Source organism: Lactuca serriola, chromosome 3 (genome assembly GCF_051521515.1).
Source record: "Lactuca serriola cultivar US96UC23 chromosome 3, Lser_US96UC23_V15, whole genome shotgun sequence".
Classification (NCBI taxonomy): domain Eukaryota; kingdom Viridiplantae; phylum Streptophyta; class Magnoliopsida; order Asterales; family Asteraceae; genus Lactuca; species Lactuca serriola.
Genome location: NC_136410.1, coordinates 181,291,396 through 181,363,484, shown reverse-complemented (window position 1 = coordinate 181,363,484; position 72,089 = coordinate 181,291,396).

Here is a 72,089-nt window from a genome sequence, read left to right as displayed (position 1 = left end):
AGAAAGGGAAATTCTTAGGACACATTGTGACGACTAGGGGAATTGAAGCAAATTCGGATAAAGTTGAAGCTTTAATAAGCATTCCTACCCTAAGACTGTCCAGGAGGTCCAATGTTTGAATGGGAAGATGGTAGCCTTAGGTAGGCTCTTAGCAAAATCAACAGAATAATCGATTCCTTTCTTTCGATCTCTTAAAGATCATCTAGGAAAATGGGATATTGCTTGGATAGATGAGGTGGATAAAGGTTTGGTAAAATTAAAGAAAACTTTGAGAAACTTCCTACACTGGCTAGTCCCGAGGTCAGGGAGCCTTTGTTGGTATACTTATCCACCAACATAGAAGCTATAAGTGCGATACTTGTGGTCAAGAGAGAAAAGAAACAAATTTTGGTCTATTTTGTGAGTCGGGTGTTGCAGGGAGCTGAGCTTAATTACTTAATCATCGAGAAGCTCGTGTTAGCACTTCTATACCCAACAAGGAGACTGAAGAGATACTTCTAGGAACACCCCATCATTGTCTTAACGAACCAACGAATCAGGAAAATATTAATGTAGCCAGAGCATTCTGGTCAGATGACGAAGTGGGCCATTGAACTAGGGGAATATGATGTTTCTTATTGGCATAGAACAAACATGAAGGCTCAAGCCATAGCAGATTTCCTAGCCGAAATTCCGGACGAAGAAAAGGCCAGCACGTAGGAAATGATGACACTAAGTACCAAAGCTACGAAGCCATGCTTCATTCAACCAAGAAATGACCTACATGCCAATTCGATGATGTATACAGATGAAGCCTAGAGTCAATATGGCTCAGGAGCAGGAATCATACTCATTAGTCCTAATGAAGAACGTGTGATGGATGCTCAAACAATGAGGCAGAGTACGAGGCATTGATGACCAGATTACAAATTTCTTTTGAAATTGGAGTACAAAAAATATGACCATTCGTTGATTCTCGACTAGTCGTGAATCAAATCAATGGAACCTTCAAAGCAAAAGAAGCTCGCGTCATAAAGTATCTAGAAAAAATGAGGGAGTTGGTCAAATGATTTCAAAGCATTGGCATAACCTAAATCCCTCGGTCAAAGAACAATGAGGTGGATGCCCTAAGTAAATTGTTTGTATTGGTATTCGACCATCTTTTGAAGGAAGTGTTGGTAGAAGTTCTTCACAAAAAAATCATAGAAGACAATTCAAAGGAGGAAATGGAGATAAACGAAGAAACAGGGTTGTGGATGGTGCCCATGAAACAATACCTCCAAACTGGCGTGTTGCCCACTAACGAAAAAGATGCCCAAAAAGTAAGGGTAAATGCATCCAACTACACCATCTATAAGGGGAGGTTATACAGAAATGGTTGCTCAACCTCGTGGTTGAAGTACCTAACCCTGGAAGAGGCAAAATAAGTGATCGAAGAAATACATGATGTACTGTGTAGGGGTCATGTGGGATCCCGGGACAGTGGTAAAGAAGATCCTACGAACAGGGTATTTCTGGACCACCATGACGAAGGACACCAATGAAGCAATTCGGAAATGTCATAACTGCCAAATACACTCTTATGTGCTAGCCATGTCGGCGGCCCTTATAATGAGTATCTCCACCCCATGGCCTTTCCTACAATGGTATCATCGAGCTATTCCCAGAGGCCCCATGAAAGGTCAAATTTTTGAGAGTGGTAATAGACAATCTTACTAAATGGGTTGAAGCAGAACTGGTTTTAGTCATATCATGAAGCAATATCATCAAGTTCATATGGAAGCAAATTATATGTTGATTCGGTCAGCTTCACGTGATCATAAGTGAAAATGGCAAGCAATTTATGGATAATCCATTTAAAAAATGGTGCCAATATAAAGGTGTTAAACAAAACTTTACTGTGGTGGCCCACCCTCAAGCAAACGAGCAAGTAGATGTGACGAACCAAACGATAGTAAACGCCATAAAAGCTAGGCTCTTCTAGCCAAAGGGAAGTTGGGTGGATGAACTAAAACACGTACTATGGTCGTATCAAACCACTATACGACCCCCGATAAGAGAAACACCCTTCAGTCTGGTGTACAGGACCGAAGCATTGATACCGATAGAGGTAACTATCCAAACTACTCGAACCATGCCACCAAAACCTGTGACAAACTCCACTAATCTAAGAGAGTATCTGGATCTACTCAAATAAATACGATAAAATGCAGCCATTCGGTAGGCCGTATACAAGAATTTAGTGGAGGGGTATCATAAAAAACGGGTGAAAGGAAGGGTGAGTAAGGTCAACATTCTGGTACTCCAGAAGAATGATATTAGGAAGCAAGATCCCATGGGGAAGCACGGTCCTAATTCAAAAGGACCCTATAAAGTGATAAAAGCCAGGCGCAATGGGTCATATGTGCTTGAAAACATGCAAGGGAGGTGATTGCCTAGAACATGGACAATCTATGTGTTTGCCATTTCAAAAAGTACAAGTTAGCCGAGGAAGGAACCTAAGGGTGCTGCAGCCCGGATAATAAGAGCTAAAGGAGTTTTTTTTTCTTTTTGTTCATCTTCAAATTGTCATTCACAAGAAAAAACTCATGAAAGGAAGTTAGTTGTATGAGAATGTCTTGTCCTAATGAAATACACTTTTAGGATTCTTGATGAACTTTCTAAGACGCTGACGTCTATGGTTCTAACACCATGGTCCAGCCATGTTAGGTCACCATGACTTGAACATCATGGTTCGACCCTTAAAATATGCCACTATGGTTCTAACACCATGGTTCGGCCATGTTAGGTCACCATGACTTGCACATCATGGTTCAACCCTTAAAACATGTGTTCATCGTTCTAACAACATGGTTCGACCATGTTAGGTCACCTTTACTTGCATATCATGGTTCGACCCTAAAAACATGCCACTAAGGTTCTAACACCATGGTTCGGCCATGTTAGGTCACCATTACTTGCACATCATGGTTCAACCCTTAAAACATGCTACCATGGTTCAGCCATGTTAGGTCATTATGACTTGCACATCATGGTTTGACCCTTAAAAGATGTCACCATGGTTCTAAAACAATGGTCCAACCATGTTAGGTAACCATGACTTGCACATCATGGTTCGAACCTTAAAACATGTCAGCAAGGTTCTAACACCATTGTCCGGCCATGTTAGGTCACCATGACTAGAACATCATGGTTTGACTCTTAAAACATGTCAGCATGGTTCTAACACCATGGTCCGACCATGTTAGGTCACCTTGACTAGCACATCATGGTTTGACCCATAAAACATGCTACCATGTTTCTAACACCATGGTCCAGCCATGTTAGGTCACCATGACTTTCAAATCATGGTTCAACCCTTAAAACATGCCACCAAGGTTCGGTCATGTTAGGTCACCATGACTTTCACATCATGGTTCGACCCTAAAAACAAGCCACCATGGTTCTAACACCATGGTCTGACACCATAACTTGCACATCATGGTTTGTCCATGTTAGGTCACCATGACTTGCACATCATGGTTCTACCCTAAAAACATGCCACCATGGTTCGACCATGTTAGGTCACAATGACTTGCATATCATGGTTCAACCCTTAAAACATGCCACCTTTTTTCTAACACATTGGTTCGACCATGATAGGTCACCATGACTTGCACATCATGGTTCAACCTTTAAAACATACCATCATGGTTCTAACACCTCGGTCCAGTCATGACAGGTCATCACAATTTGCATATTATGGTTTGACCCTATAAATGTGTCATCATATTTCTAGCCTCATAGTTCGGCAACAATAGGCCGGAGTAATTTACATATTTCGACTCGAATAAAACCAAGCGGAGCGTTATCTGTAGAGAGTAAGCAAGCAAGAACACAAAAAGGAACAAGTATAGAGAAAGAATGAAAAATCCATTTCGCAAAAAATAAATAGAGATACAAGTACATAATGAAATTTGATATATAAAGATTCCTCAACTATACTAAACTAGTCATTCAGCATCAGTAGCTGAGTCAGAATCTTCCAAATGCTTCTTCAATAGGGCGATATCCATGCTTCAGTATCCAACATCTTGAAAAAAAGGATAATCAAAATTAGTAAGCTCAGAGAACTATTGTAGTATAACCTCCTAGATGTTGGGGAACGAATATGGAACCTCTTTCCCAGGTAGTTCTGACGAATACTTATTCTTCATCTCTAAACAACCTCGGTGTAGACCTAACTCGATGGTAGTAAACTGAAGAGTGGCGTTTATCATACAAAATTCCTCATAATTCAGTAGATACCAAATTGAAGAGGCAATTCCCTTTCGAAGGACCCAACGAAGCTCTTCAGACCTTTACCCAACCAAATTTTGGTGAAAGAGAGCTTCTTGCTTCGATGTAGAGGATTCAGCCTGCACTTTCTCACAATGAGCCACCTGTTCCTTTAACTTCAACTGGCATTCTGAAAGACTCTCCTGAATTTGGACGATCTAAGTTTCTTTTTCAAAAAAAGACAAGCCCAACTCAGAATTATATTTGGTGATTTCCTCCAATTATGTAGCTAAAGATGCCCGATGAGCACTCTCTTTATTGCTATACTTTTAAGCTCAACATTTTCTTTTTGGTGCTCCCCGTGGTATTGAGCATATTGATCCAGCTCCCGAAGTAGAGACCATTTTCAGTAGTAAGATCCTCTTTTTCCTGGGCTAATCTCATCTTCTCCCTCTCCAAGGCTTGGTATTATAGTGACCTGATTGAGATGATGTATGCGAAATTGAAAAGATCAAGTGAATCTAAAACAATATTGAAGAACACGCAATGTAAAAAATCTCATTTAAGCTCTCATTAGATCTAGTAAGCTATTACAAACTGGGTATGCAATAATTCTCTCACTAGACAAAATTCTCCAAATGGGTTCTTACATAAATAGGAGTCACTCGCTTACTATTTTTAAGAAAGACTCGACTCATTACACATCACAAGAACGTATTCCACATCCAAGGAGAACTTTGCACCCTAACATTCTCCACCTCAAAGTTAGTATTGGATGTCCCAACTTTAATTTCCAAACGTGCCCGCAATCAAGACCAACTCCCCCTCATAGTAACACCGGTCTTCAAATCAAATTTGAAAAGGAATATCCAAGAATCTTCAAATACCCATTTCAACATTCTCCTTCTTTTTATAACCAACAAATGATTATAAAACCCACAAGGGTATGAGAAGCGATCAAGGAAAAAATGTGACAAAACTCCCTCTTGATGTGTGTCAAAAATGAAACCATGAAAATCTTGCACGAAAAACAATCACGAAAAGTCGAGGAAAAAATATTCAAAAGTTGTAAAGATTTCGACTTTTGGGTGAGTGTTGCAAGAAATTTGAAAACTAGGTAAAATTTGTCATTTTTGCAAATTCTGCAAGGACCTGTTGCGAGAAATCAACTTTAAATACGAAACTTTACCCCAAATGCGCAATTGGGCATAAATTGTCAATTTGCATAAACTTCAGGGACCAGTTCGAAACTTCTTCCCACTTCACTGAATTATACTCCCAATTTGAAACTGAGTATTTTTTGTTAAAAATCGTAAACTGCAGGGACTAGATGCGGAATATGGTGTGTTATTCCTCAATTCTTTTCCAGTACGCAAACAAAGAATGGACATCACTTGAATTTGATGTTGACTCCAAACAAACACTTTCGAACCCAAGGCGTTCAACTCCAAGCAGTCGAAATTAGTTCCACTTGAATGAACACTAGTTGAAATTGATTTTTGACTTGATTCAATATTAGTCGAAATCATGTTTGACACCAAGTGATATCGTCAACACTTGATTCGATCGACTCCAAATACATGTGTTCGCTCTGGACTTACAACCAACACTTATTCGAAAGTGATTTCAACGCCAAGCAAGAACGTTCGAATCCTCATCTCAGAATACTTTCGATGCTTCATTGACTCGAACGATTCCAAATGAATTTATGATGCTACAAGCCTTCAATCCCAATACATGTGGCATTTGACTCCAAGTAAGTCCAAACCGAAATCAATTTCAATTTCGAATTTGTTTTGACTTTAACATCACACATTTGACTATGGATTTCACTTTCGACTTAGCGAACCCAAATCGAAATCGACATCAATCGCATTTGATTCCATACTTTTGACTACCAAACAGGAAACATGTTTGATATTATTCAACATTTGGCTTTCAGTGTCTACCTAAAACCAACCTTTCGATTCCTGATTCTCTTATATGATCATTTGACTCAAGAACTTTGACTATCGTTTCCAAGCTCTTCCAGTCAAAATCGATATTCAAACCAAAGATATTCGATTCTAAGTTCTTTAATTTTGACTTTAACTAAATCATTCACATTCAAACTTATGTTTCCACATCCAAATAGCTTTCGATTTCAAATCCAAAACACATTCAACTTGGTAATTGAAATCCTACCCAAATGCTTGACTCGACTTGAAATCATGAATCACCAATATCAGTCAAAATTGATTTCAATTTTAAGTCCTGTTCAACTCCAAACAATACCATCAAAAACATATCGAAACATTTGAAGTCAATGTTCTATTTTGATTCACAAAATCAAATTCAAACATATCAAAATCCAATTTCATTTACTGACGTGAGAACGAGGATACGAGAAAAGGAATAGGTGACAAATGGATTTTGAATTGGGCTCAATCTAATGAATAGTATATAACAATCGAATAGATTTTTGGGCTTTCAATGAATGGATCATTGAATAGTAAATCGAATTGATTTTAGGCTCTAGTTTCGGATCGACAAATAGTAGAATTCGAAGATGCGGCTTGATCTAACAAAATTTATTGGATCATAGCAACCGAGTTGAAAAAAATTTGATCCAACGAATCAAAACAATCAACAATAAAAAACGAAAAGCACGAATTAAGAATATAATTGAATTCGAATTTCAAGAAAACCTGGATCGTTCATCATCGGATCTTAAAAAACAAGGTTTCGATCTCAACATGAATTTTTCGGAATCCATTTGAGAATTTGAGAAATCTTCTTGATAATCCTTTTTTCATTTGCAATACTTGAATCGATCATTGAAGATCTTGACTCCTTGGTTTGAATTAGAAAATTACCAAATTACACATTGTACCACCCATGATGCACATTGTACAATCCATGGAACTTCTCATTTCTCCAAGATCTATCTTCATCTTCATAAAGAATTTGAGAATCTTCAACAATTTTGGGTTTGGAATTCGAAATCATTGCAACATTTGATGATTATTGCTTAGGAACCTAAATTTGCTTCATTGATTTTGGCTTCAAGACAACATTTGAAGAATTTTGTTTAGAAAACCAAATGTTCTTGTTTTTGATCTTTTTCTTCTTCATCTTTTTGGGTCTTGAAATTTTGAATTCAAGAGCAACATCATTCAAGACAACTTCAACTTTGCAATTTTGAATCAAATCTCTTGGAGTTTGATACATTTGAACTTCTTGGATTGAAGGCTTTCTATATTGCACCATTCTTTCAAACAAATCACAAGAATTCAAGCAATCATCGGTTTGAACTCAAAATGAACAAAAAAATTTCACAACTTCATGAAAATCACATTGAATTCCCTTGTCTTGAACTTCAAGAAGATCATGAACCTGATGAACTTCTTCAAGAATATCTTCAACAAACTCAAGAGCATGAAGATCATTTGGGTCTTCAATAAGAGAAACATATTCCTTTTTGAATAATTCTCTTTCTTTCCCTTCCTTTTGATTACCACACCAAGATAACATATCCATGGAAATTTCAACCAAACTTTCAATCTTACAAAGTAGTTGAAACATCAATTTTTTAAAATCATCTTTCTTATTTCCATAAGAGATTAAAGAATTCCATGTAATAAACCCGCCTTTCAATAATAATCCATAAAATTGTTTCTCATTGACTTTGTATTTGACATCTTCAATTATTACGATCCAAGAATCATAATCCAAACACACCATCTTTGATCAATTAAGAAAAAAGTTCACAAGAACTTGGATATTTCTAGAGAGAGAAAGTGATTATGAATGAAATCTCTAGAGAGAGAAAGAGAAAATTGATCAAAATCCTAGTGAGAGAAAGTGATTTTGGCATGAATTCTAGAGAGAGAAAGTGAAAATCACATGAATTCTAGAGAGAGAAAATCAAATTTGAAAGATGATCAAAGAACAAATCATTTCTAGAATCAAAAACACTCTTAAAGATGAAGAACTTAAAACAATTTGAGATTCACCAAATCATGTTGTCATCATGGATCAAATTCTTGAAAACTTCAAGTAAACTTCAAGAACACCCGCTCTAATACCAATTGTGGTGACCTGATTATGATGAAGTATGTGGAACTATAAAGATCAAGTGAATCTAAATCAATATTGAAGAACACACAATGTAAATAATCTCGTTTAAGCTCTCATTAGATCTAGTGAGCTATTACAAAGTGGGTATGTAAAAATTCTCTCAGTAGAGTAAACTCTCCAAATGGGTTTTTACATAAATGAGAGTTACTCACTTCCTATTTATAGGAAAGACTCAACCCATTACACATCACAATAGGGTAAGCCACATCCAAGAAGAACTTTGCACCCTAATAGGTAGTTAGCTCCAACGTCTTCCAAGAGTTCGGAAGCTTTCTCAAATTTAATATGTTGTGAAGAAGCGGAAGCAGCCCTATACATGCTTCACAGTGAGACTTCATTCATCCAATGTAAGCCTTCAAGGATATGGGTGCGGGCTCTATCTATTCCCTCCTCACTAGTAATTCTTCCTAAGGAAGGAAGCTGTGAAAACTTTATGCTAATGAAGGGATGCAGGAAGGACTGAAATATAGATTCCACAGACACCAACACTGGAAGAGACGTCGACATAAGCGCTGGTGCACCATATAAAAGTAAATTCAACTATTTTCTTGTAAAAAATAGGGCAGGAGATTAAGGTATCAAAAAGATACTAACCTGTTCCCGTAGGAGGAAAAAGCTTAGAAGGAGCAGAAATAGTAGGAGGAGGATCAGTAGAATCGAACCCCGTTGTATCTATGCATGGTATTAAGGAGACCAGATCAATAGTATTAGCAGGATCCGATTTAGACCAAGTGGAAAGACGAATAACAGAAGCAGTGGAGGGAACATCTGTAGAAGTTGCACAACAGAAATAAAAATGGAGCCTGGAGGAGCTAAGGAGCCAAACAAGGTCTGTTGAAATAGACGATTAACAGTCTCTCCTCTACGAGGTTGGGCCTTGGAGACCAATCCATGGAAAATAGTTTTGATGGTTGAGATAAAGGACTCTGATTGGATCGTACCCAAAGTAATCATGGCATCAAAATTTGGAGGAGGAACTTTATGTGAGGACAAAGTAGAGTCCACTGTTGAAACCAGAGCCAGGTTAGAAGTCACCGAACCGTCATGAAGAACTTCATCGATTGAAGAAAGATTAACAAGAGGAGGCTCAAGCATTGAATCCGTGATACCAGGACTTTGGTCGCGAGAAGAAAGGGTGGTTCGCCCTCTTTTGGGAGAACATCGGGGAGAAACACCACCAACACCAGAAGAATCCAGAGGCCTTATTTTACGCTTAGGAGACTCGGTAGAAGCGGAACTAGAGGCCCCTTTCAGTGATAAATTCAAAGGGTTTGGCGGAGGTTTGTTGAAAGGACCTTCGGAGGATATTGAAGTTGTGCCAGCATGCTTTCTCGGACTATCAGGTATGACTGAATCCCAAATTGCCTCAGACTGGGTTGAAGGGTTGATGAACTACCGCCTTTGAGTGTCTTTGGACCGACGCTTCTGATGAAGGCATTCCATAAGAGTTAGAGTTGACTCGTTAGGATCAAACCATACCAAATAATTCCCTATGAGCCTCTTAACAACGTCTTGCTCAACAACGGTCAACTCGAGGGTAGGGTCTAGATCTCGGTTCACCAAATCCCCAAACTACATAAAAGTAGTTATGGCAGAGGCATCCATGAATAAATATTCTTCCTTACAGTTCTTGATAGACGAAGGAAGACAATCGCAACTGTTGATCCCTATGCGGTGAAAGGAGAAAGAGATCCAATCCTTTGTGATCATAACCACATACAAAAATCAGAATCCAGAGAGTGAAGGAGGGATGTTCAGAGCCTTGCACAGTAGCATAAAACACATGATTCTATGAAAACCATTTGGGGGCTATTTGAGCAATATGAATCATGTAGCAATCAAGGACTATCTTTATAAAAGGGAAGGCGGGAAGTCATAAGCAAGACCTAAAAAAGAAGGAATACACCCCTACACAGCCTAACTGAGGATTGGTTATGGTTTGATTTACAGAGGGATGTTGAGGGCGAAAGCAAGGATCTATGCGAAAGGATTTCACCATATCATTCAATTGATTCTAGTTAAGGATTGGGAGTGCACTATGAATTCGAAGGCTATCTTTGGTTATGGTAAAACTGGGGACTTGAAGGTTTTGTAAAAAAAGAGAGACTAAAGAGTAACAGAGAAAAGAAGAGCAAGAAGAAGTTAACAAATAAAGGAGAGACGTCTTTTTTTTACGCCCGACTTTATAAGAAGTAGTGGCCAGTTTGAGGTAACGGTTACGGCGTTACAAGGGAATGATGAGCGGCATAAATACGTAACAATTAAGTCAGTACCATATGATCTAAATAGGACTTATCAGTCCCTCAAAAAGGTTTCTGTTGTATAACGGCTACTTCAAAATTTCACTCTCCAATCCAAAATAAGGGGACTTAATAAGGTACATACCTGATTATCGAGGCATCGACCTGCGAACCATAGTAAATAAACCGGCGTAATGTCTACCGAGGCATGGACCTAACATGGTCGAACCATGGTTAGGGAAGCAACACACAGTCTGCCAATGCACAGACCATAACACTATGCCCATAAAGCTGATGCATGATTTTTCAAGCCATTGGAAAGAAAAGAACATTATGCACAAGCAATAGTGGCATCTCATAACTCTAACAGAAAGTTGGTCGTACTTGTACTCATGACACACTAATCATTCTGCAATAACAAACTAACTTGACTAATCACTATTTCTAAGTACCAACTTTATACGCTCGCCAGGAAGTATATTAATGAGGATTAGACCCTCGTCTGGGCAGTACATATTAGATAGCCTATTCCCAAGACGACATGGTATATAAACAAAGCTGCAGTAGGTCGGTACAGGTACAAAAAAGAACTTTAGCTGAGCTACATTTTACACACTCATATTTAACTCTTCACATATCTGACTCTAGCATCAGAGTGTTCTACTGGGAACCTTCTCGGTGAACGAATTACTTTGTGTTGCTATCTCAGGTTTCATTTAGCTTACATCTTCATTGTAGTGAGTTCACCGAAGGATGAAACTTGGAAACACATTATATATATATATATATATATATATATATATATATATATATATATATATATATATTTATACCCCCTCACCTGTATTTGATTGTCCCCACGCAAAACTTAGTTCAATACATCACATCAAAACATTTCCTACCAATATCATACAAAATAATCCAATTCAAACTCACTAATTACAACTCTCTTTATGCATGTATTTGTTTATAAGAAATCCTAAGTACTTCCCAAACCCTAAATACTCAACATCCTCATAAACGCTTCCCACTTATTTTGAACGACAATCTTTTTTGGCATTCCTACCACCTATGTTGTTTTATTTATGGCATTCCATTTGAAAAGTAATTGCCATATTCCAAGTGAGACGAATTTAAAAAAAAGTATTATATAATATAATTGTCCTAAAATATAACTACACTTTATTGCAACTTCTTTATATTATTGTGGAACATTATCTCTTTTTACCTTTTTTTTGTATATTTTTCACAACTTTATTCATTTCTTTTCTTTTTTTTTTTTCAATATTTCAACTTCAACATTCAATATATAAACAACAGAGATAATTTCTAACTTAACTTCATACTAACAATATAGTTGGTGACTTTCTTAAAAATTCATTAAGTACTCGGAATTCGTTCGGCCACTAATGGAACCGATGAAACCCATTTAGTTATTTTCTTCTCATCCTTCCAAGATACTCACTAAGTCTCAAAGACCACAAATTGGTTCCACTTGAACTATTAATTATTTATTATATATAACCTGACTGAAAATGCAGAAATTAAATAAATAAACTTGAACTTGACTAGATTTATTTTAACAGAAAGGACCCAGTAGATAAATCCTCACCGGTAGGCCTTTTATTGGGTCTAGGTATTTACAAAAAAAAACTTATTATGTCCCTCAAAATACACAAGGTCACATTTTTGTCTCACGATTTTAGCAGGACAGGGAAGCCACAAATACACTATAACAAATTACCTCAACTAAATGTTAGAGTTCTTCATGAATCATCTCACACAACACTAGAAAACTAGCTCCAATGCAGTAAAAGGACTACCAGCTCTAGAGCTTACCACAACTAAATGTCCCTTTCTAAAAGGACTGCCAGCTCTAGAGCTTACCACTTTTCATCCCAAAAATATGGCCGACATATATGGAAAGTGGCAGAAAACTCCTAGCAATATAATTCTCCATAAATTGAAAAGGCTTTGGGTTGGAACCTTGTCACCATGTCTCGTATGGTTGATGCTAAAGGTGATGAGATGGTGCAAAAAGTAATCGATAGGGGACCGAATATAACTTTCTTGTGAAGATTTTGAGTTGTACATCATGTTCGCAATCATTCACCAGAACACGAAATCTTGAGTCCCTGTTGAAAAATCCCGAGAGGTATCTTGTAATAACACAACAAACTGTGGAGACATAGCTTCATTCCTTCCATACAGACCCATTCGCCACACAAATTCCACGAAATTGCATTTATGGTATTCCCCACCTAGTCGCAATGCAAGTGCCCTTTCATAGTTTGGGTCTACCGTGCTCTCTTCAACATTAACCGTGGCAAAAAACTCCACGGATAATTCCCAATGGGAGCGTTCTTGAATGGTGAAAAAAAATTCCTCCATGTGCTACATGTAACTGCAAACCCATGACAGTACAAGGAAATTATCACTTAGACTATCCGAATTGTGTATGTTTCTGAGGTTGTTGAGCATCCGAGTTGGTGGAAGTCCTAAGTTTTTTTGTATTCTGAAGAATGAAGACTAAGTGTTCAGAAATTAGTATTGTTTTGTCATGTTGTATTTTGTCTTGTTTTAAAGTAGTGCATGTAAGAGATAAAGGTCAACCACACTGATGTGTCAGGTGGTTGATCTGCAGTTAGCTTTTAGTACAACAAACTCCACGGATAAGAAATCAACAAAACCAGTCAAGCCTTGAAGATAAGCCTTGAATACAATAAACAAGTACAAGAACAAAGAAAATATAAAATGATTTCTTATCTTCAAGGCTTGACTAGTTTTATCCAGACCTGACTGGAAATATTATTAGCCTCCATAATTGTGTTTATCTCAAGTCTTGTGTTCTCAAACCTTGTCCTATATATCTTGGATATCGTATCTTCACTCACAATTGGTATTAGAGCCAAAGTAGTTTTCCTTTGAATCTACATGATCAGATATAGTTGGTTCATATTACATTGGTGTCTCAATCATTTCTATTTCAGGATAAAAGTTCTTATATATATATATATATATATATATATATATATATATATATATCAATTTTGCTGAAATATCACATGACAATGAATGCTCTTAATCAACCTCAACAAACGTATTCAATGCAAATCGCAAATAGATTGGGTTACCCTTCTTGATCCCCATTGCTAGTTGTGGAAGAGTATTATCATTAGAAAGTTAGAATGGAGAGATTCTTGGATGGAAAAGAAACAGGTCAAGAAATATGGAGATTTGGAACTAATGGCCCTCATGTCCCAATTAGGGAGATGGTTAAAGATGTTGTAGCTACTCTTATGGGTCAAGATGAGCTCCTTCTGTTGCCTCTAACAACTAATTATCTCGAAAAGATCCATGTGGATCTAATTGCATTTTCCAAAATGGTGTTTAGTGTTCCACCGTCTTTTTTTAGCATCAAGTTGTGAAAATCAGCTAAGGGGATATGGAACACTCTTCAAGATCTATTTGTAGGCTAGGAAAACGTGAAAGAAAGCATCTTACGTCTGTGGTGAATGATTTCGACGCATTTACTACAAATCCTAGAGAATATGTAGCCTCAGCCTTAAATCAGTACAAAATCGTGGTGAACAACATGACGACGCATGGTGTGGTCCAAACTCCTATTGAGTATAACATAAATTTCATTAACAGTCTTAGAAAGGGATAGGGTAACATCAAGTCTTGTTTTCAGAGTAATTGATATCTGAACAAACTAAAGCTCTATCAGCTATTTGCTGAACTACAAGCTCATGAGTCTAATGTTGCTCAAACTTTAAGAGAACTCTCTATCAATCCTCTTGCTCTTTTTAGTTTAGTTAACCCATTGATTCTGAACCTTGTTATCTCGAACACTTTCAGACCTATTGTTTCCGATTCTTGCACATTTGCTCCACCTGTTTTACCAGCAACATCACCTATGTTTGAAGACAACCTTGGTCTAGAAGCTGCAGATGCAGATCTTCTTTTCCAATAAGAGTTTTCCTTGTTGTTTTTGAAATGCAGGAGACCATGGATCAATCAAAAAACACCTCCAAACAGATTTTAAACACCCTACCAAGCATCTCACCATAACAACCCTTAACCTTATCCTGAACCTACCAAAAACCCACCATCTTTCTGACAAAACCTTCCAAATCCAACTTTGGAATCTCAACACACTCCAGCTTCAATTGAACCCATAATCACATATCACAAATGTGGTTTAGCGAACCACTATGCAAGAGATTTCCAAGCTAAAATACGTCAGAAACCAAAAGTGAAGGATTCTACTTACTATGCTCTTCATACACAAGAGCTAGCAGAAAGTGAGAAATCATTTGTTACTACTGTTTCCCAGAATTTGGATGGTTACTGGTCATCAGGATATGAGGAGGATGGGAACTCTGGGAAAAATGTGTGCTTCATGACTAGGCAAACTATTAAGTGTGATGAAGTGTACTGGTCATCTAGTTCAGAAGATGAAGATGAGGATGTTGAGCCCAAGTATTTCTACATGGAAATAAATGAACCACCAAGAAAGAGCATCATCCAGTAGGTAAAATCTATGATCTCTAAGAATAATTTTGATTTATTTGTTTGTGAACCTTATTTAAGTCAAATCAAATCAGATATGGCAGTTATCCTAAAAGCCTATCTGTCTGCCATAGATGTGAGTGAGAAGTTGGACAGTGAATTAACTAAACTTAGATTACATTTTGAAGATCACAAGCTTAAGATATAGTCCTTAGAAAAATAACTTGTAATAGATAAGGATGAGTGTATTATCTTAAATGAAAATTGTGATATTTCTATAAGTGAATGAAATCTTTTAGTTAACGATAATACCCGTCTTAATGCTAAGATTGATATACTGCATAATTCCATAGACATGATTAAATCAAATGAAATTATGACACATAATTTTTGTCTCAGAGTCATGCTTCCGAAGTTGCTACGCCCTTGAAGGAACTTCAAACTCTGAACTTAATGGATGACATTCTAAATCATATTTTTCCAGAAACTCTTGTCTCTCTATTGCCAACCCTCTAAGAACCTATAGGGGGATATCAATCCTTGATTCCAGAATTCACACATATCATTGTCACATGTCCTGATGCCACACAACTTCCTAATCTAATATCCTTGGACTTGAATCAATATCAAGAAATTTCATATGACACATGGGGCACTAGAGTTTATTTTCCAAACCCAAGTCCTCCAAACAATTGTGTTATTGAGGAAATTATTCCTGAGATGTCCGTACATGATTCTGTCAAACCAACTGAAAATGATGGTTCATTTTAGGCATCCCTAAATAGTGACGTAGATGAAGAAATCATATGTGATGACGGGTCTTCGTTCGATTCTCCTATTCTAAAATCCAAAGTTGTTTCCAAGTCTACCTTAGTCATGATAGAACCTAATTTTAATAATCCATCTATAAGACAATCTTAAAATTCAACATCTGACTCATAGAAGAAACCATGGTTAACAAGGAAGGATATTGTTCTTCCAAGGGTAGAAGCCTGAAAAGCATTAGAGAAAGAGACTAGGTCTAGACTGTGTTTTAGGTTTCTTCAAAGGTTCAACAAGAGAGTCTCACGAACAATTGTTAGCCCAACTAATAGGAATCATAATATGTTTACACCTGTTAAAATCGTCAAACGTCCATCTATTCCTATTAACTCAAATATTTATGACGTTTCTATTAAAAAATATGATACTACTCAAAAAGGCAAAAAAAAAAAAAAACTTGTTGTTGCAACATCTTCTAAGAAAAGTAACTCATCTCGGAAAATGCCGTCTCTTGTATTTATAACCACCTCTAAAGGCAACATTTTCAAACAAAAACACATTCTGAAAGAAAATATGCTTATGAGAACTATGAATAAGGGAAAGGACATTAAGAGCCCTTATGAAAAAAAAATCCTTCAAAAAAGCATAATTCCGAAATACGAATGGAAAATTAAAGAAAATGTCATTCCAAATGAATCTTTCGGAAAGCTTTTGTTACAAAGAAAATCACTACTGAATCACCAAAAGTTGAATAAGATTTTTGGATCAATGAAAGGACCCTGGCATTCTTCATTTTCCCAAAAGAATCTCGAACTATGCCATCTGAGATCCCAATTGTTTGGAAATCCAAAACCAAGATCAAAGCCCATGCCAAAGTCCCTCGTTCTAACTTGGAGACTAAAAACCCCAAAACTCACTAACTTTGCAGGCTTTCAGTTCTTCGGAACAAGATATAATATGGTATATTAATAGTGTTTTTTCCATGCACATGAAGAGAGTTAACTCCAAAAGTTGGTTACGTTACATATGACAACAATAGGAATTCTTAGAATCGAGGTTATGGCATCCTGACCAATGGCAACTTCTCTATCTCAAATGTAGCATATATATATATATATATATATATATATATATATATATATATATATATATATATATATATATATATATATATATATATATATCTGAGCTCAAGAACAACCCGATTGGTGTAGCCAAACTTACTGATGTAAATCAAAGCGTTGAGTTATGCAAAAAGCACAACTATGTAACGACAGAAGATCGCAAAGAATGTCTCATCAAATAAAATCAGAACAAAAAAATATATCTCCTAGATATCAATATGATTATTCGGAAGCCCAATATGTTTTTTCTAATAAAGGACAGTCCTGATGTTAGTTAGCTATGGCGTCGGAGACTTGCACACTTGAATTTCCAATACATGAATGATATGGTTTTTGGAGAAATGGTCTGAAGATTTCTACACCTCACGTTTGATAGCGATCAGCTCTATGTTGCATGTAAATATGGGAAGTAATCCAAGAAACGTTATCCGGTGAAAATTCTATTTCTAAGCCGCTTCAACTTCTTCATATTGATGTATGTGGTCCCTCTGTTGTTGAAAGTTTGCATCATAAGAAATACATCCTTGTGACTGTTGATGACTATGCTAGATTTACTTGGGTTTCCTTTATGAGATTGAAGTCGAAAATAGCTTCCGAACTCATCAATTTTATCAAAGGAATCAACGTTTTGATAAAGCTACCCGCCTGAAGTGTTCGCAGTAACAATGTAACCGAGTTCACTAATTTCACACTTGAAACATTCATGGTTGACAAAGGCATTGAACACAACTTTTTTTCTCCATACACTCCGCGGAAAAATGGTGTTGTTGAAAGAAGAAACCAAACTCTTGTTGAAGCCGCTCGATCGATGCTAAATTTTGCCAATCTACCTCTCTATCTTTCGGCTGAAGCGATTTCCATCACTTGCTTTACCCAAAATCAAAGCATCATCAATTGAAAGCTTAGCATGACACCTTATGAATCCATGAATGCTTGGAAGCCTAGTATCTAATTTCTACATAGCTTCGGATGTAGATGTTTCATCAAGAACAATCGTGATCAACTCACCAAGTTTCAATTGAAATTTGATGAAGCAATATTTTTGGTATACTCCGCTGACTCAAAGGTTTATCAGGTTCTCAATATTCATACCTGAATCATTGAAGAAAGGTATGACATAACTTCTAATGACAACTTCATTTGCAACTCAGAACTAACTCATGTTAGAACCCATATTATGGAGTCTGATGCTCTAGCTCCTGATTCTCTGAATCCTCAACTCATTTATGAAGTTGGTTTTGAAAGTTTGTTTGGACTTATAGAAATAACTCTTGACTTCAAATCCCCATCAAGGCTCTCCTCAACTCCAAATCCATTTATTTCTTAAGATGTATCTGGTCCAACACCCACTTTTTGATTCTGAAGCATTCTCGTCTCAGGTTGAGGGGGAGAATACCTCTACTTCTATACCTAATGGCATGAAAGTAATCCAACCCTCAAATAAAATGTTAATGGTTTTCAAGATGCAGCAGACCAATTTGCCAAAATTGATCCTATTCCAAATAAAGATGATGATGCTAACTTTTTTAAATTTCCCTCTAACGATGTAGATATATCTAGTGTAGAAGTTTAGAGGGAGCATCGTCCTCAAATTCATACTATTTAGGGGGAGCAACACGACCCCATCATTGATGCTAGATCATCTGATGCACAAGAACTTCTAAGACAACATATCTGGACGAAGGATCATCCTCCCAATCAAGTAATAGGAAATTTGAATGTCGATGTTCAAACTCTCTCTGGTATTGATAATCAAAATGAATGTCACTTCTCTACATTTCTCTCTATTGTTGAACCCACATCCATCAAATAAGCCTAAGAAATTTTCGATTGGATTACAACCATGCAAGAAAAGCTAGCCATGTTTGATAGAAATTTAGTATTGACTCTTGTCCCTCCTCCTCAGGATCACCCAATTGTTGAAACTTGCGTGGTTTTTCAAAAAACGTTCGACGACACAGGAGTCATTATCCAAAACAAAGCAAAATTTATGGATAAAGGATTCTCACAAGCTGAAGGTATAGACTACGACAAGATTTTTGCAAATGTTGCTTGTATTGAAGCTATTTGTATATTTCTGGCATATGCAGCTCACAATGCCTTTAAGGTTTACTAGATAGGTGTCAAAAGTGTCTTCATCAATGGTGAACTTGATAGTGAAGTCTATCTTCAATAGCCTCCTGGCTTTGTAAATTTGGCATATCCAGGATACTATTACAAATTCAAGAAAGTTGTATATCGTTCTAAGAAAGCTCCTCGCACTTGGTACACGACTCTTACTTGTTTTTTGAAGAGACATGGTTTTCATCAAGGAGTTGTTGATCCTACCATGTTTTGAAGAACCAATAGGAAACATCTCACGCTGGTCCAGATCTATGTTGATGACATCATTTTTGGAACAACTGATCTGACGATGGTTCCCGACTTTGCTAAGTTTATGGTTAGACGATTACAAATGAGTATGAATCGTGAGTTAAGTTTCTTCCTCGGATTAAAAGTAAAACAAACAAATCGAGGAATCTTTATTCAACAAGAAAAATACATTTTCGGGCTTCTGAAGAAATATACAATGGACACATGTGCATCTGCAAAGATTCCAATGGGATTCGGACACAAGATCTTTCTCGACATGCAAATGTGCTACATTCCATATGAATCAATAAATGTCTCACCTCTTGGTTGTGAAACAAAATTTTTGGTATCTCAAAAGAATAAAGAGCCTTGGAATTTGGTATCCTACCAATGAAATCTTTTTGTTGCAAGCTTATTCGGATTCTAACTATGGTAGCCTACAAGTTCATCAAAAGAGAACATTTGGGTGGTTGTCAATTCCTAGATGGAAGGTTTGTAAGTTGGTAGTTTAAGAAACAAAATTACATCTCTCTTTCAACAGTTGAAGTGGAATACATCTCTGCTGCAAGTTGCACATCATAATTTATGTGGTTGTAATCACAGATTTTGGCTTATGGTTTCTAATTTCAACAGATTCTCAAAGTGTCATCACGATTTCTCATAATCCTATCTAACACTCCATGACCAAGCATATTGATATTTAGTACCATTTTATTAAAGATCATATTTTAAATAGCAACATAGCTCATTTTTGTTCCAACTGTTGACAAGATCGTTGATGTCTTTATAAAGGCATTGGACGAGACCAAATTCAATAGTTTCTGAAAAGGAAAATGGGAATGATGCTACCAGATCCTCAATTTTTCAAGTTTGCACTCTCTGATGGCAACATCAAAAAGTCAAATAATTCTTAGTTTAATTTATTTCTCTTCAAAAATACTTTATTTCAGAAAATAAAAGATCTATTACATTTATTTATGTCTAACCTTTCATCTAGTTTAAGCTCTTTCAGGTTGTTATGGTCTAATCAAGCCAATGCATTCTAAAATATCCTTCATCAGTGATGTTGAGAAGCTCCTTATGGAGATCCAAATTTTCACATTCCGATCTCTGATGATAAAATTATCTCGGAATTCAAATCCGAAATTATAATGTGATTTTGTTCCTCTCAGTTTTTTCGAGCTCTATTACTTTTCTCTCAGAATTTATCAAATCTTTTTCAGTCTCAATGACCTATAAGATATTCAACGTTACTTTTGTCACTAATATCCATCCAAGAAATTGTGCCTTTTCTTTTATTAATATCAAATATTGGTGATTGATTTTCCTTTCTCGGAAGCATCTTATATCTGTTGTTTTTTCGGAATTTCATGGATCCGACCTTATCTTTTAAATACGTAAATAATTATCGATTCTTAAGTTTTTCATTTAATTTCTAATACTGAAATGTCCAAAAAAAAATTCCAACAGTTATATAATTATCTTTATATTCCCAATAAGCATGCTTTGGCATGAAAAACAAGAAATGACTATAAATGGGTTTAACAGTCACATAAGGGATTAATTGAGTACACAAAATTTAATGGAACCCATTTCCAAATATGGTGTCATTATTATTTCTTCGACTCGAATCAAAAGAAACCTAATTATAAATGGGTTTTGGATCCAACCCATTCCCTACTTACACTCTTTATCTCTCTTTTCCTTAATATTTTCTCATTATTGTTTGTGTTCTTCATCAAGCCTTCAAACTCAATGATGTCCATGTCCACAAAATCTCCATCGAAGAAGAAATCCTCCAAAGGATCTACCAATCTTCTTCATCTAAACCCATCAAGAGGGATACTACTTAACTTTTTTCACTCGACCCTCTCAACCACAATGAATCAATTAGAGTAATGATCGAGTTCATCTCCTGCCATCCCATTAAAGTTCCTCTCACTAAAACTCCAAACCCTAACTTCCTTCTTTGTTTGTCGCACAAAACATTCAAGATAATTAAGCTCAACAATGATGTTCTTCAATGTCTCATAACTGATGACATGATCATTCCTATCACCAATGAAACCTTTCTAAAAGCTATTGGGGTTTATCCAAATCCAGAAGGATTTCAAGAGTTTGGACTCACTCTATAAGAACTTCAAGGGTTTCTAAAGCAAGTTGAGTTCAAAGGGGTGTACAAGGCCAAATAATTCAAAAAATCTACAGTTACTGGGAAAACAAACGAGATTTCCATTCTGAGATTTTGGGCACTCACACTTCAGCAAATTTACTCGGACGACGTTAACCAGTTCCCTTGATGTCGGACCCATCTGAAGTATACTACTCTTTTAAAATGATTAAGTCATACCGTTTACCACATCAGGCCTCTTTTGATCCTATCCGACGTCTTCCACAACATATGTTGGATTCTCTCCCTTCCAACTCTCCCTTCAAAGCACAACATTTAGAGATTTTAAAATTAGTTGACCCTCTAATTCCCACCCAGACCTCAGATGTCATCTCCTCGAAAGGAGAGAAAACATCCACGAAAGGAGGTCGCATTAAGATCAAATCCAAGAAATGCCTAACCCTATCCCATTCTAAAGTCAAAGCCATAAAGAGAACCAAAACCAGTGAATCCTCTTAACAAGATTCATGGATTAGTTTTGGACTAGACTCTGGGTCTCAAACAACCCCACTCATCCATTCTTCCGATGTACCTATCGATGTCTCGAAATCACTCGGACACGATCTCGGTGAGTCTATACACAATCTACCCCCAACCTCCCAACCACCCAACAGTGTGGTGATGGTATTGAAAAAAGTTCCATGGAACCCCCTGGAACAAACTCATGAGTCTTTACTAAACCCCTTCCTTCATCACAGACAGGCTTTCTAGCCTCTACCACAAATTCCAAGCTTTCCAAGCTAGGAGTAGTCCCTCTGACCTTAGAAGCCACAACTAACTTGATACCCACCATGGGTAAAACACTTCGGGTGCTACTAATGAAGAATGGGATGATCTTATTAACATGTCTCAACTCATAGACCTTGAATTGACATGTGAACTGATAGAATATGTCACATTCGTATGCGATATCGATCCAAAGAAACCTTTTAATGAAGCACTTTACTGATTCCAAAGTTAACACTCTTCTTCCTGCTTCTGACAACCACACTACCGATGATGTCCTCGATAAAATTGATGATCCATTAGCCAATGTTGTAGAGAAGAATCTAATGGTGTACCCAGGCTAATTATTAAATAAAGAGGAAAAACCGACCTAGCATGGGGGAGACCAGTTAATAGCGAAACCCACATTATAATGCCCAAAAAAGAGAAAGGACCATATCAACCTAGATATATCCAAACCGATCGAGGGAAGAATAACCAACAACTGTGAAAAATAAAACCAAGAGACAATTCTAAGGCACAAAGTATAAAAATCAACACGCAAGGCATATCCCACATTTCGGGCAAAAGCAAGGTCTCTAACAATAAAATAACAAGTTGTACGAGGAGTTGAAAGTTGTCTTTACCCAGATATTACAAAATGATCAGGTAAAACCTTGTACTTGATGATAAAGGAGGGGCTATAAAAACCCTTCCATATCAAAGAAGAAGGAAAGTATTCTAAACACTTGAGAACTCTTAGCAATTTTGATAGACCTCATACAACATCTAACTTAGGCATCAGAGAGCAATACCTGGGTCTAACCCTCGGTATAGCTTTCAAACCTATCCATTGTTCTTTTATGTAGTGCACCTTCTAAACTACTCATGTAACGCCCCGATTCTCAGGTATTGTTTTAAATAATATTTCTTGGGTTAGGCCATACTCGACGAGTTGGTTGCCTTACTCGTCGAGTAGCAGCGGGGTGAGATCGCGAGTTACGTGACCTACTCGACGAGTCCATATTAGGACTCAGCGAGTAGGAGCTGGCAGATGAAACCCTAAATCCTAGGGTTTTGCACCCCATTTAAAGGAACCCTAGCCTCCCTTGGGCCTCTTTACAGTTCTAGAGAGAGTCCTTGAGAACCCTAATACTTGTGTGTGTGCCTATTGTGTGTTTGAAGCTTGAAAACATGATCTTTGGAGGGAGAAGGCTTGGAGGAGAAGGAGATTGGAGCAAGTAGAGTGTGGGAATCAACACTTATCTTAGTTATCATCTTCTAGAGGTACGCAAATCGCCACTTTCCTTGTAGCTCTCTTCTATTGGTTGAGTTTTAGGTTTTTTGTGGAATATTAAGTTGGTAAGATGAGCTATGGGGTAGATCTGAGGTTGTAACTTCAGATCTGGACCCTCCTTGGATTCTAGAAGCATAAAGTTATAGTTTTGGTCATGATTGAGGTCCCTCCTAAGCATGAAGCTCCATTAAGTACTTAAAATAGGCATTTAGAGGCTTTATAGCCATGTATGCACGTAAAGTTTGCAACTTTACGTGATAAGCATGCCCTAGAAGCTTGGATCTGTGATTTGGAGCCGTTGCATGTCTCAAAACAAGTATGTATGGAAAAAGGACTGAATGGACTCGGCGAGTCACATAAAGATGGCCGTGAACTCGACGAGTTGGAAGAACAACCCGGCGAGTCCGATGAAGATTGCCATAGACTCAACGAGTTGAAGAGCAACTCGGCGAGTCAGATGAGTTTTCTCCAGGATATGTATGCGTGTGTATCCGTCGAGTTGCAAGGAGGAAACTCGACGGGTGGCCTTAAAATTTGATCGAGAATCGAAGGAACTCGATGAGTCACCCCGATGACTCGGCGAGTTGGAATGTGCTTCAAGGGACTCGACGAGTAGCCGAGGGTACTCGGCAAGTTGAGGTCAGCATGGACTGTTGACCTTGATTGAGGACTTTGACTTTGACCAGGGGTTGATTAGTGGGTTATGGAGTACCTTTTAAGGTTAAGGACTTATGAGTATGTTGTACTATGATAATAGTTGGTGGAGCCTGTGTCAAGTGATCTGAGAGTTGGAATTTACCTTTCGAGTCGACATCTGCGAGGTGAGTTATCCTCACTATATCGATAAGGTCTACAGCACCAAGGCCGACCCTTTAGTTGTTATAGTTATGGTATGCTACATGTGGTTATGATATGTTAGATCGGAATCAGGGTAGACAGTATGTTTAACTCTTATGATCCGTAGGGATTGGTATGTTAGTGACCTACTAGGTCGGTGCTCTAGTTACGCGAGAATTCTATGATTGATGATCAGTGAGATAGATATGTTTGATGTTTGTGTATGCCAGTATATGATAGTTATGCACACATGGTTAGTTTCTTGTTGCTTGGGTTGCGGCGGTCCTGCTTTGTGCTGAAGGCTAACATACCCTATGAGCGGTGTGGGAAGACTGTAGGCCCACGTGGCGGACCAGTCATGCCAAAGGCTTGGGATAGATCCAGATAGACTGAAGTCCCTGTAGGGCGGTCCAGTCAAGCCGGTGGCCTAGTATGCATGTTGACTGATTGATTATTACTAATATGTTATTGTCGGTGTGGTATTGGTGTTTTGGGGGTAGCTCACTAAGCCCTCAGGCTTACAGTTTTCAGTTTATTGTTTCAGGTACTTTAAGAGATTATGGCAAGGCGAAGGCGTGACCTTACCACTCCTCATCCTTATGATATGATTTTGGGACACTCTAATGGATAATGTTTTGAAAACATTTTTGTAAACAAATGCTATTTGATTTTTATGTATGATTGAAAAAGTTTAAATTTGGCGTAAAATTTATGGGTGTTATAAGTTGGTATTAGAGCCTTGGTTTGAGTGAATTGGAGGAACACTCGTGTGAATCCTGTCTCAAATTAAGCAGATTTTTTTGAAAGTAAGTTTTAAAATGTCTTTCAAAATAAAGGATGGAGTGTGCAGAGGGTACGATCAGCTGCAGCCTGTAAGTAAAAACCAAAATACCATACAGTTATTTGATATTCTGATATGTTAGAAAAGCATGCTAGTGCTAGGCTAGGGATCTTCAGGAATCGCATGATAGATTTGCCTGATTATATGATGCCTATTAGCCTAGGGTTTCTTGTATGTGGAATTGAAATCATAACTGTAGATGTTTAGTGTATGCATCATGGTTGTGCATAATAAAGACCTTATAGCCTTAGAATGTTGATTCGGCCTTCGGGTAGGATTGAATATTCGAAAGTCTATTGGGTCTAGCGTTATGTGCAGCTAGCATGCACTAGCACTGGAGGGGATGATGGAGGTTTCATGGGTGTGTGAGTCATGAGAAGTGGTGAGACTAGATGCGAGATAGTTGGTATTCCTCTAGAAGTGAGGGTTGAGCGCATTTCTGTGTCGATGATATTGTTAGCGCGTTGTGGTGATACTTGAGACAAATATGGGTAAGTGTGGAAGGTAGTATGGGCCCGTACTACTGAAAGCATAGGACCCATACGCGTAGCAAGGAAATCACAACCCCTAGGGTTTGTGGGTTTTGGTCTCCCAACATTATGTTATTTATCTGATGACTTGTATATATATTTTAGTATGGTGGTGACAAGACGTGTTGCTTCTGGATCTGGATCAGGATCGGGGTCGGGGGACAGAGGGTTGGAGGTGCCGGTAGCCCCTAACCCCATGGTACAAATAGGGACCGAGGAGTTAGATGCAAGGATCAGCGAGATTATGCATGACGAGGTTACTGCAACGTTCCGAGCGTAGCTACTAGAGATGTTTGGGCCGATTAAGACCGCGATGGTCGAGTACTTTGATGAGCGATATACAGCTCTAGCAGAGACAACTGCCGCTGTAGCCACTTCGGCTGTAACTGCGGCAGGGGTTGGAGGAGGAGCCAGCAGGGCTTTTCAGTACCGGGACTTCGATAACACGAAGCCCCTGACGTTTGATGGTACACAGGATGCGATTAGGGCTATGAGTTGGTTATCTGACATGGAGGGCTATTTCTTCACGTGCTCATGCCCTACTGACCAGAAGGACAAGTGTTCCCTAAGCCTGCTGAGGCTTGGGGCAAAGGACTGGTGGAGATTGACAACTGGGTCATATACTGATGATCAGCAGGCTGCTGTTACTTGGGAGCAGTTCGGGGATATGTTTCGCACCCGCTACGTTCCACGCGTTGAGCGGGAGCGGCTTGCTCAGGAGTTTTTGACATTGAGACCGGATGGGGAGTCTGTGATGGAGATTACCGGTATGTTCATGGAGAGGGCTATGTTTTGCCTGGAGTTTGCTTCAGAGCAGTCTCAGATGACTCGTTATCTGAGTATGCTCAAGACTGATATTCGACAGTTTGTGCCTACACAGCGATGTGATACCCTCCTGGATCTTCAGTAAGCCGCGAGGCGGAATGAGTTGGAGATAGAGCTGCAGTTGAAGGAGTAGCATCAGGCACCGGCACAGTCCCAACCAGTGCCTAAGCGGTCTAAGACCGCTGATACTTGGTATGGGAGTCAACAGAGCCAGACTTGTGGAAAGTGTGGTAGGGGTCATTCTAGAGTTTGTCGAGCAGGAGGTGGGTGCCACAAATGTGGCAAGGAGGGGCACTATGCCAAGGACTGCCGTCAGTCCGCCCCTCCAGCAGATATGAGGATTTGTTACCATTGTCATCAGGTTGGTCATGTGAAGACCAACTGTCCGCAGCACGCCGCCAAGCTGGTGCAGGGTCCCGCTCCAACTACTGCGAGCATTGGAGATGGGAGGCCATTCAAGGTGGAGCCTATAAAGGCTCAGGGTCGCACCTTCCATCTCATGGCCGAGGAGGCCAAGGCAGCACCGGATGTGGTTGCTGGTACGTTTCTGTTCTCTGTCTTAGTTATTGTATTTGTGATATGCTTATTGGTTGTACCTGTGATTAGGTACGTTTTTAGTGAATTCTATGACTGCTCTGGTATTATTTGACTCGGGGGCGAGTCGGTCGTTCGTATCTCATACTTTCAGTAGAGGGTTTAGTGTACCGGTAGATGAGCTTGAGTGCCCGTTGCGAGTTTTGATCGCCAACGAGCACGGGGTTTCTGCTTCTTCGGTCTACCGGGGATGCGAGTTGGAGATTTTTGGGGTGCCCTTCCCGATAGATTTGATCCCTATTTCCATGGGGGAAGTGTGCGTGATTGTAGGGATGGATTGGTTCAGTCAATTTGGTGCCATGATCGATTGTGAGGGGCAGCGAGAGGTAGTTAGAACCCCAAGTGGGGGAGAACTGGTGGTATATGCTGAGGGCACCAGGATGGGATCATGGTTTTGTTCGGCGACCAGGGCTCGACAGTATATACAGCATGGGTGTGCCAGTTATTTAGCGTACGTGGTGGATACGCGGGTTAGGGATCAGCCCTCAGTTTCGGAGGTCCCTGTAGTTAGAGAGTTTGTTGACGTGTTTCCGGAGGAGTTACCCGAGTGCCTCCGGAGAGGCAGGTTGAGTTCATGATTGATCTAGTTCCGGGTGCGGCCCCTATCGCTAAGGCGTCGTACTGACTGGCACCGCCAGAGATGCAGGAGTTGTCATCTCAGTTGCAGGAACTGCTGGGTAAGCAGTTTATTCGTCCGAGTAGTTCACCTTGGGGAGCACCGATCCTTTTCGTCAAGAAGAAGGACGGTTCGCACAGGAAGTGCGTTGACTATAGGGAGTTGAACAATTTAATTGTGAAGAACTGTTATCCACTCCCAAGGAGAGATGATCTTTTCGATCAACATCAGGGTGCATCTTGGTTTTCCAATGTTGATTTGAGGTCAGGATATCACCAGGTCAGGGTGAGGGAGGAAGACGTAGAGAAGACCGCTTTTCGGACTCGTTATGGTCATTACGAGTTCGTGGTGATGCCGTTTGGGCTCACCAATGTGCCAGTAGTGTTCATGGATTTGATGAACCGATTCTGCAGACCAATGCTCGATCGCTCGGTCATTGTCTTCATAGATGAGATTTTGGTGTATTCCAAGACCCGAGAGCAACACGAGGAGCATCTCTAGGAGCTGCTGGAGGTCTTGCGGCGAGAACGGCTGTATGCCAAGTTCTCGAAGTGTGAGTTTTGGTTACGAGAGGTCCAGTTCCTCGGACATCTCGTTAACCAGGAGGGCATTTTGGTCGATCCGGCCAAGGTGGAGGCGGTTATGCAGTGGGAGACTCCAAAATCTCCCTCAGACATTAGGAGTTTCTTGGGCGTAGCAGGGTGCTACCGGAGATTTATTCGAGACTTCTCCAAGATCGCAGTACCCTTCACTCGTCTTAAGAGGAAGGGGTGGATTTTCGGTGGGGCCCTGAGCAGCAGAGGTCGTTTGAGACCCTCCGGCAGTGTTTATGTGAGGCGCCAGTGTTGACACTCCCCGAGGGACCTGAGGACTTTGTAGTGTTTTGTGATGCGTCCTTCATGGGCTTGGGGGCAGTTCTCATGCAGAGAGGACGGGTGGTAGCCTATGCATCGCAGCAGGTGAAGCCACATAAGACGAGATAACCTACGCACGATCTGGAGTTAGGAGCGGTGGTTTTCGCTCTCAAGATTTGGAGGCATTATCTGTACGGTGTTCGTTGCACTATATATACGGATCACAAGAGTTTGAGACACATCATGGACCAGCCGAACCTGAACATGAGGCAGCGCAGGTCGCTGGACGTGGTCAAGGACTATGATTGTGAGATCCTTTACCATCCTGGTAAAGAGAATGTGTTTGCGGATGCTCTAAGCCGCAAGTCAGCTGGGTCCTCTACCCTAGCCAGGTGTTTAAGGATAGCGGTGGATTCCCCGCTGGTGGGTTTGGTCAGAGATGCTCAATTTGAGGGTATGAGACCATAGAACTGGAAGTTGGAAAGGATTAAGGGCGAAAGCGCCCGATTTGTTCAGGATAGCCGCGGATTGTTGACCCGTTACGGTCAGGTTTGGGTTCCTTTATCCGGAGGGGTCCGGCAGACAGTGATCGTGGAGGCTCATAAGTCTCGTTTTTCTATTCACCCGGAGCCACCAAGATGTACCGTGATTTGAGTTCGATTTATTGGTGGCCTGGTATGAAGCGAGATATCGCTTGGTTTATTGAGAGGTGCTTGACCTGTAGGATGGTTAAGGCCGAGCATCAGAGGCCGAATGGTAAGCTGCAGCCTCTGAAGATTCCCATGTGGAAATGGGAACGGATCGCGATGGATTTCATCACGAAGTTGCCGAAGACGGCAAGGGGGTTTGATGTTATATGGGTCATCGTGGATCGATTGAACAAGAGTGCCCATTTCCTAGCCATATGGGAGAGTTCGTCGGCAGAGAAGTTGACCGACCTGTACGTCAGCGAGATTGTCTCTTGCCATGGGGTCCCAGTTTCCATTGCTTGCGATCGGGATGTCAGATTTACTTCCCGTTTTTGGCAGAAGTTCCACAAGGAACTGGGTACGAGACTGCATTTTAGTACGGCGTTCCATCCGCAGACTGATGGGCAGAGTTAGCGGACCGTTCAGACCCTCGAGGATATGTTGAGGGCGTGCGTCATTGATTTCGGTGGGAGTTGGGATTCCCACCTACCGCTTGCAGAGTTCACCTACAATAACAACTATCATTCCAATATTGGCGCCCCGCCTTTCGAGCTGTTGTATGGGCGGAAGTGTAGGACCCCAGTCTGCTGGGGAAAGGTTGGGCACAGGGTGATGGGTTGGACAGAGGTGGTTCTGCAAACTACCGAGATGATACAACAGATTAGACAACGACTGCAGACTGCTCAAAGTCGGCAGAAAAGTTATGCCGACCGACTTCGATCTGAACTGGAATTTCAGGTGGGTGACATGGTTCTCCTGAAGGTCTCACCTCGGAAGCGTGTGATCCGCTTCAGGAAGAGGGGAAAATTGGGTCTGCGTTACATTGGGCCGTTCAAGATTGTTGTCAGGGTTGGAAGGGTGGCTTATAGGCTAAAGCTTCCGGAGGAGCTTAGCCGGATCCACAACACATTCCATGTTTCGCAATTGCGAAAATGCATTATGGACCACGAGGCAACGGTATCGTTGGATAATATTCAGGTCGATGAGTGTCTGAACTATGTGGAGAGGCCTGTAGCTATCTTGGAAAGGAACAAGAAGATTGTGCGGAACAAGGAAATACCTTTAGTAAAGGTACAGTGGGAACATCGGAGGGGATCCGAGTGAAAATGGGAGCCGGAGGTGGAGATGCGCGAGCATTACCTGGCATTTTTCTTCCAGCAAACTTCGAGGGCGAAGTCTAGTTCAAGTGGGGGAGAGTTGTAACACCCCGATTCTCAGGTATTGTTTTGAATAAGATTTCTTGGGTTAGGCCCTACTCGACGAGTTGGTTTCCCTACTCGTCAAGTAGCAGCGGGGTGGGATCACGAGTTAAGTGACCTACTCGATGAGTCCATATTGGGACTCGGTGAGTAGGAACTGGCAAATGAAACCCTAAATCCCGGGGTTTTGCACCCTATTTAAAGGCTTAGCCTCCATTGGGCCTCTTTATAGTTCTAGAAAGAGTCCCTGAGAACCCTAATACGTGTATGTGTGCCCATTGTGTGTTTGAAGCTTGAAAAGAGGATCTTTGGAGGGAGAAGGCTTGGTGGAGATGGAGATTGGAGCAAGTAGAGTGTGGGAATCAACACTTATCTCATTTATCATCTTATAGAGGTACCCAAATTGCCATTTTCCTTGTAGGTCTCTTCTATTGGTTGAGTTTTAGGGTTTTGTGGAATATTAAGTTGGTAAGATGAGCTATGGGGTAGAGCTAAGGTTGTAACTTCAGATTTGGACCCTCCTTGTATTCTAGAAACATAAAGTTACAGTTTTGGTCATGATTGAGGTCCCTCTTGAGCATGAAGCTCCATTAAGAACTTAAAATAGGCATTTAGAACCTTTATAGCCATGCATGCACGTAAAGTTTGCAACTTTACGTGATAAGCATGCCCTAGAAGCTTGGATCTGTTATTTGGATCCGCTGCATGGCTCAGAACAAGTCTATATGGAAAAAGGACTGAATGGACTCGGCGAGTCACATGAAGATGGTCGTGAACTCGACGAGTTGGATGAACAACTCGGCGAGTCCGATGAAGATTTCCATAGACTCGGCAAGTTGGATGAGTTTTCTCCAGGATATGTATGCGTGTGTATCCGTCGAGTTGCAAGGAGGAAACTCGATGGGTGGCCTTAAAGTTTGATCGAGAATCGAAGGAACTCGACGAGTCACCCCGATGACTCGACGAGTTGGAATGTGCTTCAAGGGACTGGGCGAGTAGCCGAGGGTACTCGGCAAGTTGAGGTCAGCATGGACTGTTGACCTTGATTGAGGACTTTGACTTTGACCAGGGGTTGACTAGTGGGTTATGGAGTACCTTTTAAGGTTAAGGACTTATGAGTATGTTGTACTATGATAATAGTTGGTGGAGCCTGTGTCAAGTGATCTGAGAGTTGGAATTTACCTTTCGAGTCGACATCTGCGAGGTGAGTTATCCTCACTATATCAATAAGGTCTACAGCACCAAGGCCGACCCTTTAGTTGTTATAGTTATGGTATGCTACATGTGGTTATGATATGTTAGATCGGAATCAGGGTAGACAGTATGTTTAACTCTTATGATCCGTAGGGATTGGTATGTTAGTGACCTACTAGGTCGGTGCTCTAGTTACAATAGAATTATATGACTGATGATCAGTGAGATAGATATGTTTGATGTTTGTGTATGCCAGTATATGATAGTTATGTACACATGGCTAGTTGCTTCTTGGTTGGGTTAAGGCGGTCCTGCTTTGTGCTGAAGGCTAACATACCCTATGAGCGGTGTGGGGAGACTGTAGGCCCACGTGGCGGACTAGTCATGCTAAAGGCTCGGGATAGATCCATATAGACTGAAGGCCCTGTAGGGCGGTCCAGTCAGGCCGGTGGCCCAGTATGCATGTTGACTGATTGATTATTACTAATATGGTATTGTCGGTGTGGTATTGGTATTTTGGGGGTAGCTCACTAAGCCTTCGGGCTTACAGTTTTCAGTTTATTGTTTCAGGTACTTCAGGAGATCATGGGACGGCGAAGGCGTGACCGTACCGCTCCTCATCCTTATGATATGATTTTGGGACACTCTGATGGATAATGATTTGAAAACATTTTTGTAAACAAATGCTATTTGATTTTTATGTATGATTGAAAAAGTTTAAATTTGGCGTAAAATTTATGGGTGTTATAACTCATTAGTAGGAAAATTGTGATTCGATCTCCACCATGTAGGTGGAAGGAGATGTAGCAGCATAATTCGACTACAGATGTGCTCGATCCAAAGTATCTTTCGGATAAGCCTCCTCAGATTAATAGAGAAGCTATAGGAGACGTTAGAGACTCCAATCTGGGTTCGGATGATCCTTCTCAATGTGATAATGATGATGTTGTTGTTTTTAAGTATGTGTATGACAAAAATAACACCAAAGTTATGGAAATTCCATTCCAATCGATGTTTCAGTTTCTAAAACCTTCTTGCTCTAAACCTATAAATGATTTTGATCCAGCATCCTCCTTAGATGAGATGGATATTGGAGATGACGGTGGTGATGATGGTGATAATGTTGGTGATGGTGACAAAGATGGTGAAGATGTAGATAATGATGATGAGATAAACTCTGCAGAAGTATCCAATTCGGATACTGGATCCTCAAATGAGAATATAGCTGAGCCATTTACTCTGCTTGAGATGTGTGACCAAATATTCAGAGTTGATTCCAAGATTGAAAATGTGAATGCTCAAGTCGAAGCTTTGGACTGGAAACTAGATCACTTTCTGAAGTACATTTCCAAAGTCAAAACCATCATTCCTTCCATTCAAGAAAGAGCAACATTTAGATAAAATCGTCTCTCTATATGTCAAACATGTTCTTGAAGAGTCTGACAATTTATACTCTGAGAATATGGACACTCACATTGAGACCATAAACAAAATGTTAAAGATCCATGAGGACTTGGTGTTTGCAACAAATGAACTTATCAAACAAACCCATATTTTCCATGAGAAATAGATCCAACGTCTGGAGAAGGAGCCAAAGATGGCATGAATCATGTAACGTCCCCTTTTTCACAACCAAATTTTTTTCCATTTTAATTAAGGTAAAATTTCCTAATTTAAAATTTTATTAATAAGAAAAGTGTTTATTCCCAATTTACATTTATTAAAAATAAGAGTATTATGATGAATGTGAAATCATAATTGATACCAATTAGTGTGTATAGTCCCGCCTTCGCCTTCCCATAACCACCAATGGTACCTAAAATAATGAACAACTAGATAAGCATAAAGATTAATGAGTTTCCCCCAAAATACCCATACGATACGATAAACATACAAGCATGCATCAGGTCTAATCAACCATCAGGTTGGAATACCCTAGGACCAATCAACCTTCGGGTCTAGTCATCCTCGAGATGGAATACCCCAAGTTTGAATGCCATTATAAAATAGGCCTAGTCAACCATCAGTTTGGAATACCCAGGGTTTGTTGGCCTACCACCTCAACCCAACCGCTCTACCAGAGCCTATGTGTATTTGGCTTGCAGCCGACCTACACCGGGTATCTTGGCCTACAGCACAAAGCAAGACCGCCTAAACCCACCACTACAATATGTCGACATATTACAAGGATCAAGTAGGCACACAATACAGACTAAAAACAACCATATAACTCATTACCTCCAATTAGTCCTCTTACCGCATACATTCTTGCTACCAGCTAACCTCCATGAAATGCGAGATAGACACCTAAATAGATGATCCTACTCAAGAGAGTCAACTAAACAAGGAACAAGCAAGAAAGTGTAGATCAAGAGTTCTTAGGCTATCCTACATGACCACAGACGGTCCCTAGGGCACTCTACCAGATGGTAACCAGTAGGTACAAATAACATATAGATCCAACAGTTCACTATAGCATAACAACATCCTACATACCAAGATACCGATCTAACAGATCACTACAATATAACAATATACTCGACACCAGGATACAGATCTAGCATATCACTACATCATAGCAGAATACTCAATACCAAAATATAGATCTAATAGATCACTATAACATAGCGACATAATAAATAGCAATAATCCAAGAAATGCATGACTATATGTAATCAGAGGTGAGATAGACACCCGGACAGGTGATCCTACTCAAGAACCACAACCAAATAAGAAACAGGTAAGAGAGCCCAGATCAAAAATCCTCAGTCTATCCTACATGACTATATATAGTCCCTAAGGCATCCTTCTACTAACAGATAACCAAAACTAGTGGCCCAACACCGGTGCCTTCGACCTACGGTACAATGAGGTGAAACTCACCTGAAATGAAGAAACCCAAGAATACTATGGTATGCTCCCTGCTACATTGCTTGCTCATGCGGATCCACTAACATCATAATCAATAAAATCTTAATCACCAATCAAAACCCTCAAGTTTGACCTAAATTCAAACTCGGTTAAAAGTCAACGGTCAATAGAGTCAACAAAAGTCAAAGTCCAAGGCTGGTTGAGTACACCCCTCTATAGGTCACCTATTCAACAGATAGTGACCAAGGCTAAACTATGGCTCAAAATATCCAAAATATCCTGAAGTCAAGCTTGGTCAACCTTGGTCAAATTCAAAAAAAATCAAAAGTCAAACTTGGTCAACGCTGCTGAGTACGCCCATTGTACCCAGCTTGTACGCCCCGCGTACACAAGAATTGAGCCAATTATGGGCTAATTGACTCAGTACACTTGACGCTCCTGGGTTACACTCAGCGTACACTGCATGTACTCCATTCCTCCATTAAGAGTATATTCCTTAAGCCCTTTTACTTAAATTCTAGATCCAACCTTAAACTAACATCCTTAACCATAAACTTTCCAACATTATGGTTTTGCATGGCTAATAAGTGACGAATGTCAAAAACCCTCTGTTCTTAACCCACTAAGACCCTCTAGCACATGCATGGGCTAACTATCACCTTCATGATCACATTTTTATGCTTCAAGACACTCCCAAACATATGAAAGGACAGCTAAAGAGGATTAGGGTTCCACCTACTCATAATACCAAGCTCATAGGACCAAAATAACCACAAATCTAAGGCTAACAAGATCTAAATGAAATCAACATCAAGTTCAAAACTTTACACCTATAAAGGGTGACAAAAGTTGACGCAATCTTGGATCCAAAGTGTTCCACTCTTCAAGGATGATCTTCTCTTCTAACTTGTTCCTTCAAGGACACTAAAATATACACCAATGCTTAAAAATGTCACACCCCAAAACCGGAACGGCAGAAACGTTTTGGGGTGGATGACGTCATGTCAAGTATCACAACATATGCAGTATAGTAATCAGAGTACAACAACCATTGCATTAATAGTAATAATTTTACATAGGTTACATATCATAGCAACATCAAAGTAATACAGAGAATAATACAGATGCAGCTTGGTTCTAGGCTGACTTCGCAAAGATCCTGGGTTGTACCTGTCTATCGATGACATGAGAATACAAGTTATTTTGAAAGCGAGTATCAGCATTTTATAATGTTGATGAGTCCATAAGTATTTAGTGTCATTTGTATAAATATGCATTTTTATTCAAAATAACTTAATGAAAGATAGTAATCTAGAATCTACGGTGTATTAGCGTTATTTCCAGAAAATCCTATATTTTCTAAATAAAAGAAGTCTTCTACCAAGACCCGATAGATTTATGTTTTAAGGAGTAACTTTCCCCAAAATACTATCATTACCAAAATACAGAATTGACTTTAAAAGAATAATGAGAAATCACAAGTGAAAATACTAGGGGAAAATAAGATATACCTCAATAGTAATACTGCTGACTAAAGCAAAATAAATCATAGACTCCAGGAGAGTATCGAATGAATGATACGCCTGGCTCAGTCTAACAAAAGGAAGCACAGACTCCAAACAGTATCGGATGAACGATACAGCTAGCAAAGTCTAAAACAAAAAAATACAGACACCAGACAGTATCGAGTGAACGATACAGCTAGGAAAGTCTAAAACAAAGGGTGAATGTGAACTCGTATGTAACCATGCTGATCGACAATAGAGTATCTGATGACCCTCCAGGTCACGCGTAGAGGTAGTGGCATTATGTCACCCATGGGCATTACCGGCGCGGACTGTAGCTAGTAGTCTGGGTGTGGGAGTGTCAGTCCCATATAGATCTATACACATGATGTTCGCTCTCCTTCCTAGAGACTCTGGTTACACGGCGATGGCGCTATGAGGCGTCGTAGAGGGAAATAGTGTGTCACATTCTAAAGTAAAAGAGAGAGAGATAGAGAGTGAGAGAGAGATAAAGGGAGAGATAGAGAGAGATAGAGATATAGATAGAGATAGAGATAGTCTCCTAACTATTCCTATAATAGTTACTAGGGTTCTAGAAACATGAATAATAGAAGGATGTTTGTACTACTCAAGGCGATGAATTGGCTAATAGAGAGAGAGAGCTTTTATGTCCATACATGTATGCATGATATATAATTAATATTTAAACGACCTTCGGACGGATACCCGATACCCACCAGACCACATCCCAACGAGGAAAAGGAAATAGGGCGAACTAGCCTTCCTAAGTCCTTTAAACATTATTTATATAACTATACAAATATAGGCATGCATTTAACGAAATAAAAGCATAGAAGGAGACTTTGGTAAAACCTTTGGAAAACCTTTACAAATAAAAATTTACGACTTGATGTCAAGTTTTGAAAACCTTTGGAAATCCTTTGAAAAACCTTTCATGAACAGCTTTGAAGATGATTTTTATAAAACAGTTTAAGTGAAGAAAACCTTTGTTTAAAATACTGTTGTAACAGGTTTTGAAGGAAAACATACAGCACAAAGGATAGTTTGAGAAAGATCTAAATAAGTAATAATGTTTTGGAAAACCATTTGAAGTAATATACTTGGTAAAACAGATGAAAGTGTAATAAATCCTTTTGCATGCGGGTTATTAATCACCTATGATTGATATGATAACTAGCCTATTTCAATTTGTATTCCCCCCCCCCCCCATAAAAGCATTTAAAAACATTTAAAAGGTTAATTTCGGGGTATGGACTCACATGTAGCGAGTAAACCGGATGGAAGTGTCGGTTGAGTGCTTGGTGTCAAGTGAAGACTTGAACACACTTAATGACCTAGTAACATATGAATACATATGTTTACACATAATTAGTGATTATAACACTAATTAAACATGTATAAACATCCTAGTGTGCGGAAAACACTTTGGTCAAGTGCTAGGAGGCTATTGGGTTACAATAAGGGAGTGTATGGCCTAGTTAGGGAGTTTACTCTTCAAGAGTAAACTCTTAGAGGAGATTTCGGCCCAAAGACCATATCCCCATGAGTTTACGGCTGTAAAATCATGGGTGGTGTGTTTTTGGATGTTTAAAGGTCTTACATTGCACAAGGGAAGGTTCTAGGGTTGATTCAATGGCTTAGGAAGTGATCGGGACTTGAAATGACCTTGGAAATGGAGTTTGCTGCTCTTGAAGGACACTTGGGGAGTTTACTGCCATAAACACATGGGTTTACAGCCGTAAACTCATTCTTGGTCCAAACTTGCATGATTTAAGGCCTCAAATGAAAGAATACAAGGTTCTAGGCATTAATCCAAGCCATAGGAGGAAGTTAGGGCACCATTTGACCTCCTTAAGGGAGTTTACGGCCTATGAAGGAGGGTTTATGGTCCAAGAATGTTCTTGGGCCGTAAACTCATGTTTACTCTCCAAATGACAAGTTTTTGGTGTTCCAAACTCGTACATGCAAGTCCCTAAGTCATATCTAAGCACTAGGAGTGATTTGGGAGGGTTTTGGGGCTTCAAAACCCCATTTATGGGTGTTTGCAGTCCAAGAGTGTTCTTGGGCCATAAACACATGATTTTGAGGCTTTCGAATGATTTAAACATGAATTTGCATGCATACCAAGTTAAACAATAAGCTAGGGAGGATTACTTACGATTTTGGAGCTCGAAAGGGGCGTTTTTCGATCAAAATTGACTTGTAGAGAGAGAGAGAGAGTAGAGAGAGTGGGAAAGGTGTAAATGAGGTTCACTCACCCTTATATAGGGTGATTTTACTGCCTCAGAGTTTACTGCCCGGAGTTTACCGCCCGAGTTTACCGCTCGGAGTTTACCATCTTATGAGGTTTATGTGATGATTTTTTTGGTGTTAGGGCTTTAGTGGTTATTTTCTAAGACTTGATCGTTAAGTGTGAAAAGCTTGATATACTAAAATGGATTTTAAATTTGCTAAAGGATGGCGGAAATGAATTTGACTTCCAAATGAAGTGTTTGACTGTAGAAATTATATATATGAAATATTCGGGTTGTCACATCATCCCCCCGTTATAGGGAATTTCATACCGAAATTAGAGTTTAGGCAAGGAAGTACGCATGAGCAATCGAGTAGAGAGATGAAGGTACTTCATATTCAGTTGATCCTCGCGCTCCCAAGTGAACTCCGGCCTTTGCTTGGCGTTCCAGCAAACCTTCACTTAACGGGATGCAGATTTCGTTTCGTTCGTGATTCCTACAGGTTCCTTTACGAAGTTAGGGTTCCCAATGATTTCTATCAAGACAAGTGGGATTTAGAGAGTTACGTCGGGCAAGCACTTTTTCAAGTCTAGGGCCTGGATTGATTTGGGGTGAAACTTATGGAATTTCGAAAGTAGTCGTGGTCTGACGAGGGTTGGACCAATTTTTTTAAAGAACCTCAGATGGTCCTAAGCTCTCGGAAAGATGGAGCTTTTCAGTACTTAGAACATAAGGTCCTTCTATGGTGAGATCATCACTGGCGTGATCGCCATTTTGAAGTTCCAGACGTCTTCTCATACTGGGGGTGTCATTCTTCGGGTTGGTTCTTAGAAGGCTCGACTTATCCTTGGATTCATGTTTCCTGCTGACTGGATTTCAGAGGTTTTCTGGATCATCGGATGAGTTGGATGTGTACGGGTATCTATTTGCTGTAGGGCGTCTATCTCAACGTAGTGCAAATGAACCTGCACTTCTAATTCTTGATATGTTTCTAACGGAAACTCTTGGGGTCGGTGAGATAGGGTTTTACCAGACGATTGCTTAGAAAGTTTTTAAACTTCTCATCATCGTCTAGTTGACGCTTTCACAATATGATTCCTAACAGGAATGAATCATGCTCTCACTTGCTTTGATGTTTCATGAATAGCAATCTCTACTCAGGGCTAACTCAGTCCTTAGAGATTTTCTGAAGTGTTGGACTATCTCGGGAGGTGGTTCTACTATTTCTGTGTGAGATAGTATTCTTGGAACACCTAGTAGTCTAATGAATCTCTAAGACATGCCCTATTCTCTAAGGTGTCGGTTTATTCCAGTTGCAGAAAGCACATGTTCTTGTATAACCCATCGACTAACACTTAGACTGGTGTCGAGTCTATAATCTCTTCGGGATCTGGGTTATAAGGCTTAACGCAACCTACTTTCGTACTTTATTCAAGTATTCTTGGCTACGGAGGTTATCCTATGGTTCTTGGCATTCTAGTATTCACTTCGGAGAATGCAGTCTATCATCTACAGGGTGACGGTGTCTTCATCCTTGTGCGGAGACGGAGTGTCCTAGGCACTACTCGTCAGTAGCAGGGTGGACAAAGTGCCTGAGTAGTGCGAGTATCTTTTGCATTTACTCTTCTAGTGTTTCGGGGCTTTCTCGATCTAGATCAAATCTAGAGAGTATAGGGTTTCGTTACCCAGAACTTCTAATTTCCTCATCCACTCTTCTCAGAGTTTAACCTGTCATCACTTCCAGGTTCCTAGGATCTCCGTTGAGACGCTTAATTCAGGAGATTAAGCGTGGATGGATGGTCGTAGTCAATTTCCTTGACTCTTACGACCTGAGTTACTTTTTCCAACTGAGGGTGTTAGCTACTATATTGGCTTAACCGGGATGACAACAAATTTCGGATTTGTGGTCATTTTATTAGCTCAACCCGCAATGGTTTTCTTGACTCTAGTTCCTATTCTATGGGATAGGATGAAGGGTCGTATTATACGGTTCGTGGTGGAGCTCATACTCGGCTTAATCACTAATACTCGGTGTATGCAAGTTGTATATAATCGATATCGGTGGGATGTTCAGTTGTGCGGCCCCACCCCAGACCCACAACCCAACGAGGAACAGGGAGTAGGGAGGAAGCACACATCTTAAATCTTTTTGTTCTAAATTATATACCACTCTTATGCATATACTCAGTTAGAAGTAATTAATCCCATGAGTTCTTTCTCTTGATTCACGAACCGGATTGTGAGGTGCTAAGGGTCCTTCTGGGGGATCTACGGAGTAGGTTTCGGGTGGTTATTCCCTTTTGGAATACCTACAGTGTCTTTCTCTTCGGTTTCTATCTGTCTAAGAAGGGGTTGGTTAACAGAGCGCGATACCCTTCTCCTGGGTATTTCGGAAGGATTTTAGATAAGAGAGACGACTGAAGGATCGCATTAGGTTTTATTATTAGGTTCGGAAGAACTTTTATTTGCCAAAATGGCTACGGTGAAAGTTCTTTTTACACAGCACTAGGAATTTACATATGGTTGCACTAAGTCGAACCATGATTGATAGAGGCGTCGAAGTTGGCATACATCGACATGACATAGAATGAAGGTCGATAGGGTCATGTGCTGAACGGGCACACAAGTTCTTGGCGTCTCGGGTTTCATCCCGTATATCATTGTCGCGGATACTTGGACCGATAGAGTCGACGTGGAACTATAGAGGGTCCTGAGGTTTCGGAATTATGTACTTTTCATGAATGGGTTTCTCACAAGGCCTTTCTATAATCGCCTAACATACACTAGTCATGTATAGTTAAGGTGGAAAGGACTATTGACTGAGCGACTCCGTCCTAAATCCACAACCAAACGAGGAACAGGAAATAAGGCAGCATCACTCACTCGAGGTCTATCCATATTATACATGACTTTAACGTATATATCAAGCCATTATAGCTTTACCTGATGAAATTTTGAATTTTACAACAGTGCTGCGACTTTTGCCTTATCGGGAGAGTAATTACAATTAGAATTAGTTATTTCATGTTTTCGGTTAGTTATTTAGGATTGAGAGACGTACCAAAATTTCTACCAGCTTCCTTGATGCTTCTCCCTAGGCATTAGGGTTATACCCCTCCTGTGCCCTTTTCGTTTCCCTCAGTTGGCATACTGGACTGGTTGCCACATTGGTGGTTGATGTAATGAACTCAACCGGGGTTCTATAGAAGCGGGCGACATGCCCCTTCATGTTGCACCTAACGCAAAAGGATCCTCGACAGATACCATGATGATGGTAGCTACACTTGATGCAACGGGGGAGGTTTCCTAGGTATGGTCTTCTTGAAGTTGGGACGGAAGGGTTGGCAAGGTTATTGACTTCCTCAGCTCGTTGCCCTCCGGACGGTCCTTGATCCGAGCTACTCCCTTCCTCGTTCTTGAACTTTCTCTTCAATGGATTTGGTTGGGGTTCTTGGGTGGTTGGATATGCAGGTGTTGGTTTCTGCTGTCCATTGCTAGAATCGGGAACTTCGATAGGGCTCCTGCTAACATTGGCGTTGTTAGCATTCAGTTGAGCCATGACAGCTGCTACGGCTGCGGAGACTGCAGCTGGGAATGTAGGTTCATCGAATAGGAGAGTCGGTTTCTTGCCAGAGGATTGGTTACGTTTCTTCGGAGGCATGGTTTTCCCTACACGGAAAGCAACAAAAGCTGATGAGAGATGATGTTTAACCCTAGACGTATCTATCCTTACTATAATAGGCATCAATTTTTCCCGTGCCTTGGATATTGGTTATCTGAGTGTCGACCTACATCCCTATGATGTAGTCCGGGTATCAAGGTAGGAGTAAGAGTATCGGAAAGCCATAAGATGGGAGTCGTTCCTACTAAGTTATCTTTATACTGGAGAGATTCACTCTCCGGCTTTGGAAAGATCTGAGGACAGTTCGAAACGAAGACTGCGGAAAGAAAGGCTCATGAAGACTTATGGCTAAACACTCTAAATCGAGGTTTTGGGATCTGATCTAATCATATTACTTGCGATGGGAAAAGGCGATTTAGCTAACACATAGTGTGAGTAGTGTAATCACTAACTCACTAAATTGTATTATTTTATGGGTGTATTAGCGCGACAATAGCGAGGAAAAGACACTTCTCGAGTTCCATGCATTGGCTCCCTCTGTCTATCTCTTATCCTTGACTGGGACCGGCGTTGATTTTCTTCGGTTAATTACCTAGGGTTCTCTTCTCGTGTAGACATATTGAATTTCTACTCCGTCTTACTTCCGATTCTGACTCTGGGTGTCATCACTTCATGATGGATGACTGGAAATCTCGGAAGTTCAGGCAAATTTCCCACCGATGTCCCTAAAAGGTATAGGCACTTGGTGGTTTCAATAGTCTCGTCCTAGTTCATTTATTTCCGAAATGTAAATCTTCTCAATGAACTTCTTATGGGTTTGAATCAACTTTTCTATCGAACACTGAAGTGGATAAGGTTTTCTACAGGGTTCGTGCGAGAATGGAAGTGTCTAAAGAATCCTAAGAGATTATTAAAACATTTCACTGGGTGATCCATATTGAGTCCTGCTACAATTACATAGCATACACAAATCATATATAACTTAGATCTGATAGGCCTTCGAATATGTGATACTACTCTATATCCAAACAAGGAAAAGGAAGTAGAGCAAAACCACACATTCTTAGTCTATGGGATCCTTATTATATATAACCTTGGAAGTATACCCTCTGTAATCGTAGGTATATCAATAAGGATATTTTTAGTTTTACACACAAGGTTATCTATGGATTCTAAAATACCCCTATGGTATTTTAATTACTTGATTGAGTCTTAACTTCTGAATATGATTATGGGATTAATGTGAGTCTTTTAGTATTCCAAAATACTCCCATAGTATTTTAAACTTTATGATTGGCTCTAGAATTCATATTTGGTAAGTTTCAGATTCATTGCAACACCACCATCACTCCCAAGCACACGTTGGTCGCATCTCGAAAAATGTAGTTGATCAGGTCACATTTATTCCAGCTTACGATTACATAACTTACCGGGTTTGACGGTAATGGTCAACATCCAAAGACTTTTATTTTGTTCTTCTTGTGATACTTTTGTTCGAATGTTTAGATTCTGGATGTTCTTATACTTTGGTAAAATATGGTTATATTTTAAAGTATAACTCTTGGTCTGAGTGTTTTATCCCTATGTATTTATAGGCTGTATATCTTTCATGAATTGATATACTGAGCTTACTATAAACAATGCTCTGATACCAATCCGTCACACCCCAAAACCGGAACGGCGGAAACGTTCTGGGTGGATGACGTCATGGCAAGTATCACAACATAATCAGTATAGTAATCAGTGTACAAAAACCATTGCATTAATATTAATAAATTTACATAGGTTACATCTAATAGCAACATAAAAGTAATATAGAGAATAATACAGATGCAACTCGGTTCTAGGCTGACTTCGCAAAGCTCCCGGGATGTACCTGTCTATCGATGACCTGAGAATAGAAGTTATTTTGAAAGCGAGTATCAGCATTTTATAATGCTGGTGAGTCCATAAGTATTTAGTGTCATTTGTATAAATACGCATGTTTATTCAAAATAACTTTATGAAAGATAGTAATCTAGAATCTACGGTGTATTAGCGTTCTTTCCAGAAAATTCTATATTTTCTAAATAAAAGAAGTCTTCTACCAAGACCCGACAAATTTATGTTTTAAGGAGTAATTTTCCCCAAAATACTATCATTACCAAAATACAGAATTGACTTTAAAAGAATAATGAGAAAATCACAAGTGAAAATACTAGGGGAAAATAACATATACCTCAGCAGTAATACTGCTGACTAAAGCAAAAGAAATCATAGACTCCAGGAGAGTATTGAATGAATGATAAGCCTGGCTCAGTCTAACAAAAGGAAGCACAGACTCTAAATAGTATCGGATAAACGATACAGCTAGCAAAGTCTAAAACAAAAAATACAGACTCCAGACAGTATCGAGTGAACGATACAGCTAGCAAAGTCTAAAACAAAGGGTGAATGTGAACTCGTATGTAACCATGCTGACCGACAATAGAGTATCCGATGACCCTCCAAGTCACGCGTAGAGGTAGTGGCGTTATGTCACCCATGGGCCTTACCGGCGCGGATTGTAGCAAGTAGTCTGGGTGTGGGAGTGTCAATCATGTATAGATCTATACACATGATGTTCGCTCTCCTTCCCGGAGACTCTGGTTACACGGCGATGGCGCTATGAGGCGTCGTAGAGGGAAATAGTGTGTCACATTCTAAAGTAAAAGAGAGAGAGATATAGAGAGAGAGATATATAGAGGGAGAGATAGAGAGAGAGAGAGAGAGAGAGAGAGATAGAGATAGAGATAGAGATAGAGTCTTTTAAGTATTCCTATAATAGTTACTAGGGTTCTAGAAACATGAATAATAGAAGGATGTATGTACTACTCAAGGCGATGAATTGGCTGCGAGAGAGAAAGAGAGCTTTTATGTCCATACATGTATACATGATATATAATTAATATTTAACTGACCTTCAGGTGGATACCCGATACCCACCAGACCACATCCCAACGAGGAAAAGGAAATAGGGCGAACTAGCCTTCCTAAGTCCTTTAAACATTATTTATATAACTATATAAATATAGGAATGCATTTAACGAAATAAAAGCATAGAAGGAAACTTTGGTAAAACCCTTGGAAAACCATTACAAATAAGAATTTACGACTTGATGTCAAGTTTTGAAAACCTTTAGAAATCCTTTGAAAAACCTTTCATAAACAGCTTTGAAGATGATTTTTATAAAACAGTTTAAGTGAAGAATACCTTTGTTTAAAATACTGTTGTAACAGGTTTTGAAGGAAAACATACAGCACAAAGGATAGTTTGAGAAAGATCTAAATAAGTAATAACGTTTTGGAAAACCATTTGAAGTAATATACTTGGTAAAACAGATGAAAGTGTAATAAATCCTTTTGCATGCGAGTTATTAATCACCTATGATTGATATGATAACTAGCCTATTTCAACTTGTATCCCCCCCATAAAAGCATTTAAAAACATTTAAAAGGTTAATTTCGGGGTATGGACTCACCTGTAGCGAGTAAACCGGATGGAAGTGTCGGTTGAGTGCTTGGTGTCAAGTGAAGACTTGAACACACTTAATGACCTAGTAACATATGAAGACATATGTTTACATATATTAGTGATTATAACACTAACTAAACATGTATAAACATCCTAGTGTGCGGAAAACACTTTGGTCAAGTGCTAGGAGGCTATTTGGTTACAATAAGGGAGTGTATGGCCTAGTTAGGGAGTTTACTCTTCAAGAATAAACTCTTAGAGAATATTTCGGCCCAAGGACCATATCCTCATGAGTTTACGGCCGTAAACTCATGGGTGGTATGTTTTTGGATGTTTAAAGGTCTTACATTGCACAAGGGAAGGTTCTAGGGTTGATTCAAAGGCTTAGGAAGTGATCGGGACTTGAAATGACCTTGGAAATGGAGTTTGATGCACTTGAAGGACACTTGGGGAGTATACTGCCGTAAACACATGGGTTTAGGGCCGTAAACTCATGCTTGGTCCAAACTTGCATGATTTAAGGCCTCAAATGAAGGAATACAAGGTTCTAGGTATTAATCCAAGCCATAGGGGAAGTTAGGGCACCATTTGACCTCCTTAAAGGAGTTTACAGCCTATGAAGGAGGGTTTACGGTCCAAGAATGTTCTTGGGCTGTAAACTCATGTTTACTCTCCAAATGACAAGTTTTTGGTGTTCCAAACTCGTACATGCAATTCCCTAAGTCATAGCTAAGCACTAGGAGTGATTTAGGAGGGTTTTGGGGCTTCAAAACCCCATTTATGGGTGTTTGCGGTCCAAGAGTGTGCTTGGGCCGTAAACACATGATTTTGAGGCTTTTGGATGATTTAAACACGAATTTGCATGCATACCAAGTTAAATAATAAGCTAGGGAGGATTACTTACGATTTTGGAGCTCGAAATGGGCGTTTTTGGATCAAAATCGACTTGTAGAGAGAGAGTGGGAAAGGTGTAAATGAGGTTCACTCACCCTTATATAGGGTGAGTTTACCACCTGGATTTTACCGCCCGAGTTTACCGCCCGGAGTTTACCGCCCGAGTTTACCACCTGGAGTTTACCGTCTTATGAGGTTTACGTGATGATTTTTTTGGTGTTAGGGCTTTAGTGGTTATTTTCTAAGACTTGATCGTTAAGTGTGAAAAGCTCAAAATGCTAAAACGGAATTTAAATTTGCTAAAGGGTGGCGGAAATGAATTTGACTTCCAAATGAAGTGTTTGACTCTAGAAATTATACATATGAAATATTTGGGTTGTCACAAAAAATACACTAGAGAGGATTAGGTTTGGCTAAGGAATGATTTTCTAAATGGAGGCCGAAGAATGAATAACAAATGAGGATTTAATGCTGTACATATATATATATATATATATATATATATATATATATATATATATATATATATATATATATATATATATATATGGATAAAACCCTAAAATTTAGGGTTTGAGGATCCACCATGTATGCCCAGCGTACTAAGCTCCGCCCAAGTATGCCCACGTACATAACGTACGCCCAGAATACTATGCTCTTAGCCAAAATCACCAAAATGCCACCAAGGGCCAAAATGCAAAGAATTATCATATTAAGGGGTTACAAGATAAATACTTGAAAACAGGATATTACAAATTTGATCATGCAGCAAGTGTTGATTAAGATGATTCAGTCCGCCCAACAATTTGTGGACACTCCAAACACAAGTTTAATGAAATATTGAGCATTTTTAGGATGTTCTGAAGACTCTTAAAGCCAAAGCTCCAAGCATCGACGCTTATGAAAATCTTACCAAGATTATCAATGCCTATTTTAAAAAAGTCTTTGCCAAACTTGGAGATCTTCAAGAAAAATTTGAGCTTGCATCCATAGCTAGGCTCGTGGTTACAAGAGGGGGGAGGATCTAGTACTAGTGGTTATCAACCGTGAAAATGGAAACCGAGTCAAGTCTTTCAGCTGAGAGACGAAACCACCGATGCTGACAAGATTGTCGAAGAGGATGATCACATGCTCGATGGTGTCAAAGTGATCCTATTTCTACAAGATTATAAAGAGAAACCCTCTTTCACAAAAATCATCTCTAAAGAAGAAAAAATGAAATGGTTCAAATGGCCATATATGCTATCAGATCAAGTCAAGCGTAGCTCGGAATTATCCAAAATCAAGAAAAGCTCATTGTCGGCGCCCTCCGAGTTTCTCAGCCTAGTTCCCCTCCAAATTTTACACCCAGATTAAAGCTCACTTATGAAGGGTCTCTAATAAAAAAGGATGGTGATTTACCTGCCCCGAGCTAACATTACCCATTTTCGACGTATTCATCACTCCTGCTCAAGGTTCTAAGTGGCGTAAGGGGTGGCATGGTGACAAGGCCAAGCCTCAAGCTTAACGAGCCATGGCGAGCCTGTAACACCCTAAAAATTCAAGCCAATTTAAACGTTTAAAAACATTTCAAATCCATTACCTATTACAAACTTGTTTTCAAAATGTATCATATCAGAGTACCCCAGAAACAAAGTCATAAAAAGTGAGGAGTTGTACGATCACGCCCTTGCCTTGCAACGATCCCCTGATGTACCTGACACAATAAACTAAAAACTGTAAGCCCGGAAGCCTAGTGAGTTACCCCCAAAATACCGATACACGTACAGTCCACATAACGATATCAACAATATCTTAACATTACAAACTGAACAGATATAGTCCACATAACGATATCAACAATATCATAACATTACAAACTGAACAAAACAGCACGTAACGGGTCCACAACTTTACAGACTGGAATACCCCTGGGCCCACAATACTAGTCTGGAATGCCTACCGGGCCCTCAGCTCGTATCTGGAATGCCATCGAGCCCTTAGTACAAGTCTGGAATGCCTATCAGGCCCTCAACTTGTATCTGGAATGCTCTCGAGTCCTCAGTATGAGTCTGGAATGCCTACCGGGCCCTCGGCTCATAACTGGAATACTCCCGAGTCCTCAGTATGAGTCTGGAATGCCTACCGGGCCCTTAGCTCATATCTGGAATACTTTAGAGTTTGTTGGATACCGCATGGAACAGTACAACCTCAACCCAACCAACATAACATATAACATAACTACTGAGCATGCAATAATCATATAACATCACAAGTAGTCCTATAGGTCTACCTAACTGGCATAACCACTAGCATGCAACACTAACTCATACTCACCATTTAACACTACTAGGATAACATATCCAATGGGCCGCCTTGGTGCCTTAGACCCCTTAGTATAGTGAGGATAACTCACCTGGCATTGTTGAAGTCCTGCAGATAAAACTCCAGCTGCTGGTTGACAGGTTCCCAAACTATCAACATCAAACAATACCCAATTATTAATTGGGTTCCAAACCCAAGGTTAAACTCACACTACAAAAGCCCAAAAGTAAAATAATAGGCCAAAGCCCAACATATGGCCCAACTTTCCAAATTGGGCCCAGACCTCTACATGGTCTTTCCTTAAGGCCCATCCAATTATTCCAATACAATTCCCATGGCCCATATCACATAATCATAAAGACCCAATTATGGCCCATCTATGGCCTAATTTTCCAAATTGGGCCCAAGTCCTCACATGTGCGTTATCCTAAAGCCCATATAATTACTTTGGTCCATTAACTTGTTCTTGGATGGCTCACCAACAGTCCAATCGCCAAAGCCCAATAGGAAGGCCCAATTCAAGGCCCGAGTTAGATTAGGGCTTTTACATGAAATGATGATTAGGGTTAAGTGTTTCTTACTTAACCCATTAAGGACTTAATCCATTAAGTCCATTATTGCCTTAAATAAATTTGCCAATAATTATTATTTCATATTTCAAGTTTACTAAATAATTCCCGTATGTGTGTGTCCCGACCATTTCCCCCAAATTAAGGTTTTATGCCATTAGGGTTTTCCTACCCAATCTTAGCCCATTAATCAATTGGTTACGATTTTAGGTCACTTTGCGCCTCATTGGGCCCATTAAGGTCTCATTGGGCCCACTAGGGTTTCTTTGGTCCCACATTTTCCAAACATCCCCCAAACGAGGTCCAAACGCAATCAAAGCACACCGCCACCCGACACGGCGGCCGATGGCAGCAGGAGGCAACAACCACCACCTCATGGTGGTGGTGACGAATTCTCTTCACTATCTTGATTGATTAAGATTTACAATACGATCCAAATAACACACGCTAATAAACACACACACACACACACACACAGAGACCTAAAATACACAAAAACACACGCACCCACCATAAGGTGGCCGGCGGCGGCAGATGGTGGCAGCCAACACCCTACAGTGGTGGTTGTGGTGGTTTCTCCGGATCTCCGGCGGCGTCATCCCATCACAGTACACGGACACACATCTCATGCACGAAAAATAAATCCAACACCCACCGAGGTGGATGGAGAAGGCAGCAACACAAGAAAGCTAGTAGCGGTGGCAACCATGGCGGCAGCTGGCGTTGAACGAAACAACCGGCAGCAGTAGCGTAATCGGCGGCAACGACACCCGTCAGGTGGTCATCCGACGGCGACAAAAGGTACTCGACTCGATGGCCCTTCGATTCAAACATAGATGGCGGTGATGTAACAGTGGAGGATCTAACCATTTACGAACCACACGTCGGTGTTCGGGTTCTCGGCTTCTCCAACGGCAGGAGCTACAGCAGCGGCATCATGGTTGTTTTCTGACTAAGAGGGTGAGGTAGCGGTGGCGCCATAGCTCTTGGGCGTTTTCTCCAGCCATTCTCAATGTCACAGCTGACATGGGTTGTGATGGTGGTGCTCTACGTCTCCAACAACAGAGGTTGTGACTCGATAGAAGGGGTAGCGGTGTCAGAGATCGGAGGAAGAAGGGATGGAGGCTGGTGTGAAGGGAGGCATAAGGTGGTTATTGCGGTTGAAGTGGGATCCCCTAGGGTTAGGGTTTGATGGGTAAGGAAGATATATACCCGGTTCCATACAACTTTGGCCCATAATTACAAAACCGGTCCCTCCTCCATTTCCTTTCAAATTTAATCCAAATGTTACCATTCCCACCCTGTCTCCTAAAATCCTTACAAAATAAATCCGATATTTACTTTTTAACCCCTGGTTCCATAATTTCTTTTATATTAAGCCCCAAATAATACCAAACACTCCTTGACTTATGAAAATCTTTACAAATTAAGTCCCAAAATTACACTTTAGCCCCTAGAGATTCAAATCTTATCATTTGGCTTCCCGAAACCTACTCCCAGGTAATTATTATTTCATTTCAGGATATAATAACACATAAAAATAATAGTACCAATTGCTTCTTGGGTTCTAAGTTTATTATTTTATTATCATTTTTAAAATGGGATGTTACAACTCTCCCCCACTTAAATTTGATTTCGTCCTCGAAATCGCTTCTTCTCATTCCTTACACGCCTAGTAACTTGAACAACAATCCCGAGCATAACCTTAGCCTTTCCGGGGCAATCGTAACCAACCCTCGCAGGGTTCTAAAACCTGGAAATAAACGAATCCCTTACAATATGATCACATGTACCCAATCCGAAATATGAAGTCTTGAGATGGAATTCATTGCACCTAACTCCCAATTGGCTACTCAACTGCTGATAACCTGGGATTCCCACCCGATAACAGAATCACCAATCCCACACCGCTATCTATAATTCCCTTCTTGACAAGAGATTAGGTACTCCATTCTAGAGGAGCCCGTTTGATAACTGATTATCAGGGACATAATGAACAACGAAATGTAAATTGGGTGATAAACCCTCTTGGATCAACATAAAAATGTTTCCTTTGGTTCTTGAATCACATACACATAATGGCCGTCTCATAAACTCAAACACTCATACTTGGCCCAATCAGCCTCGGGCTGGAATACCAGGCATGCCCACGACGGGTCCAGTCATCCTCAGGATGGAATACCCTAGATCATAACACCACTATATACGAACTCTGGTCTACACTCACAACTTGAGGTTCAGCGACCTACTTGTGTATTTCGAACAAACTCTTCTAATTCCTCGCAGCCGATTACGGCTCACCCGAACCTTAACAATGTGTCCATTTCGAAAGCACTTCCACGGAAAAAATAGACTACTAAGATCACTAGGCCCACAGCCCACGACTGGAATACCCCTACAAGGCCCTCAGCATAGGTCTGGATTGCCTCTGAGCCCACATCATGAGTCTGGTATGCCCTATACCTAGCCCTCAGCTCATGACTGAAATGCTCCTGATAAACTATCAACCTTATCCAAAAGAAAAGGCCTAACCAACTTCCTTTACAACACTCACTAACCAATGTCACGATACTGAAATCTCACCACGCACGATTCACTTATATAATAAGTTGCTATCCAAGCAAACTCCTACAACTCACGATCGCACATGACCCTAGAATATCATGATAGCCGAACTCTGAATCCAATAGCAAACTTCATCCCAAACCTGATCAATCACGTAAGTTGAACCAACCCTATTGCAACCTTGTATACCCGCTGTTAGACATGAATAATCACTACTAGGTACATAATTAGGAATCCCTAGCTCCACATTCACTCGCCACAAAGCCCATATTGGATCGAGACTGATCCGATTCTACTAATACCAAAGCTAGTCCAAGAAAACTTCCACAATTACTCCCAAGGTTACCAAAAATCCGAGTCCGATAAGAATCAAAAACTCTATTCCACTACTGAGGGGATACATACCCCAAAGAGTTAGGAAATGTAAGCACACTGCACAAGGAAATTGGTGCCGCATTCCTGGCTCCTCAATTGTCTTCTCTTGGATTCCTTCAGAGAATTTCCCGCTTCCGAGGAGGTTCACCGATGAATGCCTGCCCGACCCTTTTTGAGATCGCAATCTGAACAACAACAGACAAAACTTTCAATAGCTGACGTTCATCCTCAGAATTCCTAATTCTGCTATCATGTACCAAGATGACGTGATTCACCCGTTGGGGAGTTTTACCAAACTCTCAACTCACACAACCTCAAACCAAATAGCCACTTGGGTTGTCTTCCTCTCTGACAATGATGTGAAACTTATTCCATTTTCAAAACCTGAATCTCAGGACAATTCTCCCCCACTTAGAATACTAACCACACCCACTAGTGTGAAATCTGTCATAATCAAGCCGACAGTCCCTGATGCTTGAATGATCCCACACCCAAATCTTGAAGTTCAAGGATAGATGCTCTACTAATACTTCAACAACAAGCTATTTCCCTTGGCACTCTCATATGCCAACCAATAACGATTTCTATCACCATTGAATTCTGACAATGTTGAATAACCATCCTATGGGACCCTGTATGCAGACCTCCCACATTATACCCATCTTCCTGAAGTTTTCCAATAAATCTCTTGCCCTCTACTCTAGAGTTAACATCATTCAAGGCCTCGTACCTTGACTCACTATTCGGCTCAATCATTCACAGTTGAACTACAGTAGCTAAAGCAACCTTTGCCCTAATCTGGGCTACAACTGCTCCCCAGACATAGTCTACAATTCCAAGAGTCCAATAGATCGCACAATCAATCTATACCGTCCAATACAAGAGATCCAAGGCGAACTGGACCTCCAAAAACTTCTACCACATCGACCACCCGCGCTTACCAGCACTGAACTACTGTCGCAAATCTCGGCGACCAACTGACCTCCAGCTAGAATACAACCTGATCCTGGGTCACAAACCTGCTCAATCCTTCGGGCTCGTAAACTGAAAGAATACAATCCTTGCCCTGGAAAACGACTTTCATATCCATCAACTAACCATTCTACCTCCAGCTGCAAAACTCCAGCTGAACCTAATCATTACTCCTTTCTGGAGTCCCCGCGACTCACACTCCAGCCTCAAACAAAACCCTCGAAGCCCCAAATCCAGAAACTCATGTGCTAGCCTCTCCCGCTCAACAGCGGAATGTAAAGAGTACATAAAATCTCCTTGGTCCCAAGTAACTGCAGCCCTCTACTCATCAAAATATGTCCCAGTAACAAGTCCCGGTACTGGAAAGCTCGACCAGCTCCTCCCCCTTACCGTCGTTACAGCTGATATAGTTGCAGCGGCAACCGTCTCGGCAATGGCTACATAGCGCTCGTCGAAATACTCAACCATGGCAGTCTTAATAGACCAAAACGTCCCCGAAAACTATCTGCAGACAAACTCGATCACCTCCTCCCGGATGATCTCACTGACATAGTCCTCTGACAATGTTGGCCTATCCAGGACACAAGCTCCCGATCCTAACCTGTATCCGATTTCAAGACATCTCATAACCACCATTCTGGTAAAACACCAGAAGGATCACTGATAACCCATATAAAGACAGGGAACCAACTCCCAACCCAACCTTAGGGGTTGTGACATTCTTGATACGCGTATGGGTCCTATGCTTTCAGTAGCATGGGCCCCTACTACCTTCCACACCTACCCATATTTGTTTCAATTATCACCACAACACCCTGACAATATACGTAAACGTAGCGAGTGCTCAATCCTCACTCCTAGTGGAATGTTGAATATATCATAACTGGCATCACAACCTCTCACTACTCACCCATCAATGAAACTTCAACCAACCCTACAACACTAGTGTATGCTAGCCATACATAACATTGGACCCTATAGACTTTCAAATATCCAATCTTACCCTAAGCTCCGAATCAAAATAAACAGAACATATGGCCAAATCAAACATTCTCAGGCTATAAGATCTTAATTATGTGTAACCGTGATGCATACACTAAGTAACTACAGTAATGATGTCAATCTCATGTAAAGGAAACCCTAGGCTAGAAGGCATCATGTAATCAGGCAATTGTATCATGCAATTCCTGAAGATCCCTAGCCTAATACTAGCATGATGTTGTAACATAACACAATATCAATAACTGTACGGTATTTTGGGGTCTACGTACTGCCTCCGGCTGATCGTACACCCTAGATCCTCCTTTACTTATTTTGAAAACCATTTTAAAAACCAATTTGGAAAATCCTTTCCTTGATTTAAGACTGGATTCACACGAGTGTTCCTCCAATTCACTCAAACTAAGGCTCTGATACCAACTTGTAACACCCTAAAAATTCAAGCTAATTTAAAATTTTAAAAACATTTCAAATCCATTAACTATTACAAACTTGTTTTTAAAATGTATCATATCAGAGTATCCTAGAAACAAAGTCATATAAAGTGAGGAGTTGTACGATCACTCCCTTGCCTTGCAACGATCCCCTGATGTACCTGAAACAATAAACTGAAAACTGTAAGCCCGGAAGCTTAGTGAGTTACCCCCAAAATACCGATACACATATAGTCCACATAACGATATCAACAATATCATAACATTACAAACTGAACAGAAGAGCACATAACGGGTCCACAGCTTTACAGACTAGAATACCCCTGGGCCCACAATACGAGTCTGGAATGCCTACCGTGCCCTCAGCTTGTATCTGGAATGCCATCGATCCCTCAGTACGAGTCTGGAATGCCTACCGGGCCCTCAGCTCATATCTGGAATGCTCTCGAGTCCTCAGTATGAGTCTGGAATGCCTACCGGGCCCTCAGCTCATATTTGGAATACTCCCGAGTCCTCAGTATGAGTCTGGAATGCCTACCGGGCCCTCAACTCATATCTAGAATAATCTAGGGTTTGTTGGCAACCGCATGGAGCAGTACAACCTCAACCCAACCCACATGACATATAACATAACTACCGAGCATACAATAATCATATAACATCACCGGTAGTCCTACAGGTCTACCTAACTGGCATAACCACTAGCATGCAACACTAACTCATACCCAACATTTAACACTACTAGGATAACATATCCAATGAGCCGGCCTTGGTGCCTTTGACCCCCTTAGTATAGTGAGGATAACTCACCGGGCATTGTTGAAGTCCCGCAGATAAAACTCCAGCTGTTGGTTGACAGGTTCCCGAACTGTCAACATCAAACAATACCTAATTAATAATTGGGTTCCAAGGCCAAGGTTAAACTCACACTACAAAAGCCCAAAAGTAAAATAATGGGCCAAAGCCCAACATATGGCCCAACTTTCCAAATTGGGACCAGACCTCTACATGGTCTTTCCTTAAGGCCCATCTAATTATTCCAATCCAATTCCCATGGCCCATATCACATAATCATAAAGACCCAATTATGGCCCATTTATGGCCTAATTTTCCTAATTGGGCCCAAGTCCTCACATGGGCCTTATCCTAAAGCCCATATATAGTTACTTTGGTCCATTAACTTGTTCTTGGATGGCCCACCAATAGTCTAATCGCCAAAGCCCAAAAGGAAGTCCCAATTAAAGGCCCGAGTGATATTAGGGCTTTCACGTGAAATGATGATTACGGTTAAGTGTTTCTTACTTAACCCATTAAGTCCATTATTGCCTTAAATAAATTTGCAAATAATTATTATTTAATATTTCAATTTTATTAAATAATTCCCGTGTGTGTGTGTCCCGACCATTTCCCCCGCATTAGAGTTTTATGTCATTAGGGTTTTCCTACCCAATCTTAGCCTATTAATCAATTGGTTGGGATTTTAGGTCACTTTGGGCCTCATTGGGCCCATTAAGGTCTCATTGGGCCCACTAGGGTTTATTTGGTCCCACATTGTCCACACATCCCCCAAGTGAGGTCCAAACACAATCAAAGGACACCGTCACCAGACACGGCGGCCGGTGGCGGCAGGAGGTGGCAACCACCACCTTACGGTGGTGGTGACGAATTTTCTTCACTTTCTTGATAGGTTACAATTTACAATATGATCCAGATAACACACACACTAATAAACACACACACACACACATACCTAAAATACACAAAAACACATGCAACCACCTTAAGGTGGCCGGCGGCGGCAGATGGTGGCAGCCACCACCCTACAGTGGTGGCTATGGTGGTTTCTTCGGATCTCCAGCGGCCTCATCCCATCACAGTACACGGAAACACATCTCATGCCCGGAAAATAAATCCAACACCCATTGAGGTGGGTGCCGAAGGCAGCAGCGACCATGGCGGCGGATGGAGTTGAACAAAACAATCGGCAGCAGCAGCGTAATCGGCAGCAACAACACCCGTCAGGTGGTCATCCGACGGCGACAAGAGGTACTCGACTCGATGACCCTTCTGTTCCAACATAGATGGCGACGATGTAACAGTGGATGATCTAACCATTTACGAACCACACGTCGGTGTTCGGGTTCTCGGCTTCTCCGACGGAAGGAGCTACAGCGGCGACATCATGGTTGTTTTCCGACTAAGAGGGTGAGGTAGCGGTGGCGTTATAGCTCTTGGGCGTTTTTTTCAGCCATTCTCGATGTCACAACTGACATGGGTTGTGATGGTGGTGCTCTACGTCTCCAACAACAGAGGTTGTGACTCGACAGAAGGGGTAGCAGTGTCGGAGATCGGAGGAAGAAGGGATGGAGGCTGGTGTGAAGGGAGGCATAAGGTGGTTATTGCGGTTGAAGAGGGATCCCCTAGGGTTAGGGTTTGACATGTAAGGAAGATATATACCCGGTTCCATACAACTTTGGCCCATAATTACAAAACCGGTCCCTCCTTCTCCATTTCCTTTCAAATTTAATCCAAATGTTACCATTCCCACCCTGTCTCCTAAAATCCTTACAATATAAATCCGATATTTACTTTTTAACCCCTGTTTCCATAATTTCTTTTATATTAAGCCCCAAATAATACCAAACACTCCTTGACTTATGAAAATATTTACAAACTATGTCCCAAAATTACACTTTAGCCCCTGGAGATTCAAATCTTATCATTTGGCTTCCCGAAACCTACTCCCAGCTAATTATATATCATTTCGGGATATAATAACACATAAAAATAATAATACCAATTGCTTCTCGGGTTCTAAGTTTATTATTTAATTATCATGTTTTAAATGGGATTTTACAGAGCCACAGTGTTTTTCAAGGCGTGATGTAAGGCGGCGATTTTGTATTAATTTATAATTATATTACCACATAAATATAAATTTATATTAAATATAACTACTTTTTAGAAGTGTTATATCAATAACTAATAACAAAAAAAACAATACTTGTATCACTGATTAGAAAAGACAAAACAAATAGCAAAAAAATGTGTCTTAAACGAAAAGACATGCGCCATAACACGCTATAATGTGCCATATCATGCCTTGCCACGCGCCACACCTAACAACAATGTTATGAAGCTTTTTGTAATAACGAAGTCATGCCTTACGCCATGGCATGCCTTGGTGCGCTCCATGGAGCGCCTTTTAGAACACTAATCCTGTTGCTTAACAACTCATCAAACACTGTCACTCTAAAAGCTCCTGTTAAAGAAAAAGGGAAATTTATTTAATTTGGAAGAATTAGCCCAATGAATCCATTAAGAAAGTCCAAGGTCTAGTTTCAAGATGAACTCGATAAGGCACTTGAAGAAAGTCTTCACCTACAAGCTGAAAAGGATAACCCAAACCATATGTCAGGCATCTCACCCCTCCATCATGATGGAAGATTGTATCACATCACTTTGTGTCATACATCAGCTATGCTCTCCCTGCCTCCTACTCAAAATAACTTGATCTGCCAATCTCTCTATATAGCATATACGATGTCAAATTCCCTCCTCTTTATCCTTCTAATGATAGAGAAACTCAAATCTGAACCAAAAGGGAAAGACTTAGTAAATTCTACACCATAATGCTCAACTGATCAAAGAAGCATGGTCACTGCAAATAATCACAAAAATCAATGGTTGTCATGCAAGTTTAAAACAAATTTAGGCTCAATTACATGCTCTATTATGTCAATGCAACGTGGAACACTCAGAATGTCATCAAGATCTCAAATGCAAATTTTCCAAACATCAATCTGAATGAAATTCTTTTTATTATGGTTCTGCAAAGGCCTTTCGGAGATTGACCGTTTTTTAGAATTCGTATCTGTTGGCTAAGTACTTAGAAGCTTGGCCACCAGTAGCCTCGGACCTTCATCCTTAGACCCTCAAGACCTCTTATAGTGCTCTTTCCTTCCAGCTAGCCAAGCCTTTGGAAAGAAGTCAATTGCGGAGTCTGTAAAAGAAAAGAAAGACTATCAACGCTTATTCCTATTCCATGAGATAGCAGTGGTTACGAATTCAATTTTGAAATAAAAAAGAGTTTTTCAACTATACGAAAGTGATGTTCCTTGCGAGAGGTAAGTTCTTAGGAATCGATTGAATCACAGGAAAGATCAGGAATAGCCCTTTAGCTAAAAAAAATCAAAAGTTGCAATCAAAGCTTATGCATCTACTCTCAGTTTCATGAAATACTATGTTGTCGAATTCTACAGATTAGATGCCAATTTTTTCTCTATTTTCGGAACTGGAAAGCTCTTTGCTTCGATCAACATTGAATTGGAAGAAGTTGAACTTCTTAATGAAGGCCCTATCAAAGATCCAGAACTTGGATACGTGTTCAAGAAAAAGAATTCAAACAAAAAGGATTTCTTCCGAGCTAGGCACAAGTACTTGGTTCACACCACTATGCTTTAGAGATTCATCTCAAGAACATCTAAGTCACAAGCCTTGAAAGATTCCAAGAAGGAGCTTATTGAACAACTCTCTTGGTGGATCAAAGTTTGAAGTTGGTTACAGAATGCTTACTTGTTTGCCTTTCACAAATCAAATTAAGGATGGAATAGATAGCTAAGGTCACCTAGGAAGAGATTGATATTAAAAGGAAGTGATACCTTAGGCTATTCGAACTGTGTACGTTTCCGATTTTGCTGAGCATTTGAGTTGGTGGAAGTCCAAAGTGTTTTGTATTCCAAAGAATGAATATTGTTCTATCATGTTGTATTTTATCTTGTTTTACAGTAGTGCATGTAGGAGACAAAGTTCAACCACATCGGTGTGTCAAGTGGTAGATCTGCATTTAGTGTTTTAGTAAAAGTGTCTCCTTTGTGATTGGTACTATGTTAGTATAAATAGGACCATCCATCTTGTAATTCCTTACCACTCTTCCCATTTTCGAAGTATCAAAACAAGAATCATTCAGTCAATCATTTTTTCATTCTCTTTGTTCTTGTTCATGTTCATACTTTTATTACTACTTCTATTATCTTGGATACTTTGTTGATTTCTAATCTTCAAGGCTTGACCGGTTCATCTAGACTTGACTGGAAATATTAGCAGCGTCTATTGTTGTGTTTATCTCAAAGTTTAAGTTCTCAACCCTTGTCCTATATATCTTGGATATCTTATTTTTGCTCACAACCTATTCCCAACAAATAACTTGGTTAGATATTGCTCCACTTGATCCATAATTCCAATGATCCTTAACCATGTTCAATCTATTACCGGTGCAACATCAAAATTCCTGTTGTGCATCCATCCCAACCGATTGTTGTAAATCCTCAAAATATGTTGTGAAATATTTTGTGGGAATTGGGAAGATGAGTGGAAATTTAAAACATCTCCTTGGTGTTGTTGCGGTTCTCTTCTCAGACCCATAATTCTGAAAAATAATAACAAACTACCCACAAAACAAACCTAAAATGTAAGCAAAACAGAAACCGAAATGGTTATGTCACTCAGAGTTCATGACATGGCCTAATATATGTAACATCGTGGAGACAGTCAAAACTTATTTGTGCCAATCATGACCTGTTTTGACTGAATTAATCCCATAATATGCATATGGTTTTGTCTAAATGCAATTATAAACACATTTATCAAACATCCAATCTCAATTTCATAGTCAAAATTTGAAATTGATGAAAACCTAACCCTAATCGCACCCAATGTTCAAATCATGTAAAACCTAGAAAAATTAAGTGCAATAAATTAATTAAATCATACCTTGAAGTGGATTAAACACAAATGGAAAGGAACAAGTGATTTTAGCCAAAAATCGAAGTTTGGGGGCAAAAACGAGAGCGCACGTCGTGAGTTTTAATTCAAAAAATAGAAAAGTGTACATGTTTAGGGCTTAACTTTCTTTTTCTAGTCCTCCTCTTCGTCATATCATGGTGTATAGACCATCACGTCGTGAAGGTTAGCATTTCATAAAATGGGTCCCTTTCAAATCCAACGTCGTGGGCAAGAAATCTGCACGCTGTGGGTATAGTTTATATTCCAAAACCCATTATTTCTCTTTAAAATTTTCTTAATAATAAAACCACAACATGCTCTAATGACCCCACACTTAAATAAAGCCGTAGAATAGAGATTATAGTATGAATTACCCGAACGAAAAGTTAAACGAAGACGAAACATAAACTAAATAAAGGGAAAACAAAATGCAAACCAAACACGGGTTGCCTCCTGGAAGCACTTCTTTTATTGCAGTCATGAGTCAAACTCCTTCCCACTCTATGTTGTTTCGAGTGGGAGTGGAATCTCCCTTTCTTCCATTATCTTGAGTCTCTTCCTTTACTTAGCCAGAACCCTTCTTGTATATACCTTTTTTGAATCCTCTTTCTTTTTCAAGTTGGCGTGTTCTTCGTGCTTACGCTTTATTCTTGGAGTCTTCTCATTTATCCCATCCTTCTTTTTATCTTTGTCGAGTTCCTTTATTCTCACTTTTTTTTTCTTCCGCAAGTAAGTTCTTTGTCTTCATTTATCTTATTGACTTGATTGGGTGTGATGAAACAAAGACTTCAAAAATTAGTAGGAACGATGCTTTTGGTTTAGAATGAGTAAACTCTTCATGTTGTTTTTGCTTATCCTAAATTTTTGACTCTTCCTAATCTTCTAATTCTTCTAGTTCCTCTTTTTCTTCATAAAATTCTTCAACTACTCCATTCATGAAACACATTTAATCTTTGTTCACTAGAAAGGAATTATTAGTACCTGTTACTCCAAAAGTAATTTCTTCATCTCCAATTCGTATTGTAAGTTTGGACTTGTGAATTTCAGCCATGGCTTTAGCAATATTGAGTAGCGGTCTTCTAAGGATGGTTGGCAACTGTTCATATTCTTTCATGTCTAGGACCACGAAGTCAACTGGAAAGATGAATTTTCTAATTTTTACTAATAAATCCTCAATAATACCACGAGGATAAGCGATAGATCGGTTTGCCATATGGATTGTCATTCCAATGTTCTTCAACTAAGGTAAATTGAGCTTTTTTTCACAAGGCAAAGTAAGGCGTCCCGGATCTCCCAGCTTTGTCGGAAGGCTTTCCATCACCATAGCTGAATATTTCTCATTTAAAACCACCTTTGACAATGTATCCATCTACTTTTGGTTTCTAATAAGACCCTTCAAAAATTTCTTATATGTAGGCATCTTAGTAATGGACTCAATGAATGGAATATTAATAGAGAGCCCTTTCGCTTGTTCCATAAACCTTTTATGTTCCTGTTCCAGTAGATCTTGATTGACTCAAGATGGGTATGGAAGGGATGGACGATACGGTTTAACAAATGAGGAATCGTAGTTTTGTTTCATGTCCCACGACGTGGCATCTTGGCTACCACATCGTGGTAACTGGACAATGTCACTTTTTCTCTTTTTCTAATTTTTCGGCTGATTTATAGAACTGTCCACCTTAGGCTCTAATTTTTCCTATTCTTATGTGGATATAGTCATGACATAAGATTTTGGGATTGGTTCGATGTTTCTTGGAAGTGTATCTGATAATCTTTCTTACATAAGCCTTGTTAATTGACCGACTTTGAATGCTCAAAATAGATGCTTGTTGATTGTGGAGAGAAACTTGGTGATCTCTAAGCATTGCATATGTGGCATCATGTCTTTTCTTGCTAGATTCAATGAATCTAATCAATATTGACTCAAGAGTGGTTATACTTTTGGATTGGACTTGTTCTTTTTTGGTAGAATCCACAATTTTGTTGTTGATATTTATCCTCTTTTTCTTTCTTGTATTCATATGGCTTCCATCTTGGTTTCCTCCAATCCTCATCAAACATGTCTTCACTTAAATAACACACTCGAGCCTTCTTGTATCTGTTCTCGTCCAATTCACAATCCCTTGTAAGATGTGGTCTGTTACAAGCTTCGCATCCAACTTGTATCGCGTGAATTGATTCCCCCATCTTTGTGATCCTATTACCTATGGCTTCGAGCTTTGCAATTATGGAAGCAGTTCTATCTTGACCTCCATCTCCATTTGATTTTCCTCTAGTGATATCCTTCCTTAGTTTATGATATTCTCTTGAATGCTTTGCAAATTCTTCAATAAGAGCATTGTTTGTAGCCAGATCTTTTTTTAATGGGCCCTTGAGAATCTAGAAGTTGGCAAGTGCACACGTTGATTCCATCATAGAAAATTGAAATTTCCTGTTGCACGTTGAAATCATGTTGAGGGAAATTTTGTAATAATCCCTTGTAGCGCTCACAAGCTTTGTACAACGACTCCCATCCAGTTGTTAGAAGTTTTGATATTTTTCTTAAGTTTTGATATTTTAGAAGAAGAGGTGAATTGTTGGACGAATTCAGTTCTAAAATCTGCCCAGGTTGTGATTGTTCCAAAAGGAAGTGATTTCAACCAATATTTAGTTGTATCCTTAAGTGTGAGTGGTAGTAGTCGTAACATCACCGCATCTTTAGTTACGTTTAGGGCGTTAAAATAATTTGCAATCTCTACCACTTCATGTATGTGCTTATATGCATCCTCATGATCCTTCCCAAAGAATGGTATACCCTTTAGCATATTAACAATGTGTCTTGGGAGCTCAAACTTTGTTGCATATGGGATATTTTCTGTTGAAACAAAACTAGAAAACACGCATAAAACGAACAAAGAATAAATAAAATAGAAAACCGAAAACTACTAGTTTCCATGTCATAGGGAGTACATCGCCACGTCGTGGGAACTGTTGAAACAGAAAACTAACTAAAAGCAGAAGAATAACTTTTTGTGGGTTTAACCCCCACAAAAAGGATTGATTAACGAATAACAATTATCTTCAACTAAAATAAACTGTTCCCTAGCAACGGAGTCAAAAACTTTGATGTGCTTTATACATCCACTTGAAAAGCTTTAAATTTATATCCTAATTATTCAACGCAGCTAAAACACAATAGGCAGTGTACCTAGTCACGTAGTAATAAAGTAGAGTAAGTAACGGTCGAACATAAGGAACAGAATTCTAATTAAGAAAATAATGTTAATAATTAAACTAAAAGTAACTAACTTTAAATTGGGGATTTTTTTTTTCTGATTTTACAAGTTCAGAAAAACTTAATTTAGAACAATCTAATAAAATTACTTTGAGCTAACGCAAACAACTAGAAAAATGATTTTTAATCAAGAATAAAAGATATTTCTATTTAGTATTGAATTCCACATTTTTCCTATGGTTGATTTCAAGACAATAGATCAATTTATTTAGTTACCAAATGAAAAGTTACAAGTCATCATGATTAGATTAACTAGCATGAGACAATTCATGAACCTAACTCTAATGATCATGCAAGTTAAGAACACTAAATTGATTTAAAAGATAATTTGGATTTTGAATGATAAAATCTGTGAACTACCTTTCCATAATCAAGTCAAGTAATCTAGCATGTATTATGATCAAATACTGCTCTCTAACATAGTCAAGAAACTAACTTACAACCTATGATATGGTATGATCAATCTCTATCTCTAGTAATTTAATGATCACAAACTACTAGGTAAAATAAGTTCATGCAATCAACGACCTTATAACAACACCAACTTGAGGCAAGATAATAAAGATAGAAACTTTAACATGCTAGGTTAAGATGTAAGACCCGCAAACTCAGGCTACACGTAATAACTAATAATTATTAAAATTAAATCTTTGAATAGGATAATCTATAGTCGTGTGTGCCACAGACTATATAATACAAGTTTTGTATTAAGGAAAAATAGGAAATATCACCTGAATCGTCCGTAAGTCTTAAAAATAAGTGCGCCAATATATATATATATATATATATATATATATATATATATATATATAATTCAGAAAGTACATGTCGGCCCGATCCCATAAATATAAATTTCGTAAAATTCCAAGTTCATATGAAGGACATATAAATTTTATAAGATATAACAATTAGCCGCGCAATCAAAAATTATTAACATCAAAAGGTACAAAGAGAATGGTTGAATTTTGGGTAAAGTCACTAACATGAAAATCATAGGATGCTTTAGGATATGAATTTTAGTAAAAGGAACACCCAAATTGGAGTCCGTACAAGAGAGTTATGATTTTTGCAAAATCATTAAACAATATAAAAATAACGGCTAAAAATAAAATCAAAATTAGCCGATGGCACATAAAGAATGGAACCCGTATGAAAGAGTTACGGAATTTAAAAAATATGTGTTTTGCGTAGTGCGTGGTATGTGACGGGTGTGCAACGCATGCTTCTAGCTAGAAGGTAAAAATGCAGACCACAAGCCTGATGTGTGGTACAAAATGGTTGGGGAGACGTCACCTTAAAATATGCGATGTGCACCCCTTTTGCACGACATGCACCCCCAAATCTGCTATAAATAGGAGGCCAAGCCTCATTGTTTCTCCCATAACTTCCCAAACACTGTTTCTCGATTTCTTTCAGTTCTAGCCCATTTTCTCTTAGTTTTAGCTCTCGGCAAAGCCCTGCGATCCCTGAAGTAGTAGTAGCTAGCGAGTAGAAGCTCTGGCATTGCAATTACCTAAGTTTTGTCAGGAAAAACCTCTGTAAGTTAAGCTACACTCTAATATTTGTTGTGTGACTTATGTTTATAGTCATAAGTCGTTATTATGAACCTATAAATAAGATTTATCAGTAATTCCATGTCATTATACTAATTGATCTACTTATGGGAGAGGTGTCTAGAATGGTCACGTTGGCTTGGTTGTTGGATTTCAGAAAAGCTATATGCCAAAATGATCTTGCCTTCCAACTGTCCTGCCGGGATGATCCTTACTTGATAGATCTTGATGTAGACATTGAGATTAGTGAGGATCTAGACTACTATTAGTCATCAGGATCATTAGACTAAAACTTTGTATTAATTATACTTAGGTCTTAGAAATATCAAAGGTGTTACATGAAGCTCTGTCCAGATCACCAGTCACCCACCTAAGTCAAGTGAGTACATAATCCCTTTTCATGAAAATGATTTAATACAAGTATTAATTAAAATATTATATATATGTTGGAAGTCGTATGTGAATTATGCGCTTATTGCCTGATTATATGTCAGGATATATAACGTCCTATGTGTGAACTAGATATGGTTCTATTTTATGTTAGGATAAACAAATAATATTATATACTAATATTCAAAGTAAAATTGTTGCAAAGATAAATGATTAATAATACCTAATACTTTAATGGAATATATATACAATAAGATAGGTTAGTGTCGCCCAAGAATAGAGTTGGTATTAAAAAGTTGGTTACAGACATTGTAACCTAGTCTAGGGATAAACGTAGACTTATGGAAGATACCTAGCTCAATTAAGTTTGATATTAAGTACTCTCGTTAGGAGAATGTGTGCAACCTAGGAATGGAGAGTAAAGTTATGTTCCATGACACTATTAGGTGTTGATGTACGGTAGCTCCGTATGGGATTACCAGAAATGGTGGGTCCCGATCAGGCAGCTGTTAGTGGTATGTTTGGTCATCCTGCAGAGTAGGTGACAACACTTGATCATTCTAGGCGGTCTTGTGAATTACGTTGTTAGTGTAGGCTCATAATCTACAGACATAGATGAAAGTTAATACCTTATTCATCAAATTACTCTGAAGGCTTGGGTGCCTTAAGACATACACCAGCCAAGGGAGCCCCTAGTCGTATATTCAAACCCTTACCTTAAATGGTTCACCGAAGAGATGATTCTCCCTAATAATATTGGACTAGGATCTGTAAGGATCGGTAGGAATAGAAATGTAGGAATATAAGCCAATATGGATTTAATATGGTTGGGTCTGATAATTAAGGAATATTATCATATCAATATCTTGGGATTGAAATCCGTATGTACCTCACCAGGTTTCCCCAACCTGACCCACTCAGTTTATACGCATCATAAGTATCAAGACTTAAGCTACCGGAACTTGATTAGGATGTTGAGTGATTAAGAGACAGTCTACAATTGTATTCAGGACCATCAGGTCTTTACATTGTAACTTATATATCAGTATTAATTATGACATCTTTAGGGTTTTAACATTTTGGAAACAAACATTTGTAATCAAAATAATCTTTTGTACTGAGATTTTTTGCAAATATAAAAAATGGTTTTTAAAAGCGTAAAGAAAAGTTTTAATTGGTTCTAAAAATTAGAAGATGTCACATATGATTTATCAAACAATATTTAAAGCAAAACTAACTTCATAGATCCATAGATTAAAATCAACACATAGTATTAGGAATTCATCTAATCTAAACTAAAGTAAGGGTTATTAGCTCAGGGTTATAGAAAAGATCACATAAACACAAAGTAAACTAGATTAAACTCTAAGAAAAACGAATGATTAATGGTGATTCTTCACTTCAACCTCTCTAAGACTTGTTCTTCAAATGAATTCTGCTATTCAAAGGTTTTAGGGGAGCTTTTGTTCGAGATAAACTGCACCTCTCTCAAATGGATCTCTAAAATTCGGCCTAAAACTCATAATTTATACCTGCCTAAAATTGGACTCCACCTCGTGGACAATAAGCTTCCATGACATGGAAAACACCTTGATCCCGTATGTGCCAAGTTTTCCATGCAGATCCTGTGAAGGCTCTAGGTTGGACACATGGCCACGTCGTGGAATATAAGCCACCACGACATGGGATGTTATTTAAGCTCGTTTTCTTCTCCTCTTTTCCACTTGATGCATGCTCTGACCTCCAAGCTCCAAGCTTTGTCCCGTTTGGTCATTTTATTTGAGAATATCCTTCTTTAGCTACACGATAGAATTTATATCATATAAGTACCAAATATCTTTTCTTTTTACCAAAATGTAGCTAAAAGGTATTGAAATAACACACACACACACACACACACACACACATATATATATATATATATATATATATATATGGCAATATCATTGACCCTAAAAAGAGTTTTGAGACCTGTTATTGGGGATATCTCCTCGATGGTTATTGAACCCGCATTAATCATTAGCAATAATATAAAGAAGAATATGTGAGCAGTGATCATGGTGTTAAACTTGAGGTGGGCGAATAAGACTTATGAAAGTTTTTTCAAGAAGTAACATTGCGCGTTCTTGAAGAAAATTGGGTATTAAAGAATGATTTTGGGTAATACCAATGACTTGGTCATATTTGTTTCCCTATCTATTGATAATATATGTGACTAAGATCTTCACTAGGACTTGTTCATTAATGTTTGCAAGTAAATAAACAAATACCACAATTTTTTAATGGTAGTCGATGATGGATAGATTATCGATTTCAATAGTGAAAAAGATCGGTATTGAGTTTCATTGTAGGAGCATCCTTCTTGTTACAGAATAAATCTTCAACGCTTTTCCAAACGACTTTAATTGTGAGACCATTCTTGAGTATCATCGAAAGGAAAGACTTGTTGATGGTTCTGTAAAAATCTAAAGCTAGACTAAGGTATCAAGCTTTTTCTATTCTTAATCTGGTGTGGAAACTATAGCTTCGTTAAGGTGATCTATAACACTAAAACTAAGGCAATGTGTTTGAAATTTTTTTGCCATTCTTCATAGTTGATTTCATCCATTCCTAGGGTTAAGGTTACATAAGTTTTGATATTTATGATTATGATCATAGATAGAGGATATATGGGAGGGTCGTTGAAAGATAGAGGAACATGAATGGTAGAATCACTTACAACTCAGATACCATGAAAGTGTGTGCTTTCCATACAATTGATTGATTATCATTCCTCTTAGATAAACAATATAATGAATGGTCTAGGCCGAGTAATACAACATTAGTCCGGAATAAGAAAATACAATAAGGCCCACAAACATGTACACACTAATAAATATGAGTGTGGAATCCTGATTGATAAGTTACTATGACCCAAATTCATGTCACTTTTATGATCATTTCCATTACATATCATGAATCATATATTTATGAGCTATAATGTCTTAGTTTCATATGTACATGTTGAGATGAGGGTTGTATTGTGAAATCATGCTTACTATGAATCATTAAGCTATATACTAACATATATTATGTTAGAATCGTGTTTCATGAACAAGGTCGGTCGACAAGGGAAAGAGTCTGACATAAATAGAGAACTAGAAAAGTAGAAGACTCCTAGCTTTTATGCACATATTGCAACTCATGATTATACTTGTATTGTTGTGTGTATTTTAAACTTTTTATGTATTTAAAATCATGTTACATAAATTATTAGTCCCTTCTTTAGACAATATATACCTTTGGGGAAGGTTAATTGTAAACAATGTAAACATTTTAAAACTAAATTGTAACACTCATTTCAGGTATCAAATTACTTTTCAGAATTTTAGGGTTTTAGGCTGGATCTCAACGAGTTGGGGAGCTTCAACTTGTTGAGTAGAGATCATTTATGGGACATGGGATTTAGGATCTACTCGACGAGTTGGAAGGCCCAACTCAACGAGTAGGCGCCGTAAAGGAAAACCTTTTTTTAAGGGTTTGCACTGTAATTAAGGGAACTTATGGTCCATTTATGGCCTCCCTCATCGTCCTAACTGTCCAGAGAGAAACCCTAGTTGTGCTTTAGTGCCTTCTTGAGTGTGTGTGAGCTTTGGAGAGTGAATCTTGTGCTTTTTGGAAGGAAACTTGAAGATTGAAGATATTAAAGTGAGGAAAGGACCTTAGATTTGGCATCTACCTGATGTTAGCAACCTTTTGAAGGTAAAAAGTTTCAATCTTGATCTCTATTTGTTTAGATCTCATCTTATGAAATAATATGGTCACCTTTGGTACACAATGGTGTCATACTCGGATTTGGACTCGTCATGAGGATATGGTTCCAGATCTAGACACCTCTAGGCCTCCATGAACATAAAGTTGCCCACTTTATCCAGTTTAGGCCCTTTTCCAAGCACTAAACCTTGTATGAAACCTTAGTTTTAGTGTTTTAGCCTTGTTAGGCCTTGTATGCACACAAATTTTGCAACTTTACGTGGTAACTACACCATAAGGGTTGGATCTGTAGTTTGGAGCCTTGGATTCCACTTGAAAGGACTAAACACAAAAAGGGCTTAAGGAACTCGACGAGTTGCTTAGCCAACTTGATGAGTTGGGTAGGGTTTACCTGTTTTCTGGAATCTAAGTGATTTCAGTGAATGATTAGAATCTTCGGTCCACACAAGTTTTTGGTCTTCTGGACATTAAGGAACTCGACGAGTTACGCAGGTAACTCGGCGATTTGACTCGAGATTTCGGTGGTGTGGACTCTGAAGGAACTCGACGAGTTGCTGGATGCACTTTACGAGTTGGGGGTCAACATGGAATAATGACATTGACTATTGACTTGGACTTTTACCATGGTTGACCAAGTTTAACCTTAATGGTATTTCTAGTATTTTGGGGTTTTGACAAAGTTGGTCACATGATGATTGTAGGTAGTTGAGTTGGAGCTGCAAGTTGGGATTGACCTTATTAGTTCAGCATTCCTTGAGAGGTAAATCTCCTCACCATACCAATGGGTCGAAGGCACCAAGGTTGCCCCATTACTTGTTATGTGTTGTGCTAGTTGATTATGTGATATGTGGTATGCTAGTTGTATCTAGGATACTTGCATGGAAGACCTCGAGGGGTTACCAGGGCACGTAGGTGTAAGACCTTGGAGGGTTTCCATGGCACCCTAGGTAAAGACCTTGGGGGGTTCCCAAGGCATTTAGGTGTAATACCTTGGAGGGTTTCCATGACATCCTAGGTAAAGACCTCGGGTGGTTCTCGAGGCATTTAGGTGTAGGACCTTGGAGGGTTTCCATGGTATCCTAGGTAAAGACCACGGGGGGGTTCCTGAGGCATTAGGGTATAAGACCCTGGAGGGTTTCCAGGGCATCCTTAGACAAGACCTTGGGGGTTCCTGAGTCATTTGGCTAAGACCATGTGGGGGTTCCCATGACATCCGGAGTAAGACCCTAGAGGGTTTCCAGGGCTTCCCTACATGTTTCTATGCAGGCTTATGTGGTTTATGTAGCTTTTTATAGCTAATATGGATTATGTGATTATGTATATTGTGTGGGGTATGCTCTAGGGAACTCACTAAGCATTAGCTTACAGTTTGTTGTTAGTTTCGGGCACTTTAGAACCTAAGGGCAAGGACAAGGTTTGATGGCGCGACATGCACTCTCCGACATTTGAGTTGATAGGACACTCTGATATTTGAAATGAAATGTTGATGTTATGGATTTTGAAAACAATTGTCATTTTCACTATATATTTTATGGGAATGTTTTGTTTAATTAAAAAATGAAACTTTTATTTGAAAATTTGGGTCGCTACAAGTTGGTATCAGAGCCATGGTTTGAGGGATTCGGGCACACTCTCGGGTGTGTCAGAACTTAAACTAAGGAAATGGTAAAATTGTTTTCAAAAATAAAAGTTAAAAACTTCTTAAAATGGAAAAAAAGAATGCAATGCGCGTGATCGGTTGAGCTCAAGTAAGGAGTTCCCCAATATGTTACCCATGCTATACTAATATTTGGATTACGATAATTGTGTGAATCTTGCTATGTGTATGCTTTCAAAACTGTATACGGTTAGGGTCTTATAGCCTCAGAATGATTGATTTGGCCTTATTTCTTGTTATGTGTATAATTTGCATGCATAAGGCAACCTGTCATGATTGAGTTCTGGTTTGATATGGATGGAGTAAATCTTAGGATAGCCTAGGATTTGAGCTATGTGGTAGCCTGTGAGATATGATTTATTTTCGGACGAATTAGAGTTATCATGTAGAGCCTTGAGGAAGGTACATGTAGGTGTGAAAAGTAGCACTGAGCCTGTACTACTGAAAACACAGGACCTGTACCCGAACTAATGTTAGACCTGGAAGCTCTAAGGAGAACCGGTGTGGGGAGATCCCCTTTAGGGACATTTTGATCATTTTGTCTCCTGGTATTTAAGATCAGAATGGTGGTGACACGGTTTGGAGCAGGGGGATCAGGACCAGGATCGGGATCCGGGTTTGGATCGGGTGACACTACCAATGTAACACCCATAAAAATCATGCCAAACTTGAACTTTTAAAAAAACATTTAAAAACCATTAAATCATTACAAACTTGTTTTCAAAATGTATAATATCAGAGTTTTCCCATAAACATAAACAAAACATGAGGAGTTGTACGATCACGCCTTTGCCTTGCCGCGATCCCCTGATGTACCTGCAACAACAAACTGAAACTGTAAGCCCGAGGCTTAGTGAGTTCCCCTAAAATATCGATACACTGCACATAGAACATATACAAATAACAGTATGCACTGGGTCCATAACTTTACAGACCGAATTACCCCCTGGGCTCACAGTGTGAGCCTGGATTGCCTTATGGGACCACAACTCACATTTGGCTTGCCATCGAGCCCACAATACAAGTCTCCCTCAGCTCGTAACTGGAATGCTCCTGAGCCCATAGTACGAGTCTGGCATGCCCCACCTGGCCCTCAGCTCGAATCTAGAATGCTCCCA